At 38.6% G+C, this 70,500-nt stretch overlaps 6 protein-coding genes across 9 annotated transcripts in view; 3 read left to right on the plus strand and 3 right to left on the minus strand.

The window, feature by feature from the left end:
* The first annotated feature begins 891 nt into the window (after positions 1 to 891).
* Positions 892 to 11,933, plus strand: LOC137939125 (transcription initiation factor TFIID subunit 14b-like). 3 transcript variants are annotated; one of them, XM_068784324.1, is made up of 7 exons: positions 892 to 1,013; positions 1,102 to 1,256; positions 1,382 to 1,470; positions 1,552 to 1,773; positions 1,880 to 2,067; positions 2,142 to 2,263; positions 11,681 to 11,933. In XM_068784324.1, the coding sequence occupies exons 2-7, from the start codon at positions 1,143 to 1,145 to the stop codon at positions 11,771 to 11,773; spliced, it is 828 nt and encodes a 275-aa protein (XP_068640425.1). In that variant the 5' UTR covers positions 892 to 1,013; positions 1,102 to 1,142; the 3' UTR covers positions 11,774 to 11,933. The 3 variants fall into 3 exon arrangements, with proteins under 3 accessions (XP_068640425.1, XP_068640426.1, XP_068640428.1); XM_068784325.1 differs by having other exon boundaries at positions 2,145 to 2,263; XM_068784327.1 differs by having other exon boundaries at positions 1,555 to 1,773.
* Positions 11,934 to 14,943: 3,010 nt separating this feature from the next.
* LOC137939129 (protein SMALL AUXIN UP-REGULATED RNA 51-like) lies at positions 14,944 to 15,543 on the plus strand. The gene has a single exon (XM_068784330.1). The coding sequence runs from the start codon at positions 15,040 to 15,042 to the stop codon at positions 15,352 to 15,354; it is 315 nt and encodes a 104-aa protein (XP_068640431.1). The 5' UTR covers positions 14,944 to 15,039; the 3' UTR covers positions 15,355 to 15,543.
* Positions 15,544 to 18,959: 3,416 nt separating this feature from the next.
* LOC137939128 (protein SMALL AUXIN UP-REGULATED RNA 12-like) lies at positions 18,960 to 19,595 on the minus strand. The gene has a single exon (XM_068784329.1). The coding sequence runs from the start codon at positions 19,504 to 19,506 to the stop codon at positions 19,171 to 19,173; it is 336 nt and encodes a 111-aa protein (XP_068640430.1). The 5' UTR covers positions 19,507 to 19,595; the 3' UTR covers positions 18,960 to 19,170.
* Positions 19,596 to 31,146: 11,551 nt separating this feature from the next.
* Positions 31,147 to 39,592, minus strand: LOC137938709 (filament-like plant protein 4). 2 transcript variants are annotated; one of them, XM_068783718.1, is made up of 8 exons: positions 39,544 to 39,592; positions 39,396 to 39,438; positions 38,717 to 38,822; positions 37,506 to 37,640; positions 36,080 to 36,269; positions 33,323 to 35,699; positions 32,860 to 32,920; positions 31,147 to 32,098 (listed from the first exon to the last, which is right to left on the minus strand). In XM_068783718.1, the coding sequence occupies exons 4-8, from the start codon at positions 37,623 to 37,625 to the stop codon at positions 31,667 to 31,669; spliced, it is 3,180 nt and encodes a 1,059-aa protein (XP_068639819.1). In that variant the 5' UTR covers positions 37,626 to 37,640; positions 38,717 to 38,822; positions 39,396 to 39,438; positions 39,544 to 39,592; the 3' UTR covers positions 31,147 to 31,666. The 2 variants fall into 2 exon arrangements, with proteins under 2 accessions (XP_068639819.1, XP_068639818.1); XM_068783717.1 differs by lacking the exon at positions 39,544 to 39,592 and adding an exon at positions 39,149 to 39,261 and having other exon boundaries at positions 39,396 to 39,534.
* A 24,914-nt stretch (positions 39,593 to 64,506) lies between these two features.
* Positions 64,507 to 68,368, minus strand: LOC137939007 (HVA22-like protein i). Its single transcript, XM_068784163.1, has 7 exons — positions 68,065 to 68,368; positions 67,232 to 67,374; positions 66,987 to 67,085; positions 66,832 to 66,888; positions 66,671 to 66,734; positions 66,379 to 66,588; positions 64,507 to 65,158 (listed from the first exon to the last, which is right to left on the minus strand). Exons 2-7 carry the CDS (start codon positions 67,261 to 67,263, stop codon positions 64,643 to 64,645), a joined length of 978 nt encoding a protein of 325 aa, XP_068640264.1. The 5' UTR covers positions 67,264 to 67,374; positions 68,065 to 68,368; the 3' UTR covers positions 64,507 to 64,642.
* Positions 68,369 to 69,301: 933 nt separating this feature from the next.
* Positions 69,302 to 70,500, plus strand: part of LOC137938995 (ranBP2-type zinc finger protein At1g67325-like) — a 4,669-nt gene continuing 3,470 nt past the window's right edge. Inside the window, exon 1 of the mRNA XM_068784147.1 lies at positions 69,302 to 69,582. Coding sequence (XP_068640248.1) covers positions 69,417 to 69,582 — 166 coding nt within the window. The 5' untranslated portion in view covers positions 69,302 to 69,416. The remainder of the gene's footprint in view (positions 69,583 to 70,500) is intronic.

Genomic DNA, 70,500 nt, shown 5'->3' on the forward strand with positions numbered 1-70,500 from the left:
TCGAGCTTGAGCCCAACAATTTTTACCAAGTTTGAGCTCAATCTCGAGCTCCAACCTATATTTAAAACTGCAAAAAAATAAAAATAAAAAATAAATAAAAAGAATATTGTGATAAGTTTAGTACCATTAAACTACAAGTTATCATAGAGGAGTCCAAGACTTTGCAACGAAGTATACTAATATATAATAGCCAGCTTAATAGACGTAAAAGAAAGAAAAAACATTTCCATCAATAATGTTTATTCCATTGACTAACAACAACATTAGATATTGAGGGACCCAAAAGAGTTGAACGATCAATCAATCATCTTTGAAGTTCGAAGTAAATAAAAACAACTATCAACCAACTAAAAAGGGAATTGACAAGAGCAATTAGAGTAAAACCTATTTTCACAAAAAATCTATACTAACGAGTCGGTTCATGAGTTGGAAAAATCTCGAGCTTGACTTGTTCAACTTAATGAGTGTTATTTCAAGTTTTAGCTCAACCGAACTTGCATTAAAAACTGAATTGAGTTGGACTTTTTCGAGCTGAGCTCGAACTGTTTGTTAGCTGGTTTGGCTTGGTGCCACCCCTACTTACAAAACGGTTGATATTCATTCGTATTGTTATTTTCAATCATAAGTTTATAAATGAAATTATAAAAAAATTTAAAAATAAATAAACTTAAAATATTTAAGTAAAAAATTGGGAGTGCTTCTATTCCAAACTTGCACGGGTTATCCGATTTTACTCCATCCCTACCCACAAGGTTAAATAGTAACCCTGAATTTCAGCCGGGCTGGGCTGCTCCGCGCATTTTAGGTAGATAGTTCGGGCTGGGTCAAGCAGACGCCTACTAGGCAAAACCACTTCTCTGCCTTGAGTAGTTACCAAAAATGAAGGCCAAATCGTTCCCGTAGCTTAGACAGGACCTAGCCCTTGCTCTTTCAATCTTGTCTGTATTGGTCGATTGGATGCATTTCTATCGTTCAAATTTGCTCCGCTTTTAAGGCTTTTCCTCTCTGCTCAGGTCTGTCTTCTTCGTGGTGAATCTCTACTTTCTTCTACTCTATTTAGATTTTTTCCCTCTCTAATTCGTATGGGTCCGTGCTTTGCAGTTTCCATTCGCTTGTGTTGCGAGAAGAAAAAGTGACCCCAAATGCCCCATACTTCGTCGGGGAGAAAACACGGGGGAGACCAGTCCGACGGTGGCACTGCTCAAAAGACACCACGGGTAAAGATGGTCAGAGTTGCAGAAGAGGCCGAGAAAAAGGTACCTGTAATTTTACTGGCATTGGTTAAGACTTTAGAAAGCTCAACAATAACGGTGATTGTGCTGTCCTCTTTGTGCTAAAGTGAGAATCATTCAACTAATATTTCTCAATTGGTAACCGTTAGGTTCAAGCCAAAAGACTGAAGGATGTGGAGATTAGCATTCCTATAGTATATGGAACAATCTCGTTTTGGCTCGGTAAAAAAGCCAGTGAGTAAGTCTTTCAAGCGGCATGCTCTGTTTTTTTATGAAGTTGTGCTGGATTCTGAATGCATTCACATTTTTCACCCTGTAGAAGTCACTCGCATAAGTGGACTGTTTTCGTTCGAGGGGCCACAAACGAAGATCTTAGTGCGGTAGTCAAGCGAGCAGTGTTTCAACTGCATCCCACTTTCAGTAATCCCACAAGGATAGTGGAATCGCCTCCCTTTGAAGTGTCGGAGTATGGGTGGGGAGAGTTTGAAATAGCCATCACCCTCTTTTTTCACAGTGATATTTGTGATAAGCAATTGGACTTGTAAGTTTTTCTAACTCGCCGCTTTCAATCTCTTAAACCTTCTTTGTCATCTACTGCGATATGTGGCAACAAGCTTATCTTTAGTTAATCTTAACTAATCTTACAGATATCATGGTCTGAAATTGTACCATGATGAAGATTCTGGACCTCAATCAACAAAAAAGCCTGTTATTATGGAATCCTATGATGAGATTGTTTTTCCAGATCCCACTGAAACCTTCTATACTCGAATCCAAAATCATCCAGTTGCAATAGTACCGAGGCTACCTGCTGGAACAAGTTTACCTGCTCCAGGTTAGTTTCCATCTAATGCAACTTTTATTGCCTTTATTGCTGCAGATAATAAGAAAGACAACTTTCTGTTTCAGTAGCAATTGAGAATACAAACGAAAAGAAAAGGGGAGACACTAAAGATCATCCTCTAAGTCAGTGGTTCCAGAATTTTTCAGAGGCAGATGAGCTATCTAAACTTGCAGCTGCTCGTCAGCAAGTAAGATTATCAAACTGGTTTTGGTTTATGCTTATAGTCTCCTGTGAATCATGATTGCAATCTGATTGTAAGTTTAAAATAAATTATGCCAAACATATCTTGTTGGTGCAATTGCATAGAAAATGACATGATTACATTGCTTTAAAAACATTTCTTTGTGAAGGAATTGGGTACTTACTGCATCTATAGTCATTTGAGAGTGAGACTACCTAATAAGTATCTTTTTGCTGAGACAGAATGCATGTGTTGCTTGTTCTCATTTAAGTGCGAAATTGGATCATCTGACTGTTGTGTGTGGTCTTAGATAAAAAGGGTTGTCCTTTGTTTGATGCTTAATTTCAATTCTTGAGGGATGTTTGTTGTCTGACTTGTTGAACAAGTTTTGGAGATAATGCATTAAAAAAATAAAAAATTAAAAAGAACCCAACAAGAACAATGTTTAGGAGATTTTGTTTTGCTAGGTTTTTGGTATTTAAAGTTCAACTCGTACCCATGTGCCTTTTTATTTTTTGGAGATGTCAGAGAATATGTTGTGAATGCTGCAAAATATAAAGTTTCATGTTTATGTTGGGTTTTTGTGAGTCAGTGTTTGGTTGAAGTGAAAGAAAAGCCAGATCTGCCTTGTGATTATTTAAATTATGAACACACTTGTAAGCTGTTAATTGTTTTACATATGTTATGTTAGTCACTTGTAAGTTGACAGGAATGTCAATAATCAAAAGGTTGAATTTAGGCAGTTGCATTATATGCTTTTTTTTTTAAATTCTTTATAATAAAGTAAAAGAGTGTAGAGGATAGTAAGATTTTATGCTTATGTTAGCATCTCACAGTCCACATTCGTATGAAAGTTATCATAATTATTGGTTGGTTTCTTTCTAATTCTATTTTTACATCTTTCTATTGTTGGAGCATATGCTAAATTCTAAGAGGATGAAACCAATGAGAAGAAGATTCTTTATTGAGAGGGTTCTTGTTTTAGGCTTTTCCTAAGTCCTAGAAGAAGAGCCCCTTTAGATAGACTGCTCTTGTTTTAGGCTTCTTGTACAGCTATTGTTGTTTTTCACCAAGTTCTTTTCGTGATTTTATTAAGCTAGAAATTTTTATGCATCATAATTACGTAAAAAAATAAACAGTTATGTGACAGAAGAAACTAGGTCATAGCTATATGTACATGTAGAATTTTTTAGGTCTCTGGATCTGTCTTTCAATTGTTCTCTGCAATGAAGTTTTTTTTTTTTTTAAGAACAATGAGAAAATGCATTCATTAAGAGGGTCCAAAAGAGTAAAGATACAAGAGATTGTTAGGAATTAAATGCCCTAATTCAATACTAACGAAACAATAATAATCGTAGAAGAAGAAATAATCAAGCACGAAAAACACAAGATTTATATAGGTTTGCCTCAAGGTGAGACTACGTCCTGTCTTCCACCGTTGCAATAATTCACTATGATGATGAAGTATTTTACAAGAGAAATCGCACACACTCAAGTGTTTTTCTCTAACCTCTCTCAACTGCAACCGATGATAACCCTAATAGCGGCATCCCCAAATATAAAGAGTAAACTAGGGCAACCATAATACAAGTGTGAAATACCCAAACTACCCTTAATGAAACAACATTCAATATATCGCGTGCCGACTCTGCATAAGGCGTTAATTAGGCTGCACAACTTAATAGAGATGATACAAGAAGGCCAAGGCTAAGCCCAAAGAAAAAAAAGGACAACAACACCAAAAAGAAAAGAATCATAATGGGATGAGCTGTCGTGCTCTCGAGCGTCTCCTTTCTAGCTAGTGAGTCAGCTACATTGATATGTTCCTCAAGTAATCTTCATTAATATTTTTGTCTTTTATTTTTGTGTTAGTAGGGGGATTTTTTGCAATCATATAGTCAGCTAAGGAAAGGCGTGAGTTCACTTATTGAGGGCATTTATGTTATTAAAATAATCTTTGTGAGCCCTAATAAATACCTAATGAAAGAATGGGCATGACATTCCAACTCGATCCCAATTTCACTATTTTCTTTTGGCGTAACTTTTCCTTCTTCCTTGGGAGCTTGTTCTCTCTTCTTGTAGCACTCTTGAAGCCACGTATTGCTCATAAATTAAATGGAATACATCAAAGTGGTGTCAGAGCAAGTTTCAGTTCCAGTGTGGTGTAGGAAGGAGAGACATGTGACTTTGGTAGAGGGGTTTCTGTTGCTCTTTGTTCAAGAGCAGCAGTTTTCCAAACTCCAAGACTTACTTTCACTCTTGGTTTTTTGTCCACACCGAACTTATCAGTGGCACCTGAGATAAACAAGGAAAAGATGCATTCCCTATGAGGGTGGAGGGTACTACCCATTGGCTGGATGGAATTACAGCTCATAGAGATAAGGTGGATGGAAATATGATGGGAATTCAACAGCAACTGCAGGTCATGATGCAAATGCTCCTAAATGTCTGGTTGGGAAGAAGACAGAATTCAAGTGTAGTACACTTACAAATGGTCAGCACCAAGCAGTGACCAAGGGGAGGGGCCAATTGGGAAGAGCAGGCTTCATAAGGCACCAAGCATTCAACAGCAGCCGCTCATATTGATTTCCCTTGTTACGAACCAGAGAATGACCTTGCCGTGTGGGTTACAAGGCAGAATGATACTTTAATATCGTGATAAATTGTGGTAAACGTGTCAATGTTTTGGGCCTTGTATGGTAGACCACTTTCTGTTATTTCAAGTTATGACTTGGGCACCACCCTTATGGTGGACTTGGAACAATCACTTGTGGACATGGGTGAAGCTTTGAAGTATCTCCAGCCTCACTTGAAGTGATCAATAGCACATGAAGCTCTACTATGGTAAGAAATACAACGAATGGGAATTCCAAGTCATGAGTTGGTCGATCTCAAATTGGAGCCCTACCACTAGCAATTAGTGCAAGCACAACACTTTCCAAAGCAGGCTTTTTGTCTTTGTAGCCCTTTCAAGGTGCTGTAGTGAGTTGGTCCTGTGGCTTAATGACTTGAATTACCAGCCTCTGCATCTATTCATCCGGTCTTTCGTGTGTCTCAGTGTAAGCTGTGCATTTGTTTCCCTCCAGCTGTAGCTGCTCTTCCACCTTTTTTGGATCACTCTACCTCTCTTCCCACTTTGTTGGCTGTTTCTAAGAAGCGGTGGGTTTGCCGCATTGGCCTCTTGAAGATTGAAGTGCACGTGCAATGGGATACTTCCTCTCTCGGTAAGCCCACTTGGGAGTTAGAATATGAATTGTTGGTCCGCTATCTAGACTTGAGGACATTGGTGTCGTTACAATGATCTTTGTGAGCCCTAATAAGTAATGAAAGAATGGATAAGGATTCAGACTCGATCCCAATGTCTCTATTTTCTTTTGGTGTAACTTTTCCTTTTTCCTTGGGAGCATTTTTTCTCTTCTTCCAGCACACTTGCGCCACAAGTTGCTCATAATTCAAACTGGACACTTCATACTATTGACAGACCTATGTTTATGCAGTCAAGTAATAATCAAGTGACTACATGTCCTCTATCTCAACAAAGTACATAAAAAATTTCCCCAACAAATTTTTTCTGAGACACAAGATAATAACTGTCGAGTCACCTTCCACAAACAGAGGAAAAGAGAAGCATTCCCTCCACATCTTGAGGCCATGTAGGAGGGCCCTCAATTCTGCCACTGTAGACTTTATTCCATCAATATCACCAGTGCTACTTTCTCTCGACCTTTTATCTCCACTTGGTAGTCTTCATCCCTCCCATTGCTGCTACCCTTTATTGTTTTTTCTTTCATTTTTTTATTTTTAATAAAACATGACTTTAATGAGATCTTGTGAAGCACTTTGACAATGGTAGGTGGTGAAAGCACACAAACATATTGTTATTAAAAAAGGTACACGAACATACAATAGTTAGTTAATAGATATTACTGTACATGCATGGTGCTAAGAATTATGCTATCATGTCCTACACAAAGCTACATCTGGTCAATTTCAACAGGCCAGTTGCTGCACATCAGGGGAAGGAAAATAGTGATTGACCTACATTGATGACTACCTCTTAAGTTTTGTTTCTTCACTATTCTAGGGTGTCAGTCTGTTTACATGATTCAAATCCTGCCATCTTAAGTACGTAGATGCCTGATGATGTGAAAGATTAGGATGTCAGAAAGGTCAACGGACAGCTTGTCTGAAAATAGACGTCTTCAAGTCCCTTGGTTAGTGAGTAAAACCAAGGAGATAAGTATGTTCATATTGTACGTAAAAACTTATCACAGAACAGCAATCTGCTACATTTAAGAAGAGAAATCTCTCAAAGAGAAATAAAATCCCTTTATTGAGTTCCTTTGTGGGTTGCAATGACGGGAACCTCTTGTTAAATGTAACATGGTTTGTAGAAAGAAGGACAGTGAATTTCAGTTTTAGATGGTTCAAGCTGATGAATTCTACCTTACTTGCTTACTGGTTTGAGGAGATTAGCCTCTGAAAAGCAAGTATTATGGAGGAGCGAATATCTAAAAAGTGCAAAGCAAGTATTAGGCTCTATCAACTTGCTTGTGTTCAGCTTGTTTCAGTTCATAATTCTAGATATAGTCATGAATCTCCCCTTGGCTACAATCAACTTTAGAACGTCTATAAATGATATTGAAGCTGAATAAGTGGTTACACTTGTTGCTTCCCTGGATGGACATTTAATAAGTGGAAGCAGTTCTGATGTGCCAATTTGGAATCCAGCTCCACCCACCCAACACTCTGTAGCATCCTACTATGAATTACAAATTTCCTATCTATCCAGCAATTTTTCTTCAATGCAAGTCTCTCGTGAAAGCTCTTAGCCCTTCCAAAGTGATTCATTTCATAACGGCAGCATCCCATGGAATGAATTAGAAAAAAAAGGAGCTTCAAGTAGTTAATCTACTTTTCATATTAAGTGGTGAGGACATACTACTCCACTGTCCATTCAAGTTTTGCATGTGGAGTCATTCTTAGAAAATTTAGCAGTAGCTTTTGTTTTTTGACCTTCTCAAGCTTTATCTCTTTATGCAACCCCCCCCCCCCCCCCCCCCCCCCCCCCCAAACACATGCACATAAAATGGCTAGTTGAAGTTAAACTTTGTTGACAACTCCTTTTGGAATTCAAGGCTAGCTTGGGAGGTGCAATATGAGATCATGAAGGCTCTATCATCGTTAGTCGACTCTAGCCTGGTTCTGATTTGTGACTTACCTGTGGTAGAGATCTGCTCTCTCTTTCTTTCTTGGAAGATACTCTCCTAAGGTTTTTCTAGCCAGTTATTTTTTAAGGTGATTCAGCCATTGTGATCTCTTAGACATCCAAGCAAGCAACATTCCTTGGTGATTGGGTCAGACATTATGGAACTTTGTTTGTTAATGACCATCTCTTGTCAGCATGTCCTCCATTGAGACAATCTATTTCTGATTCTCTGGCAAAGGAGGGTGTTTCCTGTCTCCATTTGTTGTGCCCAATCCTTCCTTGTACCATGAGGCTTGAGATGTTCCTTCCCTCCTCTCTTGTGGCTTGAGATTTCCTTTCCCTTTGTTATGAAAGTATAAGAGAATATGTTAAGCACCTAGGTAAGAGTACTTCCCAGGAGGTCACCCATCCTAGAATTACTCTCACCCAGGCTCTTTTAACTTCGGAGTTCTAAGTCAAACACCTAGCCAATACTACCCAAAAGACTGGCCTGTTAGGAGCGGAAGACATAGGTACTTAACCCAGGCCCGTAACCAGGATGTCTCATAACAGAATACTTCAATCAATTCAGTTTCCCCAACCCAGACACCTGGTAGAATTGCCACTATGAACTTGGATGTGAGTTCCATAGATGAAGTTAGGTTTTTAAATCTATAAGGTGTATTCCTAAAGGCTAGAAGTGTCGAGGATATGGACCTGAAGGAAACCTTAAATGATCAAGTGCTTTAAAGACTATTTCCAAAAAACGAAGTGCTTAAAAGGTTTGATTTATTGAGTTGCCAAGAATCAGAATGCTGCTGCTATGTAGTGTTTAAGTTTGGACTAAATTTTGTTTTTTGTGATTCAATGTTGTTATGGAGCCCCTAGTGAGGTTAGGCATAAGGTTATTCTTTAAACAAGAGGATATGAGTATGAGAAACAATGTGCTATGGACTAGATCAAAAGCTCATTGTCAGCCAATTAGGACTTTTTCATTACTCAATTATTTATCATTTTGCTTTTTTTTGTTTGAAATTAGAAGCAGAATTAGTAATCACTTAACTGTGGGTATGTAGAAGGAAGCTGCCTGGCCTTGCCAATGTTGTAATGACAATTAACTTCACAGACATTTTAGATGCCATACTGACCCAATACTAGGTGTTAAGGAATAGTCCCACATGGATCAGTTAGATAAAAGATCTTGAGTTTATTAGTTTGAAAAGAGGTTTCCAAAGGTGGCTAGTCATTTTGGGATGGGCCTTAGACCCAATTTAACATGGTATTAGAGTGAGTACTCGTATGTGGGCCTCCACCCAAATTATCTACATGCCTACACGTGAGGGGGAGTGTTAAGGAATAGTCCCACATGGATCAGTTAGATCAAAGATCTTGAGTTTATTAGTTTGAAAAGAGGTTTCCTAAAAAGAGGTTTCCTAAGGCGGCTAGTCATTTTGGGATGGGCTTTGGACCTAATTTAACACTAGGCATCTGATCTATACTTGAAAAGTTAACTATGGTTATTTATGGCTGCTAAAGTTTCTTAAATCAACATTGAATGGCTTTCTGTTCAAATACAAGTAAATAAAGGAATTTAGAAACTGAGAAGTTACCCATCAAGTAAAGATGGAAAACTGCTTGGGATTTGAACTCTTCCAAAAAACGAACAACAGCATATTTTGTAACTATAACTAATTTTTAGGAACCATTTTTTTTCTTATCTACGCTTTCTAAGTGACGGTCATTTACCAAAATGAATGAAGGAACAGAATTTGTTCTCTTTCTCATCTCATTTGTAGTAAGAGAGGCAGGGTAAACAGTGAATTGGCAGGAAGTTAGACCTTTCAGTATATGAAAGTAGGGGCATGTAACCTCTTACAATATCTTACTCATGCCAGAGTCATTAAGGCCTTTTCTAGTCATAGCTAAGCCTCATTTTCAAGTGTCAGGGTATTTGTCAGTAGGGTGTATTTTCTTAAGCCAGGTCTTTCTACAAATAGGAATATGTGGACTTCTGCCTAATTTTAATTTTATAGGCCCTTCTGCCTATGGGATAAAAGAGATGAGACTGATAATTTGGTCATGTTGATAGAAACCATTTTCAATGGAGTTGATTTTTAGAACATGTCTTTAACCCTCTCTGGCTCGTCCATTTTGGTTCAATGGTTACATGTGAGTTTCTGAAGTTATGTGCTTGAGTCTCTTAGGGGGTTTGGGATGTAGTGTCCACAAAATAAAATAAAACCTTTGCTAGCATGATGATGGACAGAAGCCCCGCAAAAACTACTTAATTGATATTCTACTGCATCTTACTTCAAAGGGCTACTTTTATCTTGGAAACTCCCTAATTTTGTAACGATAAATTGCTGTTTGGTACTCTTAGACTAGAAATTTTCTTATGGTCAATGGATAGAACAATAGAGCATGGTTATCCCTTACTGTTTCTGCTCAAAATTTTATTTTAATGACTTTATGCTCAGGTTTACCACTATGCTTAGTCCCATCAATTCTCATGATTTTTGCTTTTGGGGCATGTTTGGTATGCATATATTTGTTTAGTAACATGCACTACGATCTATCGTTTTCTTGGAATATTTCAATGTCTCTCAAACGATTATATACTTGTTTGCTATAATTGAGTGGAGAAATTGGAACTGTGAGTGGGGCATTAACCTCTCCTGAAAGGTATCTAACATTGTGGGAAGAGTTTCCATATTTTTGAAGAGCTTTTGAAGAGCTACAACTAGTTTGCATAATCAACGAGTTTGCCATTTTCAGGATCAGAAAAAGAAGTTCACCAAACCATGTACTCTATCCTTTTGAACAACCTTTTGGAACTTTTACCAATAATGTTTAATTTTTCTGAGTGCAGTAGATATAGGCTAATTTATCATATTAACCTATCTCATCTCATAACTCCATGATAAATAGGGGTGGGCACAGATCAGGTTGGGGTCAAGTTTCCCAAAACCCTACACCAAAAAACTGGAATCCTCAAACCCGACTCCGACCCCGAGCCGACCTGATCACCATCCCCACAACCCCATCCCCGTGAGCCCAGCTTAAACCCGACCAATTCCTCCCTCATCCTCTAAACCCAACTTGAATCTGACCCATCCCCATCCCCGACCTGAAACCCAATGGGGTTTTTCCCTTCCACATCCCCAACCTGCGTGTTGAAACCCAAAACCCGAACCTGGGGTTTTTGGGTCGGGTTGCTTCCCCGTGAGACCCACTCCTAATGACAAAATGCTGACAATATGTTACCCTTTTGATACTGTGTTGATGTGTCCAGGTTCAGTGCACAATGCTGTGTCGAAGTCAAACTTGATAGTATAATCACAGTAATGACTTTAGGCTGGTCCAATCCATAATAATTATACCAAGTTCGTGATTGTACAACATTATTTCACATTGGGTTAGTGCCGTTGTTAGTAATATATTATTGCAATCAATGGGAGCATTCTGTTGTTATAAGTATATATGACTTGTTGATTCGGATAAATTAGTATACAATTGTGCATTTAATCAAATGACTATATAATCCAAATTCCTATTCTTTTATCACATATAAAGATTCAGATAATTTCATTCAATTACATCTTATTTTCTGGCAAGTATATGGGTATTTGATACCTGTTTACCCATCAGCCAAATAATATACATACTCCAACAGGTGACAAGCAGCATATTGCATTAAAAAATAAAATTCATGCAGCAGTCTCTTGGAAAATCTTGTAATCTGAAATTCTCCTATAAAGACGTTTGCAGAAGTGCCTGAGTTACTAGATGCTCAAAAATTGAATTGCTATGTTCCGGATCTGCAAATGAGTGAAATATCAATTCACTATCTGCTTGCCTGACTGATTCAAAATCTAGGAATAATCTCTGATGAATTTCTAGGCAAACAAACTTTCACTAGGTTCTCAAATATGTAGTGATATCATAAATCTCTAACTTTATGGCGGTTGACTCAATGGCCAATGAGGTGGCTCTTAGTGTGAGGTCTTGGGTTCCAGTCTCACCTGATTGTAAATGTGTGTAATCAACAAAAAGGAAATATAGCACTTGTCTTTTTCAAGTGTTACTAAAGGATAAAAGTTTGCCCATATAAGTGAATAGTTTAACACAAGGCTAATATCTTAGACAGCCTTACTTTATAGCATTTGATTTCCAATTTTAAACATATTGAATATTCAAATTGACTTAAGTTATTCAATTTTGGTACTTTGTGGCAGGTTCAGACTCATATTGTCAAGCTCAAGAGGCAGTTGAGTATGATTGATGGACCACCTCAACTCCCCAAACCGACTTTGGTTTCTGGTCAGTAAAACCACTGGATGCAACTAAGACCGAAAATGATGCAAGATTGAAGATGTAAAATATGTTTATTAATCAGCTCATCAGTACTTATCTGGGTTTGATATCATGTATAGGAATCTTTCCGAACGAGTGTTGTCTTTCCTGTATCATGGCATAGAGCAAAAAGAATAGTGTGCTATTTGGTTCTGTTTGAGCAAACTATTGGGTTACTGTTCAGCCATCTCTTAACCATTTGCTACAAGCAATGCACTTACAGAACCCAGCTTAGTAGTTTATGCAGGGAAAGAAAGATTTTTTTTTTTTTTTTTTTTTGGTTGTATTAGCAGGCCTAGGAAGAACCAAATGCATCGTTAAGCACAATCTTGGTCAGGACGACCCAGGAAGTTACATAAGCTGGAGCAGTGAAAGACCTGAAGATAAAATAATCTTGAATGGACAACACTGACTCTCATCTCACACCAAGACATTTTTCAGGAAATCCGTGGGTCGTTTATTTGTGCCTCATTGGCCACAGATGTTGTCGCCTTTGCAGAAAGTGAAGACAGTAGGAAGTGTCCCCTCGTTCATGAGCAGATGGAGCCTGCAGGATTTGGTTGTTAAAGAGTACAGATTAGGAGACCCATTAGCCTTATGTGTAGTATTTTCAGATGGTACTAGTGTTCAATGTTCAGTCTAGTCGCCGTCTATTATTGGACTAGAAAAGAGAAGATACGGACCTTGTGCAGTCACTGGAACAACAATCAAGAGGAGTAAAAGGAAAGCTCGAATAAAGTGGAAACCGTCTCTGCTATTTCCTACTACTGGAGACGATAATTAGGGTAGAGACCCCTACGGATGAACTGTCTTGATTGTTAATTATATCCAGAAAGTTTTATATAAATGAAAGACATTGAAAGGGGCAGATGCTCATGAAGTGAGCTATCGTGCTTAGGGAGGGGTTGGTAGGAGTCTGTTGTGGGTTTTATTAGAGGAGTGAAACGGTTGAAGACTGTAGAGATGATCTCATATGGAAGCCTTACAATGTTGTCTTTATCTGTGGAGGGAAGGCAAGGCAAAGTTATCCTGGCCTTCATGTGCCAAACACAGAGGCGGTGGTCCTCATAATGCTCCAACAGAAATGCCTTTGGAGTAGCTACTAAGCCCTTCTTGGTCGTTTTTCAATTTGGATGGAATCTCTAGGCCCTGGGTTTCCTCTTTGGATCTGGTCTCATCTTTCTTTCCCCAACAAACCTCGTTCACAGAACATGGCTTCTGTTTGTTTCCTCCACTTTCTGAATGTGACTCATACTCGACCCAATCACCTCAGAAACGCGGACCCTTTTTCTCTCTCTGCCCTTCTACCTACTTCAAGGATTTACCAGATGAAATGATGAGAAAGAGGGAGGGAAAGAAAGACCCGTATGAACAGAGGTGTACAAATGGGTACGAATGGAGGGGACCATGGTTATTATGATTCAGAATAATTTGTTCCTACTAGAGATAGGCCACTGCTATCCACAAGGCAGCTAGCTGCATTTGGAGATCGCGACTCTTCCCCTCCGTTGCCTGCAGATGGGGTTACAGATGAATGTTCTAATAAAAGCCTCATATTTTTTGTTTTCTTTAAAGGAAAAGAAGTCCGCTGATTAAAGGGGTACTTGTTCATGTTGCAGCACCATCAAATGGAGCCATGAAAGGCATATTTGGACCCCATTTTCATGAAGGAAGACAATCATTCCAATGGTCCTTCCCAATCTTTGAGCTACTTGTGTTGGGGCCAAACTGAGCCAAATGTAAAAGATTATGTGAGTACTGTTATGAAGAGGGACGAAGATAAGAGAGAAATTGAGAAAGAGATAGGGGTAAAGGTGTAGGTGAAGCATTTACTATTGAGAACGCTCTCTGAAGTCTGAACCTTAGAACATGGCCGCCATGGCCAGGCTAGAGAATCAGTGGATCATATTTTATGGAGCCTTTAACTCTGATTGAAACCTTTCTATCAGTTGGAGGACCACATGCCCTCCAACTCTTTATTACCCAAACCTGTTCTGCTCAACCAATACTTTGATGTATTGCTGTAGTTTGTGAGGATTGAGATTAAAATATAAAAAAGAAAAAGAAAAAAGAAAAATCAATCAGCTTACTATAAACTAGTTTTATATATCACCATTAAGCAAAGAGGAGGTAAAATCAAGCAGAAAAAAAGAGCTACAGTAATGAGAAAACTGAAATCAGATTCTTTGGAGTAGATTTATAGTATAGTTCTTGAGGACATTACAGCTGCGGTAATCAGATTGATTGGGTACAGTGTCAACACCTGCAAAACAGTAGGAGAAAACACATGGGTTCTGCAGTTTCTGGCCATCGAGTAACTGAAAGATAGTTCCCTTTCTCAGCAGAATAAGACCTTGCAAGGAAAAACATCCAGACCACCACACTGTCGTACTCTCCAGTACAGTTACTTTTTCATCGGTGACTTCTTGATTGGCGCGAGGGAAAAGAGAGTTAAAAACTCAAAAACGGGCTACACGAAAAAGACTGGTTGAAATTTAAAAGAGTTCAACGTTACAGAAAGAGCAGCGGGTCGATTTAACAATGATAAAGGAGATCTGGAAGCTTTTGATTCTGCAGTTATGAGACAAAGAGTACTCAAATTATGGGAAATGGGAGCCGAGAACTACTGGTTAAAGTAGCAGGGAGCAGTAAAGAAAAAGCAGTAACTTGGGAATTGAATCCGTTCTCAAAATAAGCAGACAAAATATCAAAAATCACATATCTATTGCCACTTAATCTGATCTTCAAACCCAAAACGCAGAGAAAATGACATTTGCTGTTGGCTACGAAATTTAAAAGACAGTATGTTGGAAACTTTGAAATTGAAAGCCCAGAGTCTATAGACAGAATAAGATATTTGATAATATAAAACAAGGAAGAAGGAAGAGGGAGGTTTTATTTTCTATTTTCTGTGGAAGGAGTGATGGCCCCATGACAATTGCTGATGAAATAAACGGCCTGTGAGAGAGAAAGGGAGGACCATGCTGTCTTTTGGAGGGACAGCAGAGAGATTAAGGCCAATGGGTTTAGCCCCCAGCATGTCCTTGCTGCTCGCACACTCCCCAAAAGACCCGTGGTCTGTTCTTTGCCCCCACAGCCCACATGATTTTGTTCTCTTTCACTTCATAAATACCCCTCTCAGCCTTTCCTCTCACCAGTCACCGGTCACCCTTCACCACCTTCCTTCTCCTCTCTGTGTCTCTCAGGATTTTCCGCATCTTCTTCTCTTCAGTTTGCTTCAATGGCGCTCAGGAAAGTAAACAAAATTCAGCAAAGTGCTGTTATCAAGCAAATCCTTAAGAGATGCTCCAGCCTCGGGAAAAAGCAAGGCGACGAATCGGATGACCTCCCTATGGACGTACCCAGAGGACATTTCGCCGTGTACGTCGGAGAGAAAAGAAGCAGATTCATAGTTCCTATCTCTTACTTGACTCATCCGGAGTTCCAAATCCTTCTGCAACGAGCTGAAGAGGAGTTCGGGTTCGATCACGATATGGGTCTCACCATCCCTTGCGAGGAAGTCGTGTTTAGATCTCTAACTAACATGCTCAGATGAAGATGGGCAAGATAATCGGAGAAGGAGAAAAAGTTGTTGCCTTGGCTGTTTTTGCCTTTTCTCTTTCATTGATTCTGACCCACGACACATGAATTCTTTTTCTGTGTTGGATTTGTATATTGTAATCTCGAATTACTTACAGCCCTCTGAGTGCTGATCAATGAAGGGTGATTCCCTTTTTTTGCAGCTGATCTACGTCTGTTTTCCTTTTCAATTCTCCTACTCTATGTTGCTGTTAAAGAGTGAGCGAACGGAATGGTAGGCACCTATATTTATTCTATCCTACGACATGAATACCAGAATCTCTTCCATTAACAAACCAAAAGAACGTTTGTGGACTTCACAGCAGTTTCAGAGGAATCTATCCCCAGAAGGATGTCAGAAAATATAGACAAAAATCATCCCAGAATATTGTTTCGAAAGTATTTTTTTCTGTGAGGATGCTTCTTGGTTGGTTTTGCTTTGGCATAGAACTAGTTGTTTACACTTAACAATGAGTGTCCTCACAATTACTCTTCTGCTCTAGTTTTGGATCCGTATATTCTTCAGTAACAATAGCATGAAGCTTTTGTTGCAATTAGGAATCAGGGATGAGGAGGACGTATTGTACTTTTACAGAGAGTTGATTTGGAAGATCCAGCGATAAGACAGAAAATTATCCAGAATATCAAATTGCAAGAAAAGGATAAACAAATAACAGCTGTTTCGAGTTGATATCTGCATGCTTCTATCATTGCTTCTTTTAATATTGTCATCACCTTTTGGCTCTTATCAGATTCTTTTTTATCTGAACTTTTCACCGGAAAACTTTCAGAAGAACTAGACCGTTTTATCTCTCTCCAACTCCAGTTTACAACAGGTGCAGTAAGATTCCACCCTTAAGACTAGTAGAACGATAGCTTGATCTCTTTATGTAAATAGAAATCTATTGGAAGTGATCCCATGGTAATCCTTTACGACGAATAATCCTTCATTATATATCCGAAAATTGAACTTATCCTTCACTGACGGGGTCACATACAGCTTTCATGGGTGTTAAAAAAAAGAAAAGAAAAAAAAAACATTTCTGGAGAAGAGAATTGATGGAAATAAGAACAAATTCCCCGCGCCAATTCTCATAAAAATTATTGCTCCTTTCTCTGTCAAATTGCTTGTTCTTTCAACATCAGCATCAGTCTAAGACGTGAAAATGATTAAACATGTCTACAGCTATATTCTTTTGTTTCTCCTAGCAATAAAATTCCAATGCCTTGTCAGTTCAAAAGAGAAAAGAGAGCATTCGATCTCACTTAATTTCCTTTTTGTATGTGGCGAAAGCTGATCAGCTTTGAGCCATTGAAAACAAATCATGGGTGCCCTTTGTCCCCCATGAAAGGGCCCTGCAAGGGTGGCTCTCCTCAAAACCGTTCTCCGGCCTCCAACCACCACCACCTCCATATAATAGTGGAAAGAGGCCCCATGAACCGACATTTTTGAAATCTGAAATCCCAGAAGACTGAGACCCAGTAACCCTGAGTCATTTATTTATGGCTCCTGTCCTCTACATGCCTTGCCTTTCATCAGTAGGACTACTAGCTAGCCCTCTTTTTTTAAAAGTATTAACTGACAACTACAGCTCTTTCATATACTTGCTTTTGCCCACTCCTCCGAGCCCCTATATGCCCTAGAAGAATATCTTCTGTTACTTCTTCTGCAAAACCCAACGAGGATCTCGCATCATAAGAGAAAACAATCTACTCATCATTGCTCCTTCCTCTCTCTTGGTCTCCAATTCTGCGGATGGGCAATCTGTAAAGTGTAAATGCAAGTCTTCGAAGCCATGCAGATCATGTCTACTCCACCTGATTCTGTCTTTCCATTCTTCTATTTGGAGAATTTTTTTTTAAAATTTTTCACGGAGGTGCTGGTTTGGCTCCTGGGAATTCATGAGAACCAGATTTCCTTTTCAGAATAAAAAAGGGCTCCGGGCTTCTCCATCGCCACCTCACGTGTCCTATTTTAAGATGATGAAGGGAACCTAGACAGAAGTTTTAGTTATTCTCCGACGAGATTGGTTACACTTTAGATGCTGGAAAAGCATATTTAACAAATGTTAAGACTTAAAAAGCAATGTTTAATCGTTTATCTGTCACTAATCCAGAGGTTAGGTTGTCTCGTCTGGATTAATTTGTTCCGAGTCTTATCCATGTCTGAGACCGGTCTCTTGTGTTTGACATCTTTGCTGTTTAAGGATAGCGTGGCACTCAGTTTCTTCTCTCTTTTAGACAAAGTTGCAGACATGGTTGCAGCTCAGAATAGAAAAGACTTAATGAAGACAACCACGACATGTAATTTACTAGGAATCAGGTAGACATTAGTTTAATGTCTTCATAGGAAAAGATGAATACCTGAAACTGAGATCTGCATATTATAGTTGAGAAGCATACCTGAAACTATTCTTCACCTAGATCGAGTTTCCAATACAAAAACAAAACTTCTGGCAGATCAGAGTTTGCCTAGTTTACCTTAAGCTCTGTGTCTCTGTCTCTGATGACCCAGAAAGATTAAACGACGGCATAAAGCAAAGTTTGACTTAAGATTTTCAAAAGAGTGCAGTGGAGATGATCAGATGAAGACCCGAAAGACTGGCTGAGTCACAAGCAAGGCAGTTGCTACGCAATGGAGGAGGACCCGATCTTTCACAATCTGCAAAGAAAAGTAAAGACCTGATCATAAGCACTTGGTCAGCAATAGATTGCAGATTCATACTTTCTCTGGGTTTGGCCTCCGTTATTTTCAAACTTCACATCAATGTTTCCAAGAGAACCAAATACAACCTGGCTGGTGCTTTTATGCATCTTATCAAATCAAAGAAACCAGTTAAGATGTCTCCAATAAAAACTCACCTTCACATCATAATTATACGTTTCATGATTAGATCAACAATGTAAAAGTGACCATTTTCTGATGTACTTAATGAGGACTGTAACAGTACTGGTCACTGTACTCCAAAAGGAGTACATTCAAGTAACCCAAAGGACATTTCTCATGTGAGTGGGACCTAAGACCCACCACGCAAATTACGATTTTCATGAATGGAAGAAGAGAGAGATAGCTGCCTGGATTGATCAGTTTATTAAGAACAATTCTTCTCATAACTGTAGCTCTCCTCGGTGAATGGAAGCACAGCTTTCTGCTGGCCATATCCTTGCTGAATTTCTGCAGCTCTGTGAATACAGATTATCCAAATAGTTGATAATCGATTTGAACAGATTGGTGGAACTGGTTAATCAACTGGGTTTTTGTATTGGATCTATCCGGTTCTAAACCAGATTCATGAATTAGATGGTGTGAAGTTGTTAAAATGACCATTAAGGAAGATGAATATCCAGTGTTTTACTGGTAGTCTCCTGGCTGGACTCCAGACCTCAAAATAAAGAGAAGCGAATACACGTAAAGGTCAAATTCAGTAGGCGGATTTAAGGAAGGATAATGGCGTCCGGTAAAACAGTATCCTTTAGAACAACGTTCCCATTTGCTAGCCTGTCAATTTTTTTTACAAGCACTTGATATCTCTGAAACAAATACAGGAATAGCAGATATTTCAACTGGTGAGAGCAGAAGAGGCCAACCAACACAGCCAAAAATAGTTTCCCAAAACCTTGGTAAGTTACATAATATGTGGAAGGAACGATTAGTTTGAAGCAGATCAGTTCTCCAAAAGTTCAATCTCTCTGTACAGAAAGTGAGTCAAAAAACATCTTTCGCGCAACACCCAGAAAGAGAAAAAAAGGGAACAGAGATCTTCGTCTCCAAGAATGATTGCGGAACCGTGTATCAGTGCCATCTCTGCTTCCTCGAGTTAGGATCGAGCAGATGAGTCAGAGATCGAAAAACGGTTTCTTCACACGGAATCGTGAGACCCATCTTGTGTTCGAAGCCGTACTCCTCTTCTGCTCTCTGCAACAGCATTTGAAACTTAGGTTCTTCGAGGAAAGACAGGGGCACAATGTACCGACGTCTCTGCTCACCAACGTAGACCGGAAAATGACCCTTGGGTACGTCTACAGGCAATTCGAACTCATCTTCATTCCTTCTCTTGTATCTGAAAGAGCCATGTCCGCCCTTCCTGGGTGAAGAAACAGCTTGGATGCTCCGGAAGATCTCTTTCATGGGTATCGTTCTGCACCAGACGTGAGAGGAATGAAGGTGGGAAATGGTGGAAGTGAAGATATTTATACTCGGATGAGTGAGAGTATAGGATACAGACTACAGGATTTTTACCATTGGCTGTGCCAAGTAGTAGTGACTAGACTCTGGTTCACCACGGATTGGACATTGTTCAAAAATCTCTCCACAAAGGGGATTCCTGCTTCTTGGTTTTGGTAACGAAGAACAAAGCCACAATGAAACCCATTTTGGTGAAATTGGTGGGCATTGGTTCAACCTCTTTTCCTCTAGTGGTGAGACTTATTAAGAACTATGGTCCTGACCCCTGACCCTTCCACAGATTTGCCCTTTTGGTGCTCTTAAGTAGATTCAAGCTGGTTTAAGATGGAGTTTTTTTTTTTTTTTTTTTAACTTTTTTATAATACTAATAAAAAATAAGAAAATCCAATAAAGATTTCCTATTAGAGATTAAAAGAAGACAATCCAGACAAACTTGAAGTTTTGATTAAAAGAAGATCTGAATAAGAAGTTTATGCAGGCGATAGAGATAACTGAAATAATGGGTCAAGTCTCAAGAGCTGGGGGGGACTTTTATTATTCAATGAGGCAAGCTTGACTGGTTGTACTAATCCCACAACACGTAAGCTTGAGATAAACTTGATTTTCAGGTTGCGATTGGACAAGGAGAGGCGAGTGCTGGAAGGTGGGGTATATTGTAGGGCAGATCTGTTCGGAATGGAATGGATGAGCAGCCTCTGTCTTACTCGGTGTCGGCTAATGTTTCGTGTCTCTGGTTTGTTTTCATGTCACAAGAAGGAAAAAAAAAAAAACTCTGAAAAGAACAAGTTGCGAGACGGCGAGGACCTCTAATGGGCGGAAAGGTATCAAAATTCAAGAATCCGCTATAACAAAGCCAAGGACTAGCATAATTACAGCTCACATGCTTCGACGAGACGCCAAGGGAATTCTGTGAGTTTTTCTTTTCTTTTCCAGATAATTAAACAGGTACAGAGTTGCAGATTAGTTGGGGACATTCCGCGTTGAGGAAAAAGAAAAAGCTAGAGCTGTTTCTTGTTATTTCTTTGCAGAACAGCTTTCCAGGTTTCAAGGATGATGAGAAATGCCACCCACTGACCATTATTTTCTCAGAGATTTTACTTGTGACGTATTTCTCAGAATTCTCCGTGTCCTTCTCTGTAAAGTCAGCCACTTGGCAATTTTAGAAACACCATGAATGCAATATAGATCGGCCGATGTAGTAGGGATTCTAGATATCAAACACCCAAAATGCAATATAGTAAGATTTTAAATGTACCCAAGACAGCTCAAGAACTGGCAGTATACTAATATTAAGATAATTAAACTCCTAGCTGAGACAAATTAGCTTATTGTTTATAGCTTTAAACTAGGTTGGAAAACTGAATACTCTTTTTTTGAGGATTGAAGTATGATGATCCTTCTCCACTAACCAGAAGAGTTACACGCATACCATTCATTGAACAGAGCAAAGAAGTAGGCCGCTCGTGTACTGTGAAAAGTGAGAAACTAGGGGAGAAGAATTGTTCTTGGTTTCCTTCTCTGCCTTAAGAAATTAAATTTTGATAGGAGAGGGAGAGAGGGCTAGTACCCTAAACTTCAAAAGAAGAGGTCTGCATTCTCCGTGGGACTGCTCAAGTATACTCACAAAAACGCATACTACATGTTTGATAAAATGCTTCTCCCGAGTCTCATCCTCATTACTCCCAATGTGCGTGGGTCAAAACGGATTGAAAATTGAAGCTACCAGGAAAGCTGTCTGGTAATTATGGAGGCAACCCACTGGAGTGGAGGGAGTTATTGTCCTCTCAATCTCTTTGAATTCTAAACCCGAAGAAATTTTTTTTTTTGCTAGTACAGTGCAAGTATGAAAGTGGTCCTTGTTGTCCTTGGAGGGACAGACTTTTGTGCTTCCAAGAGCGCGAAAAAGGATGGGCAGCCTCCTGCCCTCAACTCCCCTTTCAATGCGAGGATCTCCACCAAAATCTTCCTACCTTTCTTGGGTTGGGAGAGTTGTCCCAGATGGAGCCCACTCCCAGGTACGAATCTGTACAGGTGGGGGGCACACTGGGAAAGGATGGCATCACAGGTTGTTCCTTCCCCAAAAGAACAAAGCTGGCCACAGTGAAAATGATGGAGGAGAGTGAGAGGAACTTTCCTATGGAATCCAATTAATTTTGCAAGCTTTTGTCTTGCATGTATGCATGTGGGTGGGGCCCTGTCCTCCTTATTGGTTGATGACATTTGGGGGGGGTCCATGTGTCTTGGAAGTTGTTTTAGTTAACAAGGTTTTATAACTGTTTTTTTATCCTTGCTCTGGTCATCTGTATCAGCTTTGGTGGGGGAGAAGAGGCATGTGAAGCTTACCCCACAACAATGGAAGATGTGGAACACACAATACTCCCCCATGTGGGTTTCTTTGCCTTCACCTCAAAAAATCTGAAATTTCTTTTTAATGTTTAGTCAATAAAGGATGAACTTTGAATTTTATGCTTGATGTGGAGGTTTGTAATGCTGTTGCCTTGTCCCACAAAAATCTGTTAATATAAATATATCTTTATTTCACTGAATAAACGAGTGGGTTTAGAATTGTAGCTGATGTTTGCTGGTCATCAACTTAGCTCCCTTCACCTACTCATTAAGAAATACATTCACAAAAATTGGAAGTTGTTGATTGAGAAAAGAAAAAAAAAAGAAAAAAAAGAGGGCATTCCAAATTTCTATTCTTTACTGTGAGCTTTCCACAACTCCTTCTGCCCAGTTCAATTTTGTCTACTCACTAACCTTTCAATCTCATTTCTTAGCTTGTTCTGGATCATGGGTTCTTATCTCATTCTTAAATTTTGTTTATCTCTTCTCTAATCAATCTTACTTCTCTCACATTAGAGCTTTTGTTTTTGTTTCTCCCCATTAATTATTATCAACAGAAAATATGTTGGAATGGTCCTACATAGATCTAAGACTACAGAGATATTGTGTTTATTACTTGAGAGAAGCAGTCTCCTAACTTGGGTTATATAAACTTACATCCTTCTTTGGAAAATGGAATATTTTTCCACTAAGTTAGATAGTAACAGATGGACAAAGAGAGAGTGATACCCTATTTATGACAATGATATGAAATCTTGGGGCAGATAGATGCATGTGAAAATAACTAGGGTAGTTCTCACAAATCTGCCCTGCTGGACCTCACTAAGTGCCCAAACCAGCACTACTTCAAATTTTATTCAAATGTGCCAAGTTATCATTCTTCTTTTGTATATAGTTTACTCTAAATCACAATCATTTTGAAAGTCATTACTTGTGTTAAAAAGATCTTTTATGTGAGAAGAGATAAGTCTCTTATCAAGGGGTCAGTAGTCACATGTATGTAACAAATGAAAGGCACCCACATTCCCATAGCAAGGTACAAGAAACTGGAAAGAACCCTTTCTCTATAATTGCTATTCATTACAAGTTATTACTCTCTTATGTTTAGGTTCCCTTTATCATGAAAAAGAAGAGATTGTAAAGTAAATAGAGGGAGCCCATTTATGTCACAAGAGAGACAATTTGAGTCGTTTCCATAGCAGTGATGAGCAGTCAACAAAAGTGAAGATCATAATTTGGGGTTGTTAGTGTTTTATGTGACAAAAGAGGAAGAGGGTCTCTTTCAATTTTGATAATAGATGAAGACAGAGAGAGGGCTTAATTAGCCCGAGTGGAAAGGAGCTGGAAGAAAAAGGGAAAGTTTCGTCAATCAATGACCTGTGGGCCGAATTATTAGTACTAAAAAGATATACGGTGACCGTGCAAGAGGCCCACAAGTTCGAATGCTGCATGTTCTTGGGGTCCTGTCTCTTAGCTGGATTGTCCTATCACCAGACTTGCCTACGGGTAGTTGACCCTGACCTATGACGACTCTTCACACATGACTCTGTTTTTTCTATTCTTCCATATGAGGAATACCAAGTACGGATCGAGTTTAAGTACCCATGTGTCCTCTCTCTGTGGGCTCAGCCTCAATAAGGAAATTTTAGCTATCTTGTAATTCTACACCTATTTGTAAAGAAGTAAAAATCTTAGCAAGGTAAAATGGGGGAACCTGACCTAATTTAAGTTCACCCACCCTGTGGTCAGGTAGGGTGAGGGAAAAAGCCCACTCAATTGCAACCCTTAAAAACTTGACCCTTCAAAAAATGGCACTTCACATATTTAGTGCATAAAACCCAACCTATTGTGACAATTGGTTCATCAGACCTATTAGTACATATATACTAGTATTTTGTCACCTCTAAATCATGTGAAGAGTATGTGTATATTGTGTTATGCTCCGTTGTGAACAAAGGCAATGAAATAGTGGTGTTGAAGAAGCAAATATGGAAGAGTCTTGTAGGACTATCGATTGTAAAGGAGTTACATAGTGAAAGAATTACTAAGGCGGAGTCTTATATGAGTCTTACAAAAAGATATCTCACATGAGAAGTATTATCATATAGAGCTTTGGTTCTTTCTAGTTAAAAACCATATTATGTGTCTCAGGTCCTAATGAGTTCAATAAAGTCTTCACATTTAAAATAACCAAAGAAATTTGGGATAAGTTAGAAGTGAGTCATGAAGGAATTACACGGGTCAAGGACACTAGGATCAACCTCTTTGTTGCTCAATATGATAAATTGAAAATGAAATCGGGTGAATAACTTACTAACATGAAGTTTAGGTTCACTCATATTACAAGTAAGTTGAATATATTGGGAGAGGAGATTTCCTTTTAAAGGAAAAATGACAAACTTCTCAAGGCACTTCTAAAGTCATAGAACATGAGAAAAACAATCATTCCTAAGAATGCTAACTTGAGAACAATGAGCTTGGAATCCTCCTGAGATATGAGGTGGAACCTGAAGAAAAAGAAATAGAGCAATTCTGAAGTAAAAAATATTGCTCTTCAGGCCAAGTCTAGCATGAATGATGACACTAGTGAAGATGGTTCCAAAGAGGTTGGCTTCATCATTAGGCATCCTCAAAAGATGTATAGGAAGAAGAAGAATTTTAGAAGAGGTCAATTCAAAATTAACAATGATAAATCAATTAAAAGGACCGATGATTGTTTTGATTATAGAAAGGCAAGGCATAGAAAAACAAATGCCCAACTGTACTATTGAAGGAATAACCTATCCAAAAGTAAATATCCCAAAACACAAGAAGAAGGTCTTGATGTCAGCTTGAGATGCAGTTGAGGAAGAATTCAACCTCTCCGAAGAAAAAAGAGACTGACGTGGGTATCATGGCAATTGAAGATGAGGAGTCCACCACTTTAAAAGAGGTAAGTGATTCTAAATGAAAGGGAAATTTTGCTTGAAAAATCTATAATTAGCTTAGATAGGTATAAAGAAAAATATGACATCCAAAAACATGAGATTGTCAGACTTAAAAGTGAGTTGACAACCTTCAAGGAAACAAATGAAAGTCTTATGACAAATACTTCAAGGCAACAAGGTGTCTAGATAAACTTTCTTGTAATTGGCTAGATCTTGAGAAGAAACACATACAACTTGAACAAAAAATTAAAACTTCTTCCCACAAGAACACACCAAGGGGGAAACTTAGGAAACACAAGAAGAAACAAGCACAAAGGTTCTCTCTTGTTACTCATATTTGATGCCTTTATTGCAACAAATTGGGTCACTATGCCCATATTTGCAAAGTGAAAAATGTGAAAGGCGTCAAACAAGATTGGGAGCCAAAATCAGCTAAAAATGTTACAACAACCTACAAATCATCGAACAAACAAGTTTGGATGGCCAAAGAAATTAGAGCAAATTGTTTCCCAAAAGGACCTAACTTAATTAGGACATTGAAGGAATGACTTCTTTTGTTTGTAGGTTTGTCTTCGGGCCAAAGCACCAAAGAATATTTGGATATTGGATAGTGGGTGCTTAGGACACATGACCGGTTATAAAAAGAAATTTGTAGAGCTTACAATAAAAAAAAAGGTGGTTAGGTTAAATTTGGAGACAATTGTAAAGGTACTATCAAAAGGAATTGGAAAAGTATGCACCTCCAACTCTTTCATATATGATGTTTATTATGTAGAAGGGTCGATGCATAATTTAGTAAGTAATAGTCAATTTGTGTTAAAAGGCAATATAGTCAAGAGTGAGAATGATAAAATACTACTAGAGATAGGAACATAAATCTTTATGTTGTAAATGTAACTGACTTACCCTCTACTAGGGTTGTTTGTTTAGGTGCAAACATAGATGAATCTTGGTTATGGCGTAAGAGGTTAGGACACATAAGTATGAAATTGTTGAACAAATTAGCTAAAAAAAAATTAGTGAGATGACTATCAAACCAAAATTTTACAAGAGAGAAACCTTGTAATGCCTACCAACTTGGAAAACAATACAAAACATCTTTCACATCAAAGAATGTTGTTTCAACTACCAAACCTCTTCAACTAGTCCACATAGATATAGTTGGACCAATCCAGACCTTAAGTTTGATCTTGTAGATGACTATTCCGGATTTACATGGGTAAATTTCCTAGCAAATAAGGATTACATATTGTCAGCCTTTGCTAAATTATGAGAAAAATTCAAAAAGATTAATGTTGTAGCATTATCAAAATTAGGAGTGACTATGGAAGAGAATTCAAGAATTCACATTTCAAGGAATATTGTACTCAACTTGGTATATACCATACCTTTTTAACTCTTTGAACTCCTAAAAAAATAGTGTTGTTGAGAGAAAGAATATGAGACTAATTGAAATGGTAAGGGTTATGATTCATGCATATAATTTGCCACATTGACTATGACCTAACCTTATAAATACAATTTGCCATATAGTAAGTATTAACCCCCTTCTCAACAAAACTCTACATAAGTTGTATACGAGCACCCTTCCCAACCATTGGATGCAAAATATTTGTACTTAAAGAACCAAAGGAGAAATTAGAGAAGTTTGACTCTATGACTGATATAGAAATATTTCTAGGTTATTCTTCTCAAAGCAAAGCTTTAGATTTTAAAATAATACTTTTATGAAAGTCAAGGAGTCGGTACATGTTGGATTTGACGAATCTAATTTATCAAATGCAACCCCAACTCTAATTTACGATGATGAAGAGGAAACTCCCTTTGACTCATCCACGGGTACCAAAATTTTGATGAGAACCCAAAGGACACGAATAACCAAGAAAAACCTCTTATGGATCCAAAGAACTAGATAATTGGTGACCCGCAAGAAAAAATTGAAACTAGAAAAACAACTCATGAAGCTATGGAAAATAGTGTCTTTCTTTCTCAATTAGAGCCCAAAAACTTTGTGGAAGCTTACAAAGATGATTTTTTGGATAATGGCAAGCAAGAGGAATTAAACCAGTCTGACAGAAATCAAGTTTGATCTCTAGGAACTAGACTCCAAAACCAACAAGTAATAGGAATGAAATGGATTTTTAGGAACAAACCAATGAAGAAAATTAAATTGTGAAAAACAAAGATAGATTATTTCCAAAGAATATAGCCAAGAAGAAGGAATAAATTTTGAAGAAATCTATGCACATGTAGCAAGATTAGAGGCAATCACAACTTTATTAGCCTGTGTTTGTCATAAGAAATTCAAATTATACCAAATGGATGTGAAAATGGCATTTTTAAAGGAGTACATTCACGAAGAAGTATATGTCAAATAACCCGAAGGATTTGAAGATATGGGCAAACTAGACCATGTATACAAATATATAAAACCTTATATGGGTTAAAAGCAAGCTCCTAAAGTGTGGTATAAAAAACTTAATCTATGTGGACAATATCATTTTTTGTTCTACCAATACCTCACTATGCGAGAATTTGCTAAACTGAAGAATAAATTTGAAATGAGTTTGGTGGGTGAAGTCATATTCTTCCTAGGACTTCAAGTTATGCAAACTGAAAATTGAACATTCATAAATCAGTCTACGTATACAAAAGAATGTTAAAGAGATTCAACATTAAAAATCTCAAATCAATTAGTACACCCATAAGTTCGCCTTTGAAGCTAGATTCAGACAACTCAAGTAGACCCATATATCAAAAGTTGTATATAAGTATAATAGGGTTCCTACTCCATTTATTAACTAATAGACTGGATATCATGTTTTCAGTATGCTTGTGTGCTAGATTTCAACCCGATCCTAGAAAATCCCACTTAGTAGTTGTGAAAATAATTTTTCAGTATCTACTTAGAACACCCACCTTGGAACTTTAGTATTCAAACTCATCTACCATAGATCTAATAAGGTACATTGACGTTGATTTTGTTGGATGCAAATTTGATAGGAAGAGTACGAGTGACAATAGTCAATTACTTGAAAATATATTTATTTCTTGGTTTTCCAATAAGAAACATATGATTGTTTTATCTACCACCAAAGTTGAGCACATAGTTGTTGGAAATTGTTGCATACAACTTTTATGGATGATACAACAACTAGAGGATTATGGTTTAGAGCAAAATGAAATGTCAATCTATTGTGTTAGCATAAATGTTATAAGCCTAAGTAAGAACCCGGTTCACCACTCTCGATCAAAATACATTAAAACCAAGGTCCTATAGAAAATTAACTTATTTAAACCAAAGTCGAATTTTTTCCTACAAAAAATCAACTTGTTGACATTTTCACAAAGCCATTAGGATTTGACTGATTCTTTAAGTTAAGAGGAGAACTAGGCATATGCATCCAACTTTTATCTAAAAATTTGATATACATTAAACTATAAGTGCTATCTGAAATTATTCATGCTAAAAGAGTGAAAGTAAATGACTAAAATCACTTTTGTTCACTCTACTTATGACATGATTGATCGATCAACTCAGAGCGCATGATTAATCAACCTAAACCGTTTGATCGATCAACCACGATGCAAAATGATTTTAAATATGGTTTGAACTACACCTAATCATTTCAAATCATTTCCATAACCCTCTTGACAGTTGCCAAAGCTCCGAAAATCATCCCCACTCACTTCTATGTTTGATTTGCCTCCATTTTTGCCAGATCTCTTTGAAATCCATCCTCCCTCAACTCTAAAACCTTGAAAATAACTAGTTTGCTCATAAATACCGCTCCTTGGACTACATTTCGTTTTTAGGCTACATGTTCTCAAATTGACCATAGTTTTGACCAAGAGGATCACTAGGAAGGATTCCCCACCTTAGGGAAGGCGAATACCTCGTGGAAATGTCCCATTGGTGTAACCACTTTTGATCAAAGGGTCAAATATACCAATACATGGAGACATTTTCTACTTGGAGAATGGTAGAGCCATCATGGCTCGACCTCGGTTTATGTGGGAGAGAGGTAGAAGGCTTTCAAGAAGCATTCAGGCCTATCTACCCCACTTTGGTAAAAGTCTTTTACAACTTGAAGTGGTAGCCACTGAAAATGGCCACTTGAAGATGACTATATTTGTCAAGAAGACTCGTATCACTCTCACCTTATTTGGGCTTAATAGTATTTTAGGCACCCCAATGTAAGAGCTCAAGCGTTACATCAAGGAGAGTTGGCCAAATGACTAATGTGAGGAGCATCCTCAATCTATCCAAGATGCCATCTCACTCTTCTTCGGTCAAACACTTGTAAGTGCCTATGAAATCAAAATCAATAATCTGAGCATGAAGTTACGATTCTTCATGGAGATAGTGATCCACATCCTCAATCCAATGAAGGGGACTTTCTCACGTCTCACTACGGCTGACATCTTTTGGCTCTGGGCACTAACCCAACACATTGAGCTTGACTTTGCCTACTTCATAGTCATATGGGTGATGAATGTAGAAAAAAATACCAATGATAACGGTCTACCCTTCAAATATCACATTACTACCATCCTTAAGCATCATGGAATAGATCTTGATGAAGAAGAAGTCATAAGCCTAACCAAAAAAATAACAATGGGAGAAGTCGAAATTGGAAAATTCAGCTTGACTGAATCTTCCTCGAGCTCCAATCAACTTTAAAAACTTGAGGATGTTGTGGCCGAAATAAAGGAAACACTCATGGAAATTTGACCTCTCCTGCATTCCATCATCACCTTCATCTCTCTACCAAAGCAGCTTCCACCTTAGTCTTAATCCCTTTTACCTTAATTGACCTAGATTTGATCTTGTATTTTTTTTATTTATATTTAAAGGTCAAGTCATTTGGCATCCTGTACACATTTTGGTTATGAATGAAAAGTATAAAGTCATCTTTTATGTGTGCAATTATTCTCACATTTGGAAGAAAGTATCTAAGCTAACATCTGTATTCACAAATTGAGGGAGAGCAATTGGTTAAGAACTTGAAATTGGGGAGGGGGCAATTATTTTTAGTTTTTAAAAGTTAGGTTTTGTCATAAAAAAGGGGGAGATTATTGACCACTTTCATCCATATTTTTATGATAATAAAATTATAAATTATAAATTTCAAATACTAAACCTTCAAGAGACATAATTTCAACGATCTTTGCAAGGAACCGACAAATTTATCGCAAGACCTCAAGCTCAAAGAAGTGTCAAGTCAAATACAAATATCTCAAAAACTTTTAGCCATGTATGAGATACAAGAGTTTAGGAGCTTTAGAACAAATTATTTCAAAATCGTGCTTAGCTAATGCATATTAATGTTTAAAACTTTCTAAAACACCTTAAAGACTTTTTTTTTATTATACTTAGAAGCCATTTCAAAATACTAGCAATTGGCATGATTGATCTTTCCTATCCCTAGAGTTGATGCGTTTTTGGATGAGTTAATCGGATCCTGTTATTTTTCTAAGCTAGATTTAGTGTTGTAAGTGGGTTAGGTTTAGTCGAGGGACCACATGATCCACATGTGACCCATTGAGAACAAGAGTAAACACCATTGGATACTTGGAAAATACAAAGACATTTTTTTCTTCTTTTATAATAAAATGCTTCCAAAGTTTAGAATGTTTTTTACTAGCAATATTTGTGAAGCATTTGGTTGAAAACTTGGTGTTACATATTTACTTAGGATGGCACAAACAGTAAAAACTGAGATAATGAGAGTCATTCAATTTAGTAAGATAGAATGTTTGGACAATTTAGATCTAGTGAACAAATTTTCTAAGTTGGAGAGTTTGATATTAACTACTTCCACCCATTCGCCACAAAATGCCCACAGCACGAGGTCCCAAGACCAACCGGCAAAGTCGGAGCATGTTTCAAGAGACGTGGGTCCGTATGCTGGAAATGTGATGCCACTGCCATAAGCTTTTCTTCTACTGGTCAGTTATAGAATTCTCATTTAATGTCTCACACAACAGCGGGGGACAACCTTGTGAAGCTGGTCACGTTCATTTGTCACATTTGCCAGTGCCAGTGCCAGTGTCCAGAAGAAAAAAACGCTGACACCAAAATCTACAGTAGCGAATTCGTGCCACTGTTTCAAAAGCTGTCTCCACATGCTGTTCAGAGTTCAGAATTCAGATTTCGTGTATGGGTTGAGCTTGAAAAACATCACGGCACTTTAAAATTTTAAGAGCTACTGGTTGACTAGTTGTAATTTTTTATAGGAGACGAGGCCATCAGATTAATTCAATAGATACCTGAGCTCGTTCATAGAAATCTGTTAGTCAATAAACGGCTCATGTTCTTGAATCTACAGCAGTTGAGATATCTACAAAAGAGAAAAAAATTTATAATAATAGTTACGATTCAACTTGAATACATACAATCAGTGACAAGAAAAACCCAGAAGGGAAATCAGGAGAAAGCATCAGTAGACTAAACCTCCTGATAGAACTCGCACTTGCGAGAAATTCCACCAAAACTAGCCTCCAAACACTTGCTCCTGTCTGCTTTCACCTCTTGGTCTACATGAAATCCCAGCAAGGAACAAAGACCAATAAAAAGCAAAAGAAATTTTCAAACGGGGAGACTATATGCATGTAAACTGTACATCTCCCATACGCTATAACTCGACATGACATGAATATCTTTGGCTTTTTTTTTTTCCAAATCCTGCTGGCTTCATGTCTCCCTTGATTGAACACCATTAAATATTACAGAAGGCAGATTGGCTTATGGTTGCTATTTCCTAATTTGTCTTCTAGAGTTTACAGTTGACAGCAGGCCTTGTCAACAAGTTGCAGTTGACACCTTTTCAGGTCGCCTTTCCCCTTGAAAAGAACCTGCTAAATCCACGGCCATTTTTCTCTGGTGTCATGACCAACGAGGAAGCTGAAGAAGATGACCTGGTAGCCTTGTGCTTTGGCCGTTTGAAGTTAATGGGAGATCTTGTAAAAGGGCTAGGCTCTGTGTCAGACGAACTCATGGTGCCATTACAGCTGTTTAAAGAGGCTTCACCTCCAATCCTATCAGCTTGATCAAAATCCTGTGAGCCTGGTCCACGAGAGTTCATCCCACTGGAGCTAGCTTCATTATCTTGCATATCTGTACTTATCTTATACCCTTCGTCATGGGAGGACCCTCCGTGGTCGGTTGGAGAACGCAATGCATTCAAGTGCTTTCCAAGAAGAAGAATAGTCTCCTGGCATTCAGCTAGTTTCTCTGCTGCAGCTGCTATCTCTCTCTCCTGGATGCCACATAAACAGCATTGTAGTCAGGACCTTTCGCTTAACTTCAGTAACTTATCTGACGCAAATGACCTACAGAAGAGGGCTAATTCTAGTTTGGCCATTGAAAACAACATCTATCAGGAGCCAGTCGTGATCAGCCGACTGACAAGAGAAATTTGCTCCAATTGTTGTCAGGAGCCAGCCAATTGGGACTAATTAAGACCAGCACTAACAATGTGTAAGAGTCCACTCTCTTCAGTAAACATGGGATTGAGGATGGTATCATGAATGACACAGGATAAATTCACTATAACCTTTCTGGGGATGCTGAACTTGGTTGAACAGAAAGAAGAAAAAATATTTCTATATTGCCCTAAATGCTTTTTCCTGACTACTTCTTGAAAAGAAGATTAATTAGGGCTAAAAGAAACTAGTTGACTGCCGTAACCAGTCAATTTATGTGTGAATGCAATGTTTACTGGAGCTAAACCTCTTGTTACAATTGACTAGGTTTTGGTACAAGAAGAGATAACCAATTGTGAGCTTGGCAAGTACCATGTGAAGAAAGATAAGTTACAGAACAACAAAACCTTATAGACCTACTCCGATATACCAAAACTCAAAACCCTTGAAGACCTATTCTGTTACAAAACTCATTTGGATGGAGAAATCTGTGAATGTAAGGAGAGTTCAGGCAGGTATAACAAAAAGAAAAACCAAGAAACAGTTATGCCAGCCAAACAACAATAACAAACTGATAAAAGGAAATGACTTTAACCTGTTTGTTCTTCTCAGAATCATCAGCCAAAGAAGGTGAGCACATTGAGCATTTTTCAGTCCTGCACAGAGACACGAAACATGTATGTCACAAGACAGTTTGCAGGATGCACGAATATTCCTATATATAGAGACTTAGCATAAGCCAATGAAAAGTCTATCCAGGCCCACCAATGCTACTCAGACAAAACAGAGGCCTTCTATCCAAAGGCTAATTTTCCTTATTCGAAATTTGCGGGTGTATGCGGGTATAAATTTCAACAACTGTCATGCTAATCAACTCCATAAGAAAAGAAATGTCTATATCAAACTTTACGTCGAGTAGAGGTGGGTGGGCCTGAAAAGAGTTCCAGGGGCAGTTTATAATCAGTACAGTGTCAATCCTTACGCTTTTTAGCTAAAGGATTTCAGAGTTTTAGTGGTGAAATATGTTTTTTTCTCTACAAAGTGTATTTCATACAAACCTTTGGATCTGCTCTTCAAGATCATTACATTTCACCTCAAGATCTTTGTATCGGGCCAAAGCATCATGATGATTCTGCTTTTCTTCTTGAAGCTCAATCTCTAGGGCTTTTGCCATTTCACGCAAAAGATTCATCTCTATCTCCAAATCCTGTGTACGTGCTTCAAGTGATTTATATGATTCTACCATACATTTCAATTGGGTTTCTGCCAAGCTGTTTGATTTCTGACTTGAAGCTAACTGAGACTTGAGTTCTACCAGAAGTTTCTCCGTTTGATCCAATTGAACTGTTCTCTGCTCCAAACTCTCATTACATCTGACTAGGTCTAATGCCAAATTTTCTCTCTCTAATTTCAGCTGTTCAATTTCATTCTGGGAGCATTTGCATAACCTGCCTTTCAGTTCAAAGCTGGGTTCCAGACGGATATCTTGAATAATTTCAGGATCAGCAATGGAGTCAGAAACATGAGGACAATCACTTGGAAGTCTTTCTTTTGTTTGGTCAGGTTCAATTAACTTATTTTCTAGTAAAGTTACTTTATCCACACAGTCAGAAACACTGTTTTCTCCTTCACTACCTTTTAGACCCACAATGTTAAAGTTCAGTTCAGTAGCCTTAGCCAAAACACAGGACAGCTTATATATTAAGTTAACTACTCCCAACTCACCAGACAAAACCTTATCAACGGATTGTAGGAATTCATCAGTCATTTGGCTCAAACCCAGATCATCGTGATCGCCACTTTGAATTTCTTTTGCTTCTTTTCCAAGTGATACTATGAAACTCTGAATCTCATAGATTGCTCTTTTTATCTCTTGGTTAATGAGTTGTGTAGTTTCAATACATGGTTTATTCTCACATTTCAAAGAAATTCCATTTTCTGTGTCCAACATGTCTTCAGCTGGCACTTTACTTTCCCCTGAAATAAACTGGATGAATTGATGAGGCAAACTGCCCGGCATATCCTCTGCAACCTTTCTAATATCCTCCAAAATATTACATAAATCTGAGTGCTTGCCTTGGGATTCAAGTATTAAAGTTATTCTGGACTGAAGACTTTCTAGAGACACTTCTTTCTTTTTTGATTCAACTGAAGATTCTTCTGGATTTAAATTTGAACTTTTGGCAACATTTGATTCTGGACTTGTTTTCTGGATCCCCTTATCAATCAAATTGTCAGAAACTGAAACAGTCCCATTAGATTTTGTTGAAAGGCACGCCAATCTTTCCATCTCTAGAAAATCATCCATCAGTTCCAAGTGCTTCGAAGTTTCAGTTTTACCACCTCTTTCAAATTTTTTTTCTTTTTTTATGTGAGAGAGATCTGAGATCGAAGCCGTAGCCCAAGAATCAGCACAACTTGCTTCCTCATCAATGCCATCTTCAGACATGGAGGTAATGCTTGGGGGATTACTAGCACTCTGGCTGAACGAAAGAGGGATTTCCAAGTTAAGTTTCGAAGGACTCACTTGCTGACTTAAGAACTGAATTTGAGCTTCCAAGCTACGGAGTTTGCTGGTTGTCTTAGCACACATGTTTCTAGAAGCTTGAAGTTCACTGTTACGCTTTGACAAAGCCTCTTTAAGCATCTTTGTCTCCTCCTCCGTTGTCAATAACCTAGCTGTGAGAAATTCAGTCTCTTTATGACTTTTCTGTACACTTTCTAAAGAAAATTCAGTGGGTGTGGCCATATGTGGGCTCAAGCATTTAACAGGTGATCTTCGTAGTCTAGTTTCCCCATAATCCCGACCCAAACTCTCAACCTCTAGTTTCATTTGAGCCAAAGCAGCAGGACCAGGCAACTTTTTCCTAACAAGTCCACGCAATCTCTGGCACTCTGCTTCTAACTTGGCAATCTTTTTCACACCCTCTAGGTGTTGCCTATTAGCCACATCTTCAGATCTTAAACTCATATTCTTTTCTTCATTTCTAATCTCAACCTCCTTGGAAACAATATGGAGCTCATATTTCAAGGAATTTATATCCTTCTCACATGATTGCACATTGCTTTTCAGGACTTCAATTTGAGCATCTGCTTGAGACTTTTCCTCACTCATCTTAATTAGCAAGTTTGAGCGTTCTAGTAAAGACCTTGAAAGTGCATTATTATCAGCCGACGCCCTAAGGAGCTCTTGCTCCAAGTCAATTATTCTTGATTCAAACTCACCTTTGATTTTCTCCCACTGCTTAGTTTTCGTAAAAACAACATCATGTAACTTCTGCTCACTTTCTTCCTTCACGCTGCGAATTTGTCTCATGCACTCTTTGAGTGCCCCATCAAGATGAGCTGCCCGATCTTCAGCGGTTAACTTTAGCAATGTGACAGATTCAAGTTGACTTTTCAACGCTATAGCTTCAGCTTCAGCCTTTTCCCAACCTGAAACATGCACTTTGATCATAAGACAGTCCTAGGCAAGGTCTTACATCAGTTTTCCTCTTGGAAGTTTATCAAAGACTTTAAGTCAATTTATTGATGAATTTGCTGTCAACAGAGAAATTTGCTCTCATGTTGATCAGGAGGCTCTTATTAATGAAATTTCCTTCTCATCATCTTCAAAAAAAAAAAAGGAATCTGTTGTCAACAAAATAGATTTATTTTTGTTAAATAGTCTAGAACTTTCATACTTGTAACACCGGAATGTTATTATATATTTGGATCTTCCAATTCCAAAGTCCTCTCTAATAAATTAGACGTAAGAAACCAAAGATACGTCAAAGTTTTTGGAGAAAATTTGAGAATTTTCTGAAAAATTATACCTGAGACAGCCTCTTCAGCAACTTTTGCATGTTGTTTAACAAGATTTTCCTTAGTGGTGTTCTCTCCAAGGGCAGACGCTAGTTTTTCATTGGTTAAGGATAACTTTTCATTTAAATCCTTCACTTGATCTTTCAAATTGGCATATGTTTCCTCTGTAATTTGAACATATTTAACTTTTTTGGAAATATTCTGCAAGAACAGGCCAAGTGCATGTACAACGTAAATAATCAACCCCCAATGGCCAGAACATCCAAACAACAAATAGGGTTAGCAATTAGCATCCATCAAAATAGCTTCAAAATAACTAAATGAAATATTTCACATAAATTACATCCTATTATGATGCCCTCAGCTATCTTTTTTTGGCAGGTTCAACATGACAGTCAATAATTCAAAATGACTCGCATTGCAATAAATAGTCGTTAAATAGTTCAGCCTTCCCAGCAACCACATTGTCAGAGAACATGACAACTTACAGGCAATCACAATGACAGTAATTAGATTGTGGAACAAAATCAAACTTAAGCCCATTACAGCCATTATTATGTCACAATTAATGATGCATTTTGTCTTATAATTGGAAGTGATAGCCTCAGAGACTTATGGCTGACATAGGTGGAGAACAGGAAGTTTGAGAATAAGAATGTTTGCATTGACCAAGATCAAAGACAATTTTCAACTCCTTTTTGGTGTCTCAGGTTAAAATCTTATTACAGATATCTAGAGATGACCAAAAACTTGCCCTTCATCATATTAAACTAGAACCTACAATTTAACCAGAATATAGTTCTTTGGACTCAAACCTGAGTCAGAAGGGTCTAAATAGTTTGGTCTACAAAATGCTGACAGCAGCAGCCACTAAAACATGCAGAAAAGAAAAAATTAAAATAAATACTGAAACTATTATCTACTTAGATGAGCTGTCTACCAATTTAGTGCCATAGAATCAAGCCACCATAAAAAAATGTAGCCCTTCTACAGGCAAGATTACCTTCACAAAACTATTTCAATAATGGAATAAACCCTACCTCAAAAACAAGTATAGGAATCAATGAACTTTTGAAACCACATGCCAACAATACTGTGTCAACTGAAGAATCAAACAGGAAAAACTCTAGACTTTGAAGTCTACAAAAAAGGATCTTGATCATAAAGAAAGGTAACTACCAATGTCAAAGTGCAATACTGACACAGATTGAATGACTAGACCTTGCATCCCCAAAATGCCTTTATAGAGACAAAAACAAGAGTAAGAAATTTATTCATCTCAAAGTTTAAACAACAAAGAAACAAAACAAGACCAAAAATTTGAATATTAACTGTTCTTCAGTCATAATGGATCAAAAATCAAATATGGCCTCAAAGAAACAAGACTAAATAAAACTTCCTAGCTTTAACTAAAAGTAATAATGGCAAGCAAAATACCTCCTCCACATGATTTATAGATGAGTTAGCTGAGGATACATTAGCCAACTCTGGAGCAGCTACTACTTTCTCCTTGTCTGATGATGATTTCTTCCTCCATGGCCAACTTCGCCGATCCATATTGGATTATGTAGCCTGTAAGTAACGGATCAGTAAAGAGGGCAGATATATAAAATAATATTTGAGATGGATGAACAAAAAAAAAGAAATTGAGAGAGAGAGAGAGAGAGACCAAATACACATAACAAGTTATACACCCTAAGTACCAACATTCATATAGGCGTGTATGTACATGTGTGTGTGTGTGTGCATACATATATACATATATACATATATATATATATATATATATACATATATATATATATACATATATATATATATATATACATATATATATATATATATATATGTCATTGGAGGTGGAGATGCCTAAAACCCAAAACTTCTTAAACAGTACGAACAAGTTAAAGAAAGTGCAAGTTCATGGAGGAATATAGGAGGAAAAAGAGCTCTTCAAACTCTCCAGTCATTTTCAAACAAATCTCTTGACCAATATCAAGCTTGCTGACTCTTAGTAATACAGTCAATTTGCCAAATTTCCAGAGGATTTGACACCCACACCCCGCCCCACACCCCAAAAAAAAAAAACATTGAAACAAATAACTTAACCATTTGTACTTTTTCCCGATCACTCACTAATTTGCTCTCAGATCTCGATTATACACCAACAGAATGGAAAGGATTTTTACAAATCGAACAGGCCACCTCTTGTTTGTAAACAAATTATGCATAGTTTTGGCTGCATTATTTTGGCATTTTTTTTTCTGAACCGACAAGGATAATACAAGATACATGCTTCTCACATGTTCACTATATATTAGTTCCAATCACCTTCTCTGAGCATACAAGACATGTTCACTATATATTAGTTCCAACCACCTTCTCTGAGCATACAAGACATGTTCACTATATATTAGTTCCAACCACCTTCTCTGAGCATCCAACACGTTTTCTGACAAATATGTGATAACGCATGTAAGAAGGGGTGCAGGAAGAGAAAGCTAGTTCTATTGATTATTGCTATCAAATTCTGAATTTTCCATGTTAAAATGTCACCACACAAATTTCGCTAGAAAAGTAAGCTCGCTATCCAAAATTCGTTCAAACTGATGAAAAAATTCAATATTATGCCCTCAAATTTTCCGCACCTTCCTTTCAGCTCCAATGCACGAGAATCAAATATCATGAGCAGCCAATGACGTCACTGAAAGTATAGACCTCTATAACAGAAAGCAAAGCAAAAGCATCCAAAACCTGCATAGAGATAAATTCACTTGGAAAGTCACAATGACGCAAGGCATCAAACAAAAAGGAACAGAGCATGAAACAGATCCTTGTTTTAAAGGAACAAGCAAGCCGCTAAATCTGGATAAAAAACAAATTCTAAAGCCGCTCCATTTGATTGAAAAACAAATACCAAGGTCGTTCGGTTTGGAGTAAAAAATGCTAATGCATGAGGACCAGAAGCATAATACTCAATGATCAGAAAGCGTATCAGAAAAAGAAAAAATGACAATGTTGAAAGACAAAAACACTCGAAACAAAATCCAGAGCGAGTTCAATAAAAACAAAGTTTTCACCTTAAAACAGAGTTCATGCATCGAGAGTTGTCATACTCGGATCCTTCTTTCCGGCAGACGACAGTGAACGATTATCAGCCACAACCGGACGATAAACAACAAAAATCTATAATCTCCACAACCTCACATTCCAAAAGAATCAGAAAACAATCACAAATTGGACTACCGCGAAATGAAAATCCGAACGGAAGTCGAACAGATTCAGAAATGGCTACTAAAAAGAAGAAGCAAAATAAAACATCAATACCTGAAAAAAGCTACGAGAGATCTCTCAAAATTGAGCAGCAGATCTAAGGAAGAAACATGTTACAGAGGAAACATCAGTTTCCTCAAACTCTCTGAGATGTTGAATTTGCAGAGAAAGGAAGAGGCACAGGCGAGTTGAGTTAAAATACCAGCGTTAGGTGTCACTTAAAGCAGAGAGCTGGAAAAAAAAAACGAAGAAATGAGTAAAAGATGATCTCAAAGACGACACTCCCTCGCCACTTAATCAAGATTTGATTCGAATACTGTGGATTAATTAGTTTTTGGAGTTAAGGGAAAGAAAAATTATTCGCCCACCTGTATCCCACTCGTCTGGCCGAAAGGGGCTCGCAGAAACCCCAAAAGTACGGCTCCGTCCTCTGTTCCCACTGAGCCGAGCAGCGAACGGTATTACTCGGTCTGACTCCAGCCGCCAACTTTTGAAATTCAAAATACGCATTAATTACCCACACGTTTAACGAATTTTTTTAAAGTTACTCAATAAATAATTCAACTAATTAAGCCAAAATAAAATTACCGCCAATTTAAGAAGATAATTTCGTAAATTCAGATTATAACTTTTCCCTTGAACGGTCAGTCACTATGTAGTGTTTGCATTCAAATCTATGAGCTGGACCGTGGGTCCCACCTTTCCTTGGTATACATTATGGGGCCCGCAAATGACAGCTTGTTCGTTGATGAACTATTTAGTACTAGAAGATTGACCAGATTTAGGGAAGACCGAGCCACCCTAACGAAGACATTTCCCAAATAAATGGCCGTAACTTAAAATGGGGACCCACCTAGAAAAGAATCTCCACCGTTCAATATGGTCACATCGTATTATGTACGGCCAACACGAAGTTGTCGAGAATGGAGATTGGCGACCTCGGGTGGCCATTTTGCGCGAAGAGTGACGCCATGGAAAGGTCGTTAGATTTGAGGGTATCTAAGAGGAGGGGTATTTCCGTCGTTTTTCTTCAAAATAAACCGATCTTTGAAGGGCTGCGGATAAAATGCGAAAACCTTTTCCCTTTTCTAGAAAACAGCCCCGCATCGGATTCCCGAGCGGCGAAAGAAGAGAAACAAAACCGGGGGCATTACCGTCATTAGAAAAAGTGCATGCGTGTTTTACAAATTTCTCTTCCCTAAAAAAGGCTATAGACGTTGGTCCCACTCTTGTTGTTGTTATTAAGACTCGTCACTAATCCCACCCGCAAAATGACAAAACAACCCCTCATCCCGGGGGTTTAATATAGCAAAACCTCGAATAGTGAAATGACGCCCGTGCCCATCCGGTAACTGCGGTGGACTCTAAAATGACCACCGCAATGCAAAATGTGAAACCTCCGACGGGTGGGATTGAAATATTGAAAAACAGTAAAAAAGTTAAAAAGAGAAATTCAAACAATCATCTCTCCTGTCAATTATTCAACCCTAATTCAGACTTCTCGGGCCCACCAAGCGCCTTACCACACCGACAATTGAAGAATTCTCGTAAGGGTATTTTAGTCCAATAAAAATTTATTCATCGAGCGATATATTGACTTGGAGTCACAGAGGAGAAAACGGCGGTTCGGGAGAGGAAAAGGACGCCGCCATGTTGGTCAGTTTCTTTCCTTTCTCGGTTTCGCCTAGCAGAGGGAATAGCTAGAGAAAAGGAGCCGCGACACGTGCGTGCAAATAACATTAGAAAAGCGGGACCCGCTCCAACGCGTATTCCTGCGGATCCCACTTGGGACAAGGGAAGGTTGGAGCATCCAAGCGAATAGCGACACGAGGGGACCGGCTATTGCAGGAACTGTATGAGTGGGGACCAGCAAAAGACACGGTGGCGCCTGGAGAGGAGCAGCGGGGAGTGGGCAACATCCATCGGAGAAAAGGACAAAAGGGTGCGATAGGAGGAGCGTCACCGATCAAGAGAAGCGTGTGGGGGGGCGGGCCGCTGCACCTGACATCACTGAGTGACGCGTGTGTTCTTTGACTAGTACCAAAAATGTAACCCAATGTTATGAGATTTGTCACATTGGGGGGGAATGATACATAAAAATAACAGCTTGTCCCATGGAATGGAACCATTAAAGGGAGCCGTAAATGTACTTCCCTATATTAATACTCTGAACAGAATTAACATTTTTTAGTGATAAAACCCTTTTGTCGAGCCACTGATCCACCTCGTAAAATCGAGCCAAATGTGACGTGTGACGTGTGACGTGACCCGTTTACACGTCGCGGAGGGTAAGAATGAGATTATACTAAATAGGCGAGAGCAAGCACCGGAGATAATCAACACGTGTTAAAGCGCCACATAAGCATCCATGACACGTGGGACCAAAGGAAATCGAAATGATCATTAGTAGAAAGATAAAGACAAGGAATTTGGTTTCTGGTAGAAAGGAAAAATAAAATAAAATAAATTAAAAGAAGCGAAGGGCGTTGAAAAACGTTAGACCTAAAGGAGACGAATCAAAGGGCCCACGTTTCGAAATTGTCGCGGACTGCCGACACTATAAAAGGCTGATATGGAGAGAGTACCAACGATGGACAAGAAATTAAGATGGGTTGTTAAGACGTTGTATCAGGGCCCCGGAGTGTTTTATTTTTAATTTTATGCCTTCTTTTCTGACTCACCCCGTAAGTCATCTGATTTGACTCAAACTTAACCCTCCTATAATACCCAACTCCCTCCATTTTGCACCAAGACTCTTAAGCTTGATGCAACAAATAGCCTCCTCCATTAACATGTGAAAGTTGGCCATAAGTGTAGAGATTTTTTAAATATACAAATTATTTCCATTAAGATAAGTAACCCGCATAGATGATATAAATGGAAAAATTTAGAGTGAAGAAAATATGTTCATTGTGTTTTACATTCACGAAGACAAGTATTTATAATTTATAGATAGATTACATGATAAGGGTTATGGTTATCTCGATCATACAAAATTTTTCTTATCTTTGAGATTACGAATAAGTATTATCTGTTATCTCTATCACGCCCTTGCAAGATGGAGCTTTGAGAGGAGAGTTCAATTTTGGTCTTCAAGAGGATGAAGCGTGTTCGCGGAAACGATTTGGTGAGAGCATCGACTAACTGATCAATAGAGGAGACAGAGTAACCCAAAGAATGCCACTTTGAACTTGTTCTCAAATGAAGTGGTAATCCAAAACTACATATTTCATGCGAAAGTGAAATACTAGATTGGAGCACAAATTTATAGCACTAATATTGTCACATTAAAGCACCGGTTGTTGTGGAAGAAAAACACCAAGTTCAGTGAGAAGATAGCAGATTCAACAGATTTCAACTACAGTGGTTGCAACAAAGCGATATTCTGCCTCAGTAAAGGAGCAAGCCACAATCCGTTGCTTCTTAGAACTCCACAAGATAGGATTGTGACTTAGGTAAATAGCATCAGAGAATACATAGAGAGACAAAAAAGATTGCCGATGTAGGACAATACCATGATCCAGAGTCCAACAATCACTTGACATCATCTTAGTGGTCAGTAGTAGGACAGTGCATAAACTGAGATAACTTATTCACCACATAAGTAATGTCAGGGCGCATAAGAGACAAGTATTGGAGACTACCAACAATAGTTCGATATTCAGATGGATTAGAGAGTGTCGTGCCAAATTGAAGTGTGAGTGTAGATGTTGTGGCAAGAGGCATAGTTACAAGTTTTGCATTTATCATGCGTGTGTGAGCAAGTAGATAAGAAATATATCGACGTAGAGATAGAAGTAATCCTTGAGAATAAGGAACAACTTCAATTATGAGAAAGTAAGTCAAGAAGCCAAGATACTTGAGTGAAAATCGCTAAGGAAGAAGTAGTATGAACATTGCCATAACTTGATCATTGTCTCTTGTAATAATGATGTCATCCACATAGACCAGAATATATAGCACAACAGTATTAGTGTGAGAGATAAATAGAGAATAATCTGTATGAAAGTTGGTGAAGCCAGAGATTATTAGAAGTTGGTGCAACTCATAATACCAAGCATGTGGAGCTTGCTTGAGACCGTAGATAACCTTGCAAATATTGCAGACATAATGGGATAATCATGATCAATGAAGTTCGATGGTTGTGCCATATAATTATCTTCAGACAGGGTACCTTGGAAAAACACATTATTGACAGCCATGGCTTACAACAAGGCTAAGAACAATGCGAATAGTGGTAGGTTTGACAATATGATTAAAGGTTTCATGATAATCAACCCTAGGGTGTTGGTTGCCAACTAAGCGAGCATTGTACCTGTCAATAAAGCCATCATATAGATATTTAGTATGAAAAATCCATTTGCAACCAACCAGATTCAACAAGTGATCTGAGGGAACAAGTTCTCATGTCTCATTTCGAACAAGAGCAACATACTCAGGAAGTTGGGCTGTGAGGTTTATTTTTTGGAAGAACTTGTAAATGTTATTCTTGGATCTAGTCACAATTACACGGGGAAGGGAGGAAGGAGGTAGGGATGATGGGTGTGTGTTGGCCGATGAGGGAGGTGTTCGAGTGGAGTTAGGTGTTAGAGTGGGGTTAGGTGTTATAATGGGGTTAAGTGTGAGGTCTTGAATGGAGCTTGCAGAGGGCACAGAGATCGAAGTTGTCGTGGATGTGTCGGTAAATGGAAGTAAGGACACAAAGGAACTCCAGTGGGAGAGTGTGTCAGATGAAGGACGGTTAAGGTGAGACTGAAGCGTAGTGAATGGGAAGATAGACTCAATGAATTTAACATGATGTAACACATAAAGATGAGTGGTAGTGGGTTCAAGACATAAATAGGTACTTTGAGTGGTAGACTACCCAAGAAAGGCACATGGAGAGGAATGTGGAGTGAGTTTGTGGGAAGAGTATGACCTGAGCTACGGATAACAAAGACAACCAAAACTTCAGAGTTTAGAGTAGTTAGGAGGAGTGCAAAAAAGTTTGACATATGGTGAAAGAAAATTAAGCATGAGAGTAAGTAAATAGTTGTTGAGATAGACAGTAATGGAGAAAACTTATGACCAGTAAGATAGAGGTATGGTGGCATGAGAAAGCAGTAACAAACCTATTTCAATAATATGACGATGTCGTTGCTCGAAATACCCATTGTGTTCAGATGTATGTGGAGTACCGTGAGAGGAGAAATGTCATTGGTAGCTAGAAAGGAGGACATTGTTTTATATCCCCTCCTTATTAAAATAGAGTGTTTTAATTCATTTACCAAAGAAGTTTATGTAGAAGGGATGTGAGATGAGAAATGTCTTTGGTAGCTAGAAAAGAGGACATTGCTTTATATCCCCTCCTTATTAGAATAGAGTATTTTAATCCATTTACCAAAGAAGTTTTAACAAGAGATTTAAACCGGACAAATATATCAAACACATGTTATTTTGATTTGAGAGGGTAAAATTAGATATACTTTGTAAAGTGATCGACAAAAATAACATAATATTTAAAATTATCAATTGAATAAATAGGAGTGGGAGAATGGTATTTTTTTATTCTTATTCATTGACAAAAATTAAATTAAAAGTAAAATTCAGAGGATGTAATAAATCTTACTTAAAAGTAGAGACAATGAGTCTTAGAATTGGAGATGACGAATGACCTAAGCGATGATACCATGCAAGCGAAGTGGTCTTGCCACTAGAAAAGGTTACTAATGGTGAAGAGTGGGTTGAGGACAACAGCCACTCGTACACACCATTCTTAGTTCGACTTGACAAAAGTGTTGCCCCCGTGTGAAGATCCTTCACAAGAATAGAAGTAGGTAAAAATTCAATGGAAGTATGATTAGATTGACTGAACTAATAGATAGAAATATGATTCTTTTGCATGATTGGAACACAAAGAATATTATTTAAAAAATGTACAGGAGGGTGTAGAGAGAGATTTGAAACTAGCATGAGTAATAGGAAGACCCGTGCCATCACCAATCACAATGTCGTCAATATCGTCATAAGGAGTGTGAATAGAGAGATTACTCAAGTCAGGGGTACAATGGTGCGATGTGCCACTATCCAAAAGCCAAGTAGAATCAACAAGATGTGTTTGTGGTTGTCATTGTGCCAAAGGGGTTGTTGCAATTGAGGAGTTGGGCAAGGAGTTGGCAGTGGTAGCAATAGTTGATATATTTGACAAAAGACAGTATATTGTGAAACATTGTGCCCAAGTGCACGACACCACTGACAGTGTTCGAAGTAGGGCGGAGGCCGGTGTCAACCATTAGCCATGAGTATAGATTCGGATCACTAGGAAAGAATAAGTTTATGATGACAAGTTGGAAGCCAACCGAGAAAAATATGTTGTACCTCATTGAAGTGGAACTTGCTAAGGGCAGTGTAATTTTTTTTAATTGGTGTGCATGTGTGTCAGCCTCTTCTTCGATTAATTTGATTTTTGATTAATCGAAACTCAGACCAAAGGTGTGGGATGGGGAGAAGGAGGACAAGTGAAGGCAGCGGCAACGATGGAGGCGTTGGACAGCCCTTGGGGTCCGCATACAGTGGTGGTTCCTAGCAATGACAACAACAAGCCTACAACTACGATTCTAGAGGCTTCCTGTACTCGACGACTACAAAGATGATGTTGAGCGTCGATGGTGGCTCGTAGGTGTCTCAGTCTGCAGATCTGCGGTGAAGGAGTGGTTCCCATAAAGTTCTATTGATGTTGGCGACGAGCAATAGAAAAGGGAAAGAGGGAATCGGCTCGACCAGTTACTTGGCTTATTGTTAAAACGGGAGAAGGTATTTCCCAAAATAAGTTAAATTTTATTCAATTGAACACAACATATTTATACAAATGTGGTGCCCCCAATTATGCCTTAAATCATACCTTCAATGATGCCTACAATCACGCCATAGTAGACTTTTTCGTTTTGATTCTATGGAAGATTTCCTCATTTCAAAAAAAGCTCAGACAACTCACGCCAACGCTCCCCCTCAAGTTGGTGCGTACAGATATTTGATGCCCAACTTTCCAAGTGAGTTGTATAAATTCTTGCTGGAATATGTCATATATCCACTCTTCTTGAGCACTCTATCGAGTGCGATCAGGGGAAGTCTATTTGTACGATTCGATTCGGATGTTTGGTTCGGTCCGGTTTGATCAAGTCTGGTCCGAGTCAAATCTGGTCTAGTCATCTTCTTCGTCGAGAGCACTTCTGAACAGTGCTCTCATGATGAATCAGAGATTGATTCGAGGCAGTCTTTGGTGACGGGTGATGATAGAGAGTCTTCGGTGACGACAAAGCCTTCGGTAACGACACAGGGTCTTCAATTTTGTGGTCACGACAGAGCATCTTCGGTGATGACACAACGTCTTTGGTTTCATGGTCACGACACAACGTCTTTGGTTTTATGGTCACAACAGAGCGTTCGGTAATGTGGTGACGATAAATTGTCTTCAATGACGACAAAGCATCATTGGTGATGACATAGCGTCTTCGGTTTTGTGGCCACGACATAGCGTCTTCGGTGACGACAGAGTATCTTCGTTTTTATGGTCAGGACAGAGAGTGTTCAGTAATGTGGTGATGACAGAGCGTCTTCGGTCACGGTGACTACAGAGCCTGCTCTTCTGCTGATCCTCGTTGGGGTGTTTGCCCTCTTTTCGATGGAGTGACTTCAGTGCCAGCTCAAGCACCGCCACGTCCCTGGGGCTAGCCTCTTCTTCCCCTTTCTCCGACATAAGCAACCATTAAAAAACGAAAAAAATTTCAAGATATCGTCCAACATCGTTAGCGAGGATCCTCGCCAGAAGCTTTTCAACCTCTCTAATTTCGTCATCTGGCCGATCCTGTCCACCACGCTCAGGTAGGTTCAGCACTACACCCCGGGAGGTCGTCCGTAAGCTTGCATCCACACCTAGTTGGGTCTCGCGTTCTACACTTGGGCAGTAGCTTCTGTAAACCCAGGATCCTCACATTGATACCTCCCATCTGGTCCAATTCCAAAGCCCTTGGGATCAGCAAAAACATTCTCAAGCAGCTGGCTTCGTGCAGGATGAGGGCTTGCTTCAGCGAACTCTACTGCTTCTTCAATAATCTCGTCGACCTTCTTCTCAATACCCTTTAATTTAGATTATTTGGCTAGATTGTTCTCAATGAGATACTTCTTCAAGGCCACAATGGGATCCCTTGTAGCATAATGAGCCTTCTCAGTAGGGTCACGAAGCTCATGAGGATCAGCTAACGAGTGTCCTCTAAATCTGTAAGTCTCACACTCCACCAAAGTTGGTCTCTGCCCTCTTCTTGTTCTCTCAATAACCTACTTGGCCACCTCCATGACCTTTAATACATCCATTCCATCTACATGCACTCCAGGCATATAAAAAATAGGGCGTTTCTTCCAAATCTGTGGATATGAAGCCACCCTCTTCGATCTCTATTGTCGGAAACACCGCCACGACAGATCTCTCCGTCAGTCCCTTCGCCAAGACCCACTGTTGTTCTCAGCCATATTTTGTAGAAACACTTCATATCCTGCTACGTCCAGGTAATCATCAAGGTTTCGGATGTACTGGTTAGATCCTTCTGGCATCTCGATGTGCAACTCCATCGAGTTATCCTCCAAACCTTGAAGCATCTCTGACCAGTCTAGATCCAAGCTTCAGCATCTGACGGTGTGACCTCCTGTGAAGTCCCCGATTCTCCACCGCAGCAGATCTCGGTGCCGCCTTCGGCTCCGCGTCCATTCCCTGCTTTGGAATCGGGTCCGCAGTAGGAAGCACAATGCAGGAAGAAAATTTTCTACATGTGTCGTCCTCGAAAGATCACAATATCTTGATCAAATCCCTGGGTTATTAACCCGCTCTGATACCATGTTAAAACAGAAGAAGGTATTTCCCAAAACAAGTTAATTTCATTCAATTGAACACAATATATCTATACAAATTCGGTGTCCCCAATCATGCCTTAAATCATACCTTCAATGATGCCTACAATCACGCCATAGTAGACTTTTTCTTTTTGATTTTACGGAAGATTTCTTCTTTTGAAAGAAAGTTCAGACAACTCACTCCAACACTTATGGTTCTGTCAACGATGACGTTGGTTGATCGGAGGTGATGGCGAGAACCATGGACGATGTCAATTTTATTTTATTTTATAGCGATCGGCAGTGATAGAAAGAGGAACATCTAACCTTCTCTCTCTAGATGTAGGAGAAGAATTTCCAAAAGGGGTTCTAGAGAGGAGCGATGCTGCAGCGACAAGTCTTTTGTGAAGGGAAGAAAAATTGCTTAGAGAGATCAATCAATCTGATACCATATAAAATAATCATAGTGAAAAAAATATTTTCACTGTGTTTTACATTCATGAAGACATGTATTTATAATTTACAGATAGATTTCATGATAAAAGTTATCAAGATAATTTTTATCTTAGAGATTACGGATAATATCTGTTATCTCTATCATGGGAGACGTTAGGTCCAACATCATACTCCAGCAATGGAGAGATACACTTTTGGAGACGGAATCTGTGAATCTGTGGAGGTGGGGATGAGAATGCAGAGAGACAGAACTCGTAAAGGGATCAGAGAGACAGAACTCGTAAAGGGATCAAACAGCAAGAGTCGAAGCTTTTGCAGACCCAGAACGTAAGGCCTCGAGGGAGAAAGATGCTCCGCCTCTGCAGAGTTTTCAGCAATTCAGTGTATTGAGTTGATTGATCGGACTAACTGATCTCTTTTTTTTTTTTTTTTTAATGTAATCAGAAACGATTCAGTGGAGAAGTCGCCAGCTTTTTATGGGCGCACAGAGTGCAGATCAACGCAGTCAGGCATAACTGCGCGCTTCTCTCGAGTCTCGCCAGTCGCATCCGCGGCCATGATGTGTTTCGTTTTCTGGGTTGGTCACAAATTTACTACTACTTTTGTTTTATGTTAATTTTTCTGATTTGTATTTTTTTGTTTCTTGCTTCCTGTATTATAAAATTTGGAGAACATTTGATTGTCGAAACTGATAGAGAAACAATGTTAGGGAAACATTGCTAGCCTTTCTTCCTGTTTGCTCTAATTTTGAAGTGAATGACAGAAGACATTGGACTGGGAATCAAAGCCCACATAAATGGATGAGAGAAATTACTACTCCCTTTCCATAGACAACAATCAGAGTTTTTCCTCCCTGTTTGTTCTAATTGAAGTAAATAGGAGATGGCAGGGACAATCTATCTTAAGTGGATTTGGACCAGCAATCAATACACACATAAGGCAACAATCAAGATACCCACATGAATGGATGACCAAATCAGTACTTACTACCCATTTAAGACAACAATCAAAATATTTTCTTATTGGTTTACTATTCATTAGTTCTCATGTTTTTAATGCTTTGATGTTGAGTTCTTAAGTGTTTTTAATTTTATTAAATGCTTGATTTTCATTGCTTTATTAAGTGATTATTGTCCAAGTTTTACTGTTTGATTCATTATGTTTAGGTGTTCGTCTTTTTCAATTTTGAGTAGTCAATAACCTCCTTCAAGAAGTCTATAGTTGGGCACCACCATGGCTGCTTTCCATCTATCTTTTTATGCCACTCTTCGAGACTTTATTCTTCGAGTAGATGGACAAGTCTCCAAGTACTTCTTTGACTCTCATATATAAGTGTTTTGATAAGCATCAAAGGCATACAAATTTAGAATAAAATGCTTCTCTTTATCCACCCAACAAACTGAAATAGAGTCCATGCACGTATGAAGTAGGAAGAAAAAAACTCCACACTTCTCTTGCTTCTATAAAAATGGTGTTGTGTTGGTTTGCTGTTCCGTTCTGGCTTGCTGAGGAGAGCTATGACGCTGTTGATGAATTGCTACAAAGAGGAGACGACCAGCTACGTAACTTTGCTTCTCCTTTTTCTTTTTCTCTCCCGTTTCTGCTTTTCTCTTCTTCTTTTTCTTCTGTTTTTTTTTTCTTTCTCCCTCTTGCTCTCTTCCCTTCTTCCCTTTTGTCTTTTCTTCTTCTTCTTTCTCTTCTTCCCTCTCGGTCTTCTTATTTTTCTCTTTTCTTCTTTCTTTTTCTTTCTCCTTTCTCCTCTCCTTCTTCCTCTAAGTCTTCTTCCTTTCATTCTTCTTTCTTCTTGGTTTCCTTTGCAGTTTTCCTCTCCTATTCTTTATTTTATTTTCTGCTTCTCTTCCCATTTTCCTTTCAGTTTTCCTCTCCTTCCCTCTTCTTCCTCTTAGTCTTCTTCCTTTTTTCTTCTTTCTTCTCCGTTTCCTTCGCAATTTTCCTCTCCTATTCTTTATTTTATATTATGCTTCTCTACCCATTTTCCTTCTGATCCCATTTTTCTTCTCTACTTTTGTTTTCTTTTCTTTCACTCCTTTTTTTCGCTTTCTAGAAGATAGTTATTACAATTTTTTTTGTTTCAACCTGGATCACACTGATAACTCCAGACTTGAGGGGGAGAATAGAAGGAGAAGTTTAAAAGATTCTACAAGCTAAATCACGTTTGTGATTGCGTTTCCTATTTTTTACATGTAAGAATTTCATTTGAAAGTTGAATGTTATAGTGGTTGTGCCTCATTCCGGAATTGAAGTATGATTTTTTCTATCATTTAAGAGAAAAAGTACAATCTACCATGAAGAAGTCCATGTGTTGTGGTAATCAAATTTTATTTGACCAAGATATTTAAGTCAAGGGAAGTACAATATGACGAATCTCTTCTTGAAGACCAAAAATCTTTTCTATTGTAAGTTGAAGTTATAAACTTCTACTTGAGGGGGAGTATTGAAGAAAAGGTATGGAAAAGTCTTACGTGACTCTTGCTAAGAGACACCCATGTGTGTAGGGGTTGCATGATTGGTAAATAAGGAGAATTTTTATAGAGATGACATAAAATTATAATTATGCAAGCTGGTGTATGTCCAATTATGTCCTTTTTTTTTCCTTTTGAAGCATGTAGCCCTAAGGGTATTGTAGTTATTGTAAATACCTTCATATAACTATAAAATACTGCCTCAAGGAATGGGGTAGAGCATTCAAGCCTCTTCCACTTTGCTCAAATTCGTCCATACAACCCTATCTTTTCTTCTTCTTTCTCTCCCTAGGTTTCTTCTCTCTTTCTCTCCCAAGAGCTAGAGTTCTTCTCTTTTCTCCTTCCCCTGAAATCTCTTGGGTTTATGTGTTGGCTCTATAAACCAACATGGTATTAGAGTAGGTAAAAATCTAATATGGAAGAGGAGAAGAAATGGAGGAAGAAGAAAAAGAAAAATAAAAAAAAGAGTTTTTCGTTTTTCCTTAAATCTTTCTTTCCCAATTCCTATTTTTCACTAGACGTTTAATTCTATTACCATATATTTATTATAGCAAATTATATACTGTTGAAAATATCTTTGAGTCTAGTATCCAACTTAAAAAAATTGTTGAAATCATTTTTTTCTAGAAAGAGAAATCTAAAGGTCAAGTAGCAGAAAAGTTTCATGTAGCCGTAGCAAACATCAACTTCTTGAACGGTTTGTACCAATATTATTAAAAATTTATATTGAAAATTATATATCAAAAGAAATCTATGTGAGTCTACTTTTTATCCCAATAAACCGTTTCTCAATCTGATCTTTCTAGAGAGAGAGAGAGATCCATATTGGAAGAATCTAAGGTCATGCAAGTATCATGTTGTATGTAAATATCCGAATTTTTTGCTTCACTTTTTTAGTTGCTAATGTTGGTTAAGTTTCCTTTTTTTTATATATATAAATCTACTCAAGTTTTTAACAAGTTAAATATCTTTTCTTCCTTAAAAGTTTCTTTTATTTGATTTCATTACATTCGTTTTTTTCAGAGAAGTCTTTCCCATTATGAGTTTAGTTTCCATTTTTTATAAAATCTGAAAATTTTGAGTTAGAAAGTTTTGTTTGCTCATTCTAAATTCCAAATCTGAGTGTCCTAAAATCTCTCTCATTCTAGAACTTATCTCTTGAATATTTTCTTTGTAAATTATTCAAGTTGTGTTAAAAAGTAATTGCCTTATTAGAGAAGTCTATTTTTAGAAAATTTTCATTATTATGTTCCACCCAAAATCTTTCTTATTGAAGACATATTTTAAAGTTTCCTCAATCATCATCTTAATAGAAGAGTCTTTTACTTATTTTTATCTCCCCCTTGAGTCAAACTTGGTACTTTTTATCCATCTATTGGTAAAAAATTGCCTCATTAATTGGAAGTAGGAAGAGTTGCATTGTGTGCCTATTTCCTTTTGAAATATGAGAGCTGCTATCTTTGTATTCATGCCTTGAATTCCTCAAGGTATTTTCTTCCATTTGTGTTTGATAAAATCATTTTGCCTATTGTTAAAAATTAGGATTCTATAATGTATAATCAAAGTAGAAGAGATTTAAGGGGTAGTAAGCAGGAGGGTTGTGGAGAGAAGGCTTAGGAGGAGAAGAAGAAGAGTGACAAATTTGGAGAAGGAGAAAGAATCTAGAGAATTAGGATTTTTGAAGATCCTAACCCTAAAGCTTTATTTATAGAGGTTAAAAGTACCATTATTACAAGTATACCCGTCACCCTAGTAAGGGTGAAGAAGAGACAAAAATAAAAAACTAATTACATCAATGACACTCTAACTTATTCATATCTTCCAACACTATAGACCCACTACCTAAAAGTATAGGAGTGTACCCAACATCCATCTTGAGTCAAGTCTTTTATTCTTCACCCAAAAGGTGATTTGTATTTGAGATATCCTTAAAAAGTGAGTAGTCTCTTTGTTGTGCCTTAAAGTTGTGTTGTTTTTTCCCTATTGAAATTGAACGGAGTGTGTTTCAAACTATGATTGTCTTGACTAGTAGATGGAGCTTTGTCGTATGACTTGGAATGATTTTTCTTCTCTCACCATTATGATGTGCAAACTCAGTCTCTTGGAAAAGAACAAAGAGATCCTCAGTTTGAGGGGGAGAAGTAGAAGAAAAAGTACAAGAAAGAGGTAACCAACTATGAAAAATTCAATGCTAAGAGGGGACTCAGAGACAAGAGATGAGTGAGAGAATGGTAATTTGTGACTCTTAGTGTATTGACAAGAATTGTAATTGAAAGTAAAATTCAAAGGATGCAATAAATCTAACTGAAAACTAGAGACCATTGTGCCTTAGAATTGGAGAGCACATATGATTTAAGCGATGATTTCATGTAGACGAAGTGGTCTTGGCATTGGAAAATACAATTAATAGTGAAGACTAGGTTGAGGGGTTGAGGACGATGACCACTCGTATACACCATTTTTAGTTCGACCCTGCAAAAAGTGTTGCCCCTGTGCAAATATCATTCACATGAAAAGTAGGTAAAAAGTTAAATGAAAGTATGATTAGATTGACAGAACTGAGAGATAGACATAAGATTATTTTGCATGATAGGAACACAAAAAATATTATTTAAAGAAAATGTGTGGGAGGGTGTAGAGAGAGATTTTGAACCGGTATGAGTACTAGGGAGACATGTGTCATCACCAACCACAATGTCGTCAATACCGACATAAGGAGTGTGAACAGAGAGATTACTCAAGTTGGCGGTAACATGGTGTGATGCACCACTATCCAGAAGCCAAGTAGAATCAACAAGAGAGGTGGTGGTTGCAAGATGTGCTTGTGGTTGCTATTGTGCTAAAGGGTGTGGTTGCCATTGAGGAGTTGGGCGATGAGTTGGCGGTGATAGCAATAGTTGATATATATGATGAAAGACAATACACTATGGAACAATGCGTCCAAGTGCATGACACTACTGGCAACATTTGAGGTAGGGTCGAGGCTGGTGTCAACCACCAGCCATAAGCACAGATTCGGATGACAAAGAAAGAATAAGTTCATGTTGACAAGTTGGAAGACCACTAGGAGAAATATGTTGTACCTCGACGCAGTGGTACTTGCTGAGGGCAGTGTACTTTTTTTTAACTGGTGCGCACATGCGTCGGCCTCTTCTTCGATTAATTAGAGTTCTATTTAATTGAAACTCATATCAAAGGTAAGCGATGGGCAGGAAGGAGGGCGAGTGAACTCAACGACGAAGTCGGTGGCATTAGACAACCCTTGGAGTCTGACTACAATGGCGGTTTCTAGTGACAGCGACAAAAAGCCTACAACTATTGTTGTGGTGGCTTTCCTCTACTCGACGATTGTAAAGATGATGGTGAGCGTTGTCGGCGGCTCGTAGGTGTCACGGATAACGGATCAACGGTGAAGGAGTGGTCACCAAAAAGTTCTATTGATGTTGGTGACAAGCAATAGAAAAGGGATAGAGGGAATCAGCTTGACGAGTTACCCGGCTTATGGTTCCGTCAACGATGCATTGGTTGATTGGAGGTGGTTGTTAAAGTAAATATGTATATGTAAAGGGGCATACTTGTCTTTTTCTTTTGTCCAAGGGTATACTTGTAAATTCCCTCTTCCCTCTTCTTTTTTGAATAGGGTTTCTCATGAACCTGTCAGCTACTTTGTAATTTTGGAGTTTTGAGTTTGATAACGAAAAACTCTCTGAAATCAGAGAGATTTACATAGTATCAGAGCGAGAAATCGAGCGATTTTGCTTCGATTTTGCAGTCTAAGGTGATTTGTTTGTTCTCGCACTCAATTTTTTTTTAGTTTTGCTCAGTTTGCGCTCGTTCTACTCGTCTACCATTTCCACGCTGCTCGTCTACTCCTCGTCCGGTGATCTCTGGTGCTTGAAGACGTTTCACCGCCTCACAAAAGCTCTGTCGTTGGTTGAATCGTCGGTTCGGCACCCTCAGAGGTCGGTTTCCCTCTATTTCTGGGTTATTTGTAGTTTGTGTTACTCTATTTCATTGACATCTGGTGTTAGCTTGTGTAGTTTCTATCCATGGAGAGCATTACGGGCTCACGGAATTTTAAGATTCCTGTAGTAGGTTTATTGTTGAAGTTTGTTAATTTCTGGGTTTTGGAGTGAGTTTCGGAAGTAGATCTGTTGGTGGTTGTTTGAAGTTCTCGTGTTTTTTTTTTTTTGAGAAAGTGTGATATAGATTCGTGTTTATGAGGGAGGTTGATTATAGTGGTTGGGTTGAGAGTTGGTTTCGGTTTGGTAACTGCCTGCTCATGAATCCTGACTGGTGCAACCATCTTCTGTTGCCTGTGGCGTTTTTGCTATTAGACTTACATTTCTATGGATTCAATTAGTAATGATTTGAATGTTATTTCTATCCGGTTAAATGGGAGTAATTACTCTCTTTGGAAGTTTGAGTTGCGAAATTTTTTAGTTGGAAAAGACTTGTGGGATTGCATTGATGGAAAAATCACTGTTCCAGAACCTACATCCACTGACTTCATCAAAGAAAATAAGAAGTCGTTGACTGATAATGCAAAAATCATCACTTGGATCAACAACTCCGTGGATCAGTCTATCAGTTTGCAACTTTTGAAGTATGAGACTGCAAAAGAAATATGGGACTATTTGGAAACTCTGTATGAACAGACAAACTTTGCCAAAAGGTATCAGATAGAGACAGAACTTCGGTCCGCTAAGCAAGGTGATCGTACAATTCAAGAATTCTACTCATTTATGACACCTATGTGGGATCAACTATATATGATGGATCCACCATCCTTTCGGAAGCTCCCTGAATATACCAGAGCATGTGATGATCGCAAGCTTACTGATTTTCTTATGGCTCTTCACAGTGATTTTGAACTAATAAGAGGATCTATGATCCAGAGCTTCACTACCCACCTTGTCTAAAGCTGTATCTGAATTGTTGGCTGAAGAAACACGATTGCGATCTTTGGGTAGGCTTTCTTCTAGTAAGACATCATCACCTGATATGTCATAGGTACTTGTTTCTAGAACACACTCTCATACTCCTCAGTCATCAGGGAAGCCTAAAGTGCCAGTTCCACAAGATGAATGTTCCTACTATCATGGTAAAGGTCATTGGAAACACCAGTGTCCCTCATTGCAAAATAACAATAAAAATCAAGGCAATTCAAACCTACACAACATCATGCCTCTAGTCGTCAAAATCAAGGCCATTTCAAATTTGCACCACATCATGCCTTTAGTCGTCCACCTCCGCATAGAGGTTTTCATCCATCTGCTGCCATTGGATCTTTGGATTATTTAGATGCACCTTCTGCCCCAACTCCCACCAGCAGTAATTCTACGCCTGATCTCTCATCATTAGCTGCCGAGGTCACTCGCATTCTTGGCAAGTCGTCTACTCCTAGTACTCAATTTGCGTCTCATACAGGTATGTCTTGTTTGGCTGGCTGTAGTGACACTCACAAATGGATCTTAGATTCTGGAGCCACACACCATATGACACCCCATTTGTCTCTTTTACATGATTGTGTTAAGCCTTCTCACCTAGTTAACATCCAAGCTGCTAATGGCTCTCCCATGCCACTAGCCTCGGTTGGAACTATCACTCACCCTACTTGGTCTTTGTCTGATGTTTTCTATGTTCCCCATCTAGCTGTTAACCTTCTTTCAATTGGCAAACTTACTGATTTAGGTCTTACCATTACCTTTGCTTCTGATCATTGTCTTATACAGGATTGCAAGTCCGGGAGGCACATTGGGATAGGCCATAGAGAAGGTGGTCTTTACTTGCTTGATGACTTAAAATTGCCAATATCTCTGCAGGTGTCTAGTTTTTCAGTTCAATCCATGTTGCAAGATTTACTTTCTATAAATAATCCTTTTTACTTGTGGCATACTCGTTTAGGACATGTTTCTACTTCTCGTTTACAGTTTATGATCACACACAATATGTTAGATTCTACTATTAAATCTTCCCCTCTTCGTGATTGTGTTGGTTGTAATCTTGGTAAACAATGTCATTTACCTTTTGCATTAAGTCACTCGGTTACTTCTTCTCCTTTTGATCTTGTTCACTCTGATGTTTGAGGACCTGCACCTGTATCCACTAAAGGTGGGGCTCGCTATTATGCATTGATTGTCGATGATATTACTCGTTTCTCTTGGATATTTCTTATGCATAAAAAATCAGACTTCTATTCTATTTATGTTCAATTTTGTGCTAATTCATTTTTCCACTCACATTAAATTTTTTCACTCTGATTCAGGTGGTGAATATATGTCATCTTTATTGAATGATTTTTTGAAGTCTGAGGGCACTATTCATCAGTTGTCTTGTCCTTATACACCTCAGCAGAATGGTGTTGCAGAACGTAAACATCGTCATCTTATTGAAATCGCTCGCTCTTTACTGCTCCATGCCTCTGTCCCTTCTGAATTTTGGGGGGAAGCCCTTCATACTACCACTTATTTGATTAACCGTATTCCTTCTTTTGTTTCTGGCAGTATCTCCCCTTTTGAACGGTTGTATGATGTTCGTCCTACCTATGAGCACTTGCGTGTCTTTGGTTGTGCATGCTTTGTTTTATTACCCCCTTCCTGTCGTACTAAATTGTCTGCTAAATCTGCATTATGTGTATTTCTTGATTATGGTTTTGGTCAAAAAGGATACCATTGTTATCATCTTGAGTCTGGTAGACTTTTTGTTTCTCGCAATGTTAAGTTTTTGGAATAGTTCTGCTACTTTCGGATTCCCTTGTCTACTCCTGGTTTGCATGATACAAAATTATTACACATTGATCCCTTTGTGTCTGATGAGCCCCATGATGACCTGTTAATCATTCACCATCCATCCACTGATTCACCCCTCCATCCAGCGGTTTCCTCTGGTATGCCTTCACAACAGTCACATGCAGGTACTGACTTACCTTCTCCCATGGCGCCTCTCCCTCTCGACTTTCTGGACTCTAGTGATTTGCATCTTGCCACCCCTCGCGTTACCACTCGTGTCCGACGTCCCCCTCAGAGGTATAGTCCATCTTCATATTTGCTCACTTCCCCCTATTTGACATTTTTGTCTAAGATTTATTCTTTTGTTGAGCCTAAGTCATACAAGGAAGCTGCATCCGATGCAAATTGGTGACAAGTCATTAATGGTGAGCTCACCGCCCTGCACCAAACAGGTACCTGGGAGTTGGTTCAACTTCCTCCAGGTAAGCATGATATTGGTTGTAAATGGATTTTCAAAGTCAAAACTCAATCTGATGGCACACTTGAGCGACACAAAGCTCGGTTAGTTGCTAAAGGATTATCACAAGCTGAAGGTCTTGATTATGATGAGACTTTTGCTCCTATTGCTCAAATTAAGACCATTTGGACCTTGATTTCTATTGCAGCTGTTCAAAAATGGCATTTTCATAAAATGGATGTTAAGAATGCCTTTTTAAATGGTGATTTGACTGAGGAGGTATATATGCGGCCACCACCAGGCGTTCCTCATCCTGGTGGTTATGTTTGTCGTCCTCGACGGGCTTTATATGGTCTCAAACAAGCTCCTCGCGCTTGGTTTGCGAAGTTCAGTTCCTCTTTGATTCGTCTTGGCTTTGTTGCTTCAAACTATGATTCTGCCATGTTCATTCGTAAAACTGTTGTGGGGCATATTGTGGTCTTTCTTTATGTTGATGATATGATTGTGACTGGTGATGATGAAGATGGAATTGCAGACCTTAAACAACAACTTCATTCTCTCTTTGAAATAAAGGATTTTGGAAACTTACGGTATTTTTTGGGTATTGAAGTTGCCTATTCTCCTGAAGGTTATATTTTGTCTCAATCAAAATACATCTCTGAAGTGATCAGTCGAGCAGGATTGACAGATGATCGGATTATGGACTCTCCCATTGAACTCAATCATCGCCTTAGCCCTACAGATGGTGAATTGTTGTCTGATGTTACCCGATACAGAGAGGTAGTTGGGTCCCTGGTTTACTTGACGGTCACCCGTCTTGATATTACCTATGTTGTTCATGTGGTTAGTCAGTTTGCTTCCGCCCCTCGTACCACTCATTGGACAGCCGTTCTCCGTATCTTATGTTACTTACGTGGCACTGCGCATCATGGCTTACTTTTGTCCTCCACCTCTGATTCGATTCTCGCTGGTTATTTTGATGCTGACTAGGCTGGTGATCCGACAGATCAAAAATCTACTACTGGGTATTGTATCTTCCTTGATAATTTTTTGGTGGCTTGGAAGAGTAAGAAACAATTCGTTGTCTCTCGTTCTTCTGCCGAGGCAGAATATCGGGCTATGGCAACCACTGCTGCTGAGTTAATTTGGTTTCGCTGATTACTTGAAGAATTTGGCTTTCCTCAACTGTATGCTACCCCTATGTTTTGTGATAATCAAAGTGTCATTTAGATTGCCAAGAATCCTGTTTTTCATGAGCGTACGAAGCATATCGAGATCGATTGTCATTTTGTGCGGCATCACTACTTACAAGGCTCTCTCACCTTTCCCCATATTTCCTCCACATCTTAACTTGCTGATGTCTTCACCAAATCGCATATAGCTCCTCGTTTTCATCATCTCATAAGCAAACTTATGTTACTTGCCCCTTCATAAGTTTGAGGGGGGGGGGGGGGGGGGGGGGGGGGTATTAATGTAAATATGTATATGTGGGGTATAGTTGTCTTTTTCTTTTGTCCAAGGGTATACTTGTAAATTCCCCTTTCCTCTTCTTTTTCAAATAGGGTTTCTCATGAACCTGTCGGCTACTTTGTAATTTTGGAGTTCTGAGTTTGATAATGAAAAACTCTCTGAAATCAGAGAGATTTATAGTGGCAACGAGAACCATGGACGACATCAAATTTTTTTTATGGCGATCGACAATGATGGAGAGAGGAACATCTTACCTTCTCTCTCTAGAAGTAGGAGAGGAATTTCCAGAGGGGGTTCCAAAGGAGCGATATTGTGGCTACGAGTCTTCAGCAATGGGAATAAAAATTACTCAAAGAGATTGATCAATCTGATACTATATAGGATAATCAGAGTGAAGAAAATATTTTTGCTGTGTTTTACATTAATAAGGACAGGTATTTATAATTTACATATAGATTTCATGATAAGAGTTATCAAGATAATTTTTATCTTAGAGATTTCGGATAATATCTGTTATCTCTTTCATGCGAGACGTTAGGTCCAACATCATACTCCAGCAATGGAGAGACACACTTTTGGAGACGGAATCTGTGAATCTGTGGAGGTGGGGATGAGAACGCAGAGGGGCAGAACTCAGAAAGGGATCAAACAACGAGAGTAGAAGCTTTTTGCAGACCCAGAACGTAATGCCTTGAGGGAGAAAGATGCTCTACCTCTGCAGAGTTTTCAGCAATTCAGTGTATTGAGTTGATTGATCGGATCTCTCTTTTTTTTTTTTTTATGTAATCAGAGACGATTCAGTGGACAAATCGCCAGCCTTTTATGAGCTCATAGAGTGCAGATCAACGCAGTCAGGCATAACTGCGCGCTTCCCTCGAGTCTCGCCAGTTGCATCCGCGGTCATGATGTGTTTCGTTTTCTGGGTTGGTCTTCAATAAGGTTGGTATGGGTCAATCACTTGATTGAATAACCGAGAAGAGAAACGAAACCCTGTTTACAATTAACAAAGCTACGAGAGTAAATGTTTATGATCCACTCCATTCTCATTAACTAAAGGATACAAAGAAATGATTAGAAATACTGGTCGCAAATGAATATCTAAGCTTAGAAGAGTAATATATAACTACGAATGATTACGTTTTATTTATTTTTCTTCAAATTATCTTGCAGAAGGCTCTAAAACAATGGGAATTGAGAGGATAACATGGAGAGAAACGGAGTTGTAGGCACTTCATTCTTATTTGTTTTTCTTTTGCTTCTGTTTGTGTGTCATTGTCATCCAACGAGAGAAGAAAGATCTTAAGAATAGTTCGACGGCTATTTGTTCATCACTTCTACGTACAGTTTCAAATTTTCTTCTTTTGTTTTGTCTATTTCAGGATACAGAAAGGTGATAACAGTTTCGGTTTCTATAAAGGTGGGTCAATCCAATGTTTCATTTTTGTTTATTTGCTTTGCTTCTTCCATGTTGTTATCTCTTTTCATTCCTGCATTACGAATGATATGTTTCTGTTATGTGTTCCTGCTCTTGTTTTCTGTCACTCTTTTCCTTTTTACACTGGGGGGTTAGTCCAAAATGAATTACTCCTGCATTACTTAGTTCACTAGATTAAGGTGTTAGTGTGCGAAAGATTCCTCCAGCTCGGCCTTCCTCCCCCAATTTTTTTTTTTTCACAAGAGGCCGAGCCTTTGTCACAGAACCTCACGGCCTCTCGGCTTCTCTTCTCCCTCTCTGTGTACCGTTGGAGCGCCACCTCCGTCGCCGTTGCCCGCTAGCCCGCCGCTGAGGAAGATGACGCACGCCATGAGGAAGACGATGGTTTAATTTTTCCTATGTTAGGAAAAATTAAACCATCATCATAAAAATAATAATTTATATTTTTTATTTATAAAATAATTATTTTTATGTATTCAATAAATTCATTTTATAATTACTGTATTAAATTAGTGATTTAATAGTCACATTATAATTAGTTTTTCATTAATTAACATATTAATATATTTTAATACTACACGTTAAATCACTTATAAATGTAGTAACCATGTTTATTTTGGTTAATTGTCTATTTAGGTATATGTTCTATTTAAGTATATTATAAAAGGTTACTCATTTTCTTGTTTATATCATACTTTTCATTTTGAGGCACTAATACTAGAATCTATTTTCCAGTGCACTTGAACTCGTCTACACTAACACCTAAGGATCAGTTGAAGTTGAATAAATTCATTTAAGATGAATTGAATTCTTCACTTCATTTCAAGTTCATTGTGGACTAACCCCCTTAAGGGTATGTTTGAAACCGCTAAAAAAGAAGAAAAAAAGAGAATTTGACTATTATTATTCTAAAAAATAGTTAGTAAAAATGAGATAATGATCAAATTCTCATTCTCAGTAACTTTTTTTTGGGAATAATAATGCTTAAATTCTCTTTTTTCTTTTCCATGGGATTCCAAACAGACCCTAAGTTTTACTGTTCATAGGCTCAATTTATGCTTTGTTGTTTTTGTTAGCTTTTATTTCATCTCTATTACCATTCTTTTGTTATTTTCCATCGCACTAAGTGCACGACACTACTGACAACATTGAAGGTAGGGTCGAGGTTGGTGTCGACCACCAGCCATAAGCACATATTTGGATGACAAAGAAATTTATTTGTCTCAAGATCTTCATTGAGATAATTTTGATGATAACAAACACTAAGTTACTATTGAGGTGCATTAAGTATGTCTTGTAGTTCAAAAATCAGAAGAAAATTTTTTAGTTGTGTTTGTTTGCCCTGTCTTGATTTGTCCAAACGACCGTATAAAAAGGGAACTAGGCAAAGAGAGTTCAACATAGTAAGCAAAGTAAGAAAAGTAGAGCCCTCCAATCGAATTGAAGAGCAAAAAGGCTTTATTGAAGACCATTTACCCAAACACTAGATTACCAACCAAATGAAGGCAAAAAGAAAAAAAGTAGACAACAAGACCGGCTAACGAAACGATCCCTGTTGGACCAAACATGAGAGAGAAAAGGTACTAAAAGTATCCATTAGCCACCCAAACTATTGTACTAAAGAAAAGAGGAGCGATTTATGAAGGTCTACCAACCAGACAAAGGCTATCCGAATGACCAATAGATAGAAAAACCATTAGAAGCATCCATTTGAACTGTCCAAACACCTAGAAGAAGAACGAGAAGCATTTGAAAAAAACATTCGACCAATCTACAATCATCCAAAAATGACCCATTCTAGAAAAGTTTCAGAATGAGAATAAAATCAATAGGGGTAAGATAACGTTTTAAAATCTATAAGTGACCTATCTATGTGACTATTATATATGAGAGAGAGAGAGAGAGAGAGAGAGAGAGAGAGAGCTTTTGGTGTCTCTCATTAGAAGTTTAACTCACCATTTTGACAAGAGAATCCTCTTAATTTCATGTGTTTAATGCCATGAGTTTAGTTTCCATTTTGGTGTCAAGATATATCTGAAATCTGTTTTAAGAACTCCTTGTTGCCATAATTTCTAAGACTCTTAACTATAAACTCCTACTACTAACCAAGAACACCAAAATTCTTCCATTTTTAAAAAACTCCTTCCCTAAGTTGGTTAGGTTTTTGTTATTTCCTTACATTAGTATTCCGGTTTTCATCAAAGTTTTTATTCAAATGAATAAAAAAATTCAGTTTCCTTTTTCATTGTTAAAGATGATTGATTGATCAAACGTATAAGGCTGATTAATCAACTTGAGAGTAACATGTAAGCCGGCATGGCGCTTTGTGAACTGTGAGGACAGTCGGGTGGTGTCTATTGATTGATTTAGCCTTGAAGGGATTCATCGGTTCTCTTCACGGAGATTTGAACAAACTGTCTAATCTCAAAGTGAAACAGCTTCTTTGGCAAAAGGGTTCAACATCGAGGGCACGGTAACACAGCGAGACGATGAGCCAGCAAAGAGCAAGAGACACGAGGGATGAGGGTTAGGAAGGAAAGAGGTTCAAGAGAGCGAGAAAGCGAGCCGGCAAAAATGGGAAGCAGGGAGTGTCAAGAGAGAAGAGGATGGAAGAATTGACAAAGAGGAGGACGCCGAGAAGAGTAAAATTAAATGAACTGGGTTAAGGTCGAAATTCACTTTGAGTGAAAGTGAATGAACTATTTATTCACTTTTACTTTCCATCGGCATATGCTTTTGGGTAGTGAGAGATCACTTTTACTTTTAATTTCCCTCAGCCCATAGTATGACTCCAACGGCGACACATGACGCTTGACCCAGTTAAAAAACACAGTAAAAAGGCATTAGAAATAGGATTTAAGAATGAAGCTCTGCGCCCCTACCGTTTTCGGTGAAGAAGACATGGGAGCACCCAACACAGTCCTCTCCCTAGTGCCCGACCTCCCGTTTCTTCCACAGGCCTTCCCACCTCGGGCCTCCACATGATCCGGGCAGTTCGCAGCAAGAGGGTATTCCCCCGCCTCCACCCTCAGAGACGCCTGCGGAGCTACCTGAGACTGTGGAGATAAGATTCCGGCGAGGAACAAGGAGACAAACCCGTCAGCGGCAGCCGGAGAACTTCAATCCACCAAAACCACCGCCCTTTCCCTAGGAACGGGATTTCATGACCATCGGCGAAAATGCAGTAGAGCTCTACAAGGGAGAGAAGGGTCTTCCCCAACATCGTTGTTTAAAAGCTCTTTAATGAAAACACCATATTTATATATCAACCAAATAGTCTTTGTTCCATTCCCCCTCCCCTGCCGCCCCCCCTCTCTTTTTTACTTACATTTCAGATCAATCAGCAAATCTAACACTTACCACTAACTACAAAAGATGAAAGAGAAACGAACCAGTGGAAACAGCTTCTAACGGCTAGCTGCGACTCGACTTCTCCTCAATCTCCCTCGTGTGACCCGAATCGCCTCTTCCATGATCATTTCCTGTGGAGGATTTGAATTTCCCTCTGCTACAGTTAGTTGCATCTCCACTTGCATTGGTTCTTCACTGCTTGATGTGGCTGACTGGCTACTTGTTTCTGGTTCCGTCGGAGTTGCCTTTTGCGTGTTGGTGGATCCAACAATTGTTTTTGCCTTTTGTGTATTGGTCGTTCCAGTAGCTGTTTTTTGTACCGGTGATTGTGTTGGAGCCGTTTTTTGTGTCTCAGTATCAGGTTCACAATGTGCTTTTTGTACTGGATTGGATCCCAGTGTTTGGGGCGGCGCCGGAGATGCAGCGACTTCCTGCACAGATTCCTTCGTCGTTGCACCAGGAGCTGGTTGCTCGAGTGCCACTGGCAGCTGTTGTTGCCCTTGAGTTGCTGGGCGACTGGATGGTGGAGCAGGTGGAGGAACTCTGACCTTGGACTGTTTTTGTTTCTGTTGCTGTAGTTCAGTAAATGTATTAAAACTTGTACCATGAAAGACCAATGAAGTCAGAAACACACAAGAAAAAATCTATTATTCACCTTTTTGTGCACTTCTTCCGTACTTGAAATCCAAACTTGATGTAAATGACAAAGTTTAAAGCATAAAAACTTCAACAGAGAAAATGTTATAGAATCAATTGATATCTTCATTGTCCATTTAGGACAAGTTCATGATTCAATCAATTTAATGTTTACATAATCTAGCAAATGCCAAAAGCGTAGTAGTCTATAAAAGACACCTACTCACACTATTTGGAGAAAGAGGATGTTAATCATGTCGCAGACAACCATCTTGAAGAGTGGCTTGCACTCTTCCATGATGAGTAGATTTCAAGGTTGGCCTTATTGGCAGCTTTGCTGACCTTCGAAGTTTGCTTACCTTTCTGACTGCCCATGATGTTGTAGGAGTAAGTGGATAGAGAATGAGGACCTCAAGAGAACAACCTTGAGTATAATTTAATCATTAAAAAAATAATCATCAACTGATTGGTAGTCGGCTTCTCAAAGTCAGAAAATTGCTTGAGCCAGATATAACTATTAAACTGAGTGATAGTTTAATGGTTATTCTACTTCAGATTTGTCTTCATTTTACCTTATTCAGTCAACTTCTGCTTCTATCTTTCCTCCTCTCTCCATCATATTTATTTTGCTCTTTTCATATGACGTTTCTCAATTAGTCAGCAATTTTCAGCTTTACTATGAGCAAGCTTCATTCTCCACGAGAAAGTTCTCTATTGACACCTTAGACCAGTTTGAAGTGAGACAACATGCTGCACATCTTTGACGAATGCAGCACTGTGTAATATTCAGATTTGAAACTGACCAATTTGGAGTGGCCAGGTACAACATAAAATCATGAAATGCTCTTCTAATGCTTTTATTGGAACAGAGCAAGAAAGGCTCAAAAGATTAAGGAACACAAAGCTAGTAAATGTAACTAATAATACAATGGACACCTGTATTTGCCAAAGCATCCATTTCATACTTTTATATAACCTTGAGCTTGGAGCTTTTCTGGCCCAAACATTATTTGAGTAAATGGTTTTGAAGCTAGTAAAGCACAGAGCATGCAATCTACTAGAGATTGGCAGATCATCAAAACCCACCCAATCACTCAATGGTAAACCATTTACTGCTTACAAAGTAATAAATCTATTTATTCTTTTCAAGGGGTACCTGAGCAGGCCCAGGCCTTGATGATGACTGCGCAGCAACAAACTGAAGAATTTCAAAAATTCTCGTCTGCCCATAGCTAGCAGCCCTTTGCCAGTACAGTACAGCCATATCACCTGCCCTAGCTCTCAACTCCAGTAAATTGCGATCAATTTCTGTTTCATGCTTTGCAACATATGGCTTCAAAAATGCATCGTAAACATATGTTGTACCCTGGTATGTTTCCAAGAAAAGACATTACAAGACATGCTAAAGAATGAAAAATTACTGAACAGAATAAGCATGGGCACCGTACCCTTGTTTTAGGATACCACAAATACACAAAGAATGCCAGCTTGGCTTCACTGTACATTGGCAACCTTCAAAATATGCACATTTAACATAAAACCTGTTAAATGAGCCCAGAAAAATGATGGACAAAGAGATCATGCAAGGTCTTAAGCCAAGAATTATTACCATGAAATAAAAGCATCCCCAACCCTCTCCAATACTGTCAAGACAGCAACTAAAATCCTGGAGATTTCAGACAAGGATTAGCTTGTCAGCAGAAAACAATGTTTGCCATATATGTAAATTTTTGTTTGCTAATAGTTAAAGGGTGACAAACCCACCAATATTGACACCAAAATCGCAGCTGCTCAATCTCAGGCTTGTTCCTTTCCACAGTTTTAAAGCAATCGTATGCTGGATAAGCATAGCCAAAAACCATACTGCGAACACAATAAACACTTGAAAATCACCACAACTCCATCTAAAGACATTACATTTGCTTCTCTTCTCTCAAAGGAAGTAACAATCAGGAAATTTAACAAGTAGAAAGTAGTGACGACTGTCATTGTTTAAGTTCAAAACATACACAAGGCCTCTGGTGAGAAAGGATCCCATCATCTTGGACAGTAAGAATGCCTAATGGATTGAACTTCTGCAGCAACCACCAGAGTGCCAAAGCGCTAAGAACTCAATCTAGTAAAATTTAAATAGATTCAGGACTCCAATTCCCTGTGAACCAAGACGATGAAAAATTAGTTAAAAATATTCGGAGTTCATAAGAATCTAAAAGAAAAAAAAATCGTCAGATATACATAATATGATAATTAGACCCAATTGAAACAACTAGTTGGGAGTCATCCGCATTTCGCATACAGACCATCAAACTCATCAGATAAATCCACAATGCAGAAGACAGGACTAGATATATACAAGTAACGAAACCATGAACATACAAAAGTCAATCCGCAATTCGTGTTAAAAAGTTGCATAGTAAAAAAATCAAACTCCACGTATTTCCAAATCTCATCATGAAAAGAAAAGGAAAAGAAACCAGTAAGTGGGACAAACAAAAAGCGAATACCTACATTATCAACTATTTAATTTCTAAAAATAAGCAACAGAAGCATAAAAAATAAACGAATTAGCAGGAGAAAAACAAAGACAAGAAAAAAAAAACGATACAGGGAAAATAACGAATTATATAGAAGAAAAGACTGAGGAAACATTTATTCAAATAAACACCAGAACAACTGAATAAAATCACCAGCACGCACGGAACAATTTTTGACAGTAAAAAGATAACATACAGTAGAAAATCACCAAAAAGTACTCAAACAAGAAGAAATTTTACGGAAAAATTCAAAAGTCCAAACTAAACGAGAGAAGAAGAGACGAGAAGCGGTCGGTTGCGCAACTCACAAGCATCACAGCAAGAGAAAAGCCGCACCTCATGGAAGCACAAAACCCTACAAAGAAACCGAAATGCTGGAGAAGAGAGCAAGAAGACGCAGAAATGATTATCCGGGAGAGGATCTAAAGGCTCTAACGGATGTGTGGGGCATGAAATCGCGGTCGGTTGCGCGAGCCGGAAGCGTCGCGGCCGTACGGCTTCTAGGGAACTAACTAATCGACGTCTGTAGGAGCGAAGGCAAATGTGGCCAACAAGCCGTATCTCGTTTTGAATTTCTTTTTCGGGCCCTTCTTCCGGACTCCTTTCCAAGTCTAAATCATTCCTTAATTCGTCTCTCACATCCGGACTTAGTTTTCGGATTTTAATCTTTCCCTGCCCACTCGTACTCAGAGTTATCTCGCACGTATCGGATTTTCTTTAATTTCTTTTATCCGAATAATGGACACGTACCAAAAGAAAAAGACAGAGAGAGAGATGCCTTTCACTACTCGCGCATGTACGTTTCGTTTCTCTAGTCTCGTAAAGCGTAAGGCGATCGGTGATCTCGATCGGACGGTTGTTCTTGGAAGTAGTACAATGGGACCCTCAGGTCCGACAAAAGGTACCGCTGACGAGATTAACCATTCGGGCCTCCGAGTTTCTGCATGCCGAACGGGCCCACCGGTTGTTGCGGTTTTCCATCTGCTTTTATTTTCCCCACCATGTGAACAAAAGGATCACCATGATTGAAAGACATCGTCGGCGAGAAAAAGCAAAGAAGCTCGGTGGGGACACAGACTGGAGCCTTGCGAGCCACGTATAGAACCTGTGATTAGGCCCAGTGGTCCTGGTATCATAGCAACGTGGGCCCGAACTACTACGTGAGAGCTATTGCAGAGAAGGCGACGTGCTGAGTGGTGGTGGGGTCATCATCTTGGATCCCTCTTCTTCTACCTACCGTAGATAAGACAGGTGTTCATGGCGGGGGCCACTTCCAGTTATATTGATAGATGAGTCCACTCCGTGGACTTGGTGGACCGTTTACTACTCCATCCACGTCTTTTCACCTGTCAAGTTAGGTAGATCAAATTACGGATTTACCCAAGTTACTTGTAACAACTTTGGTATCTTTGGATCCAAATCTTGAGATATTGGGCCCCCATGTCTGTTATAAGCCCATCTTCAAATCACTCGTGGGCTTCTCGATAAAAACAGGGACTTGAATTGGAAGACTGGAAATGGAGAACCATCAATTGCGGTAGTCCCCCCGCGGATCTGCCTTCGGTACTGCTGTGTCGCACTCTCAGCCTTCAGCTAGAAGAACAAAGGCCCTTCGCCCGTCCCTTACCCCGCCTCTTGGAAGTAACAGCGCCGGAATATCATGGCGGAAGGGCGAGAAGGAGATTGGGAGTGTGGCGGCTGCCAGAACAGGAACTACGCATTCAGATCCTTCTGCAACAGATGCAAACAGCCTCGTCTCCTCGTCGACACCAAAACTCCCGCTGATTCTAAATGGCTTCCGCGAATTGGAGACTGGATATGCACTGGTTCTTCTCTTATTTCCTTTTTCTCTTTTTTTGTTTTTTGTTTTTTGTTTTTTTTAGGTTTTTGTTTTCTTGTCCCAGCTTTATTAGGCAATGAGTCTAATAGGTTAAGCTGCTTGATATTATTTAAATCACGGTAGCGGAAAGGAAAATTTTGTCAGAAGTTTTAGTATTTATCTTGATGAAACTTTGTCAACTAATGGTGAAACTAATTTACCATGATTTCGAATGCTAAAGGAAAGCTTGGACATTCTTGCCAATAAGTTCTTCTGTACCGTTTTGCTTGATAATTATGTGTACGTCTAATTGAACTTTGAATCGGCTGCCTAAAGATGAGTACTTCACTCTCTTTGTAGTAGCCGTAGAAGCATTCACTCAAGTGTTGGTTGAGGTGTGTGATAACTTCACTCTCTTTGAATCCGCTGCTTAATCATGATGTTGAAAGGTTGATCTTTAGCTTGTGCTTTTTTGCTGTATATAACATTTCTGTACAATGTAATGTGGAAGATTTATGGAAAGTCATCGAAAAATAGGAAAAGAATTATGAAAATGGAGGATATAAAATATTCAATCACATTGGCAACTGGAATGCGCAATATTGGATTTTCAAGGACTGATTAAAAAGAGGGAAAACGTTCTGTTGTTTTCACATAGCAAGTTTGTGAAGTTTTATATTAGTAATCAAGTCACCTTTCATGAAGCATGTTCTATTGTACTATTTATTGATTAATGCTGTTGGTTGTTTCCTTGTGCTGATTGAAAATTCAAATTCATGTAAAGAACAGCTAGGTTTTATCATATTTATTCTGTCCTGGTTAATCACTAGCTGATTTACAAATGTTTTTACTATAGAAAAGTAACCAACTTGTTATCTTGAAGTATTTGAATAGCCAAAAAATGTAGACAAATTATTTCTGCTAG

Source organism: Aristolochia californica, unplaced genomic scaffold (assembly GCF_029961685.1).
Source record: "Aristolochia californica isolate CCGP_79_NKW_82.1479 unplaced genomic scaffold, dmAriCali1.0.hap1 SCAF_8, whole genome shotgun sequence".
NCBI classification, from domain to species: Eukaryota; Viridiplantae; Streptophyta; class Magnoliopsida; order Piperales; family Aristolochiaceae; genus Aristolochia; species Aristolochia californica.

What these genes read in the sequence shown, in the direction of transcription:
- LOC137939129 (XM_068784330.1), top strand. Translation starts at nt 15,040, where the DNA reads ATGGCGCTCAGGAAAGTAAACAAAATTCAGCAAAGTGCTGTTATCAAG.
- LOC137939125 (XM_068784324.1), top strand. Translation starts at nt 1,143, where the DNA reads ATGCCCCATACTTCGTCGGGGAGAAAACACGGGGGAGACCAGTCCGAC. An exon ending in CAGAAGAGGCCGAGAAAAAG is followed by an intron (nt 1,257 to 1,381) that starts GTACCTGTAATT and finishes GGTAACCGTTAG; the next exon opens with GTTCAAGCCAAAAGACTGAA. An exon ending in TGTGATAAGCAATTGGACTT is followed by an intron (nt 1,774 to 1,879) that starts GTAAGTTTTTCT and finishes CTAATCTTACAG; the next exon opens with ATATCATGGTCTGAAATTGT.
- LOC137939128 (XM_068784329.1), bottom strand. Translation starts at nt 19,506, where the DNA reads ATGAAAGAGATCTTCCGGAGCATCCAAGCTGTTTCTTCACCCAGGAAG.
- LOC137939007 (XM_068784163.1), bottom strand. Translation starts at nt 67,263, where the DNA reads ATGATGGGATCCTTTCTCACCAGAGGCCTTGT. An exon ending in TGTGGTATCCTAAAACAAGG is followed by an intron (nt 66,589 to 66,670) that starts GTACGGTGCCCA and finishes GAAACATACCAG; the next exon opens with GGTACAACATATGTTTACGA. An exon ending in CAAGGCCTGGGCCTGCTCAG is followed by an intron (nt 65,159 to 66,378) that starts GTACCCCTTGAA and finishes ACTGAACTACAG; the next exon opens with CAACAGAAACAAAAACAGTC.
- LOC137938709 (XM_068783718.1), bottom strand. Translation starts at nt 37,625, where the DNA reads ATGGATCGGCGAAGTTGGCCATGGAGGAAGAAATCATCATCAGACAAG. An exon ending in TGCTGAAGAGGCTGTCTCAG is followed by an intron (nt 35,700 to 36,079) that starts GTATAATTTTTC and finishes TGCATGTTTCAG; the next exon opens with GTTGGGAAAAGGCTGAAGCT. An exon ending in ATTCTGAGAAGAACAAACAG is followed by an intron (nt 32,099 to 32,859) that starts GTTAAAGTCATT and finishes TGTGGCATCCAG; the next exon opens with GAGAGAGAGATAGCAGCTGC.